At 41.9% G+C, this 72,089-nt stretch overlaps 1 protein-coding gene across 1 annotated transcript; it reads left to right on the top strand.

The window, feature by feature from the left end:
* The first annotated feature begins 31,627 nt into the window (after positions 1-31,627).
* LOC149287918 (plasma membrane calcium-transporting ATPase 4-like) lies at positions 31,628-61,191 on the top strand. Its single transcript, XM_089492333.1, has 20 exons — positions 31,628-31,823; positions 41,160-41,357; positions 42,441-42,698; positions 42,797-42,922; positions 43,007-43,135; positions 43,851-43,886; positions 49,511-49,672; positions 50,071-50,285; positions 50,403-50,645; positions 51,132-51,373; positions 51,568-51,802; positions 51,912-52,091; positions 53,415-53,502; positions 53,584-53,690; positions 53,951-54,142; positions 54,646-54,859; positions 55,117-55,328; positions 55,558-55,665; positions 55,825-56,007; positions 60,898-61,191. The coding sequence occupies exons 1-20, from the start codon at positions 31,628-31,630 to the stop codon at positions 61,189-61,191; spliced, it is 3,618 nt and encodes a 1,205-aa protein (XP_089348459.1).
* The last annotated feature ends 10,898 nt before the right edge of the window (positions 61,192-72,089 follow it).

The raw sequence follows: 72,089 nt of genomic DNA, 5'->3' as shown, positions 1-72,089 counted from the left end.
GTCATGTGGAGAAGTTAGTGGCCTAGAAATCTCATAGGTGGGAGTTTAACATTAGAATAAATCAATTAAATAATGATTGCGGTCAGAAGTAATTTATGGGCAGGGTGAAGGGGATGGGTATTTGAAAGGAAGAGCAGGGACATAGAGCCACAGTGTTGCAAAGGGCTCTGTAGGTAACATCAGGAGTTTACATTTCATTATGGAGGGTATGGAGACAAAGTGGAGGGATTAGCACAGTGGGACAGCAGCTAAAGAGCAATGGGTAAAGAAAGTAAGTCTAGCAGAGGTTTTGGGTTGTGGGATACCATTAATGATGTGATTTCACAAAGACTTAGTAGGGGAAATTAGAATAGATGACGAGAAGAGAGTAGTGTGTCATCATTTGGAAGAGGTGTAGAGAGAGAGAAGCAGAAGACTAGAACTGAGTCCTGGGGCACATCAACAGAGAGCAGCAGAGGAGATGAACAAGTGCCAAGGAGCAACTAAAGGTATAGTAAGAGAGGTAGGATTTTAGCCAGGAGTGATCAGTGTCACAGATGCCATGAAGGGGATGGTCATCTGTGTCAAAGGCTGCAGAGTGGTGCCAGAGGATATGTAAGAAAAAGTGACTTTTTGTTTAAGCAGTGAGGAGATTTAATTTTGGTGAAAGCTGTCTCAACAATATGTTGCATATGTCAACTGACAAGTGTTGAGTAAAATGGATGTTTAGGGTTGGGAGAGAAGTGTTTTGCGAGGTAGAGAGCAGAGTAATTGCGTAGGAAGTCCTCACGCAAATATGGTTTCCTTTACAGATGCCCAGAAGTACCAGAGCACCTTTGGAGGTTGCACGTGTGTTTGGAGTTTGATGAGGAAGTTGCTATATATGGTGCTATATAAAACAATATATAATAATAATATCCCAAAGAAGAACCGTGATAAAGAGTAGCTATTGAGAGGTATTAAACACTACAGACCCCCTCCCCCATTCATTTTATTCTGTGCTCTTCTCAATTTACCACATTTCTCCCTTCCCTTTAGCCCCATATACTTCTCTGATCTGTTAGATTCAGAAAATATTTTGCAAATATTGAGAGAGATAAATAGAGACTGACTCAGTAATTATTCTCTTTTGAGTAATAATATGTGTACCGATGATGTTGCCATCATGTGATTGCAGAGATGGAGTTCATGTGATATACTGCTTACAGTCTTCTGCTTCAGGCCAAATTCCTGCACATCACAAGTTTAACAGGACATCAGTGACAGATGCTGCTCTTAGGGTTGTTGAGCGTAGAGGGATTGCCTTTATTGAGACCCAGATTTCCAGGGACACTTTTTCTGACCTACAGTATCAATATGTTACCATGGAGTTTTTAAAGTTGCCCAAAAAATGACTGCTTTGAAGCCCTTTCAAAAATCATCATAGACTGAATGCAGACATTCTAATTCATATTGGTGTAAGTAAAGAATGCAGTGTGACTTCTTAATTGAATTGGTTCCTTTATTTTTCATTCTAGTTCTGCAACAAATGTAGGTATCATAGGTGATCAGAGCTGACCATCAACATCCAACCTCATTCTGCTATATTGTTCTTATACCTATACCATGGAGACTGAAGTTTTTTTTTATTATACACATACTTTTTGCATTTGTAACTTATTCCATTAACCCCTTAATGACAAAGCCCGTACATGTACGAGCTCAAAATGCATTGTTTTCAATGGGTTTAGGGACCGCCCATTGTCCTTAAGGGGTTAAAATGCTTATTTGTGCTGCCCTGCCCTTTGAGGAACTCATGCAAGTCCTGCATTTGCATTCTTTTACAATTCAAAGTTTCCCCTTGGGAATGGATAGAATTTAAATTGATTACGTTGTTAGTGGCATGTGGTGGATGGGTGTGCTGTTCCTTGAATCTTGTCAAAGCAACAGACAGCATGCAAGACTTATGGTCACATTAAAGCTGAGAGTCAATAACTAAGGAAAATAATTATTTGTGGAATAGCACAGTGGAAAAGCTTAATATCAATGAAAAATTTTAAAATGCATTACAGGCTATGAAAGTTATGTGTTTGAATTGTTAGATCTTCAGACATATTTTGATCCAAATCTTATTTGCAAAATGTTTTTGCTTAACAGAGAAGTTTTGTTACTGGTATACAATTTTAAGTCGAAAACGTTAACTTTTATTCTTGAGGATATATTGAAAAGAGCTGCTAAAATACTTTGGGGTACAAGCATTTAATGAATGGCTATTTAACTATAATAACTTAAAACAAATCCTCCCTGGATTAAGTGACCTCAGGTCAAATTACATGTTTTCTATAGCTATATATTCATGTATCTATCTAGAGCGCGGTATTTCTGACATAAGATCTATGGCTGCTTCAAACTAGAAGCGTGCTTGGTTTTCTCATACAAGTAGCAGTCACATACAACAAAGCATAAGAATATGAACCACCCCTGTGGGCGAATTTAGTAATGGAGCTATACATCATTTCATGACAAGCATCATGTACAATTCTACCATGTATGCTGACTGGGAGCGCACCAACTATGTGCACATGCCATATGCAGATATGTTTTAGGAAACATGGTAGTATGTCTGTGTCTCAAGCAAATAACCCTTAAAAATTTTTTCATTTTACATATTTAACAGTAAGACCTACTTATTGGTTGCACTTAAATCATTCATATCCATTTTGATCTCTAAGCTGCAGCAATCTCCTAAAGGTATTTTTTTTATACAGGTTAAAGAATAAATATACATTATAACAAAGTACTTTAATATACATTCTTCACTAATAGGGGTGGCTAGGACAATAAGCATTAGGCAGGTCCAACTCAGAAATCTTTTGCAGACTTAATCTCCCTGCAGCTTTGCCCTTGATAGTGAAAGCAGGGAGTTGAAACTCTCACTCAAAACTTTGTTTAGTAAATAGACCCATGAAAACCTAATTTCTCTTACGAACAGAGAAGTTCATTTCACGTAATCACTGTTTCGCTTCTTGAGAGATAAAATCTCTAGCCTTGGGCCTTCATAATGTGTAGATAAATCAGTGTTATGAAGTGTTTCATCTCTTTTAGAAACAATTAAATTAATTAATTACGTAAGCCTCCTTTTGTTGTTGTTTTTTTTCTTCAGCTAGAAACAGCAAAGAGGCCTATATTAGCTTTCTATATGCCTGACACAGATGTAAACAGTGATGTGCATCATGAAAAAAATAAGTTTATCCAGCAGGAAACAAATGCAACCCAATATTCTCCCATATGTACCAAACCAAATAGCAAAAGTAAAAATAAATAAATAATTGTCTTAACCCCCTCCTCACTAAGTAAATTCCACTATACAGTATATATATGGTTGTACTAGGGTTGGTGCAAGGATTTATGTCATGCTAGGCAAAAATTGATTTTTCTGCCCTTTTACCTCCACCCCTTGTATACCGCCTTGGGTGCAGGGTCATATGAGCACGTCATAGATGTGACCCCCCTCACGTGCTTTGACTGCACCTACATTGCAGGTATAGATCACAGGTCGTGCACTCCACAGGTCAGCCCTGGGACCAGGGCCGGCCTTTGGGGTGTGCGACCTGTGCGACCGCACAGGGCGCCACACTCCAGGGGGCGCCGCCGCGGGGTCCGCCGCTGCCGCGCGGTCCGACGCCGCCGCGGGGTCTGCAGCCGCCGCGGGGTCCGACGCCACCGTGGCGTTCCGCTCCCGCCAGCAGCGTACCTAGCGGGGGGGGGGGGGGCGGTCCGCACCGGGTGCCGCTCATCAGGGGGGCACCCGGCACCCCTCCAGAGACGGACAGTAATGTCCGCCGCTGGAGGAGCAGGCTCGCAAGGGAGCGGTATCGGAGGTCTTTAACAGACCTCCGGCTCCCTTGAGTGATTTTAATCCGGTTCAAGGATCTCCCTTGAACCCGGCTTAAACTCACTCAAGGGAGCCGGAGGTCTGTTAAAGACCTCCGATACCGCTCCCTTGTGATCCGCGCGGCAACAGCTGCTGTGCGCCGGGGTTTGTTGTCAGATCCCGGCGCACAACACTGAAGCCGCGCCCACCGCTGTCCGTGCCCTCTGACCCAGAAGAAGACAGAAGACAGAAGAACGAAGAGGAGGAAAAGGAGCTGTAAGGAGAAAAGAGGAAAGGTAGGAAAGCATTCAGTGAGAGTGGATTGGTATGTGTGTGGATTGGTATATATGTGTGGATTGGTATATATGTGTGGATTAGTGTATATGTGTGGATTGGTATATATATGTGTGTGGATTGGTATATATGTGTGGATTGGTATATATGTGTGGATTAGTGTATGTGTGTGGATTGGTATATATATGTGTGTGGATTGGTATATATATATGTGTGGATTGGTATGTGTGTGGATTGGTATATATGTGTGGATTGGTATATATGTGTGGATTAGTGTATATGTGTGGATTGGTGTATATATATGTGTGTGGATTGGTATATATATGTGTGTGGATTGGTATATATGTGTGGATTGGTATATATGTGTGGATTGGTATATATGTGTGGATTGGTATATGTGTGGATTGGTATATATATATATGTGTGGATTAGTGTATATGTGTGGATTGGTATATATGTGTGGATTAGTGTATAAGTGTGGATTGGTAAATGTGCATTGGTATATATGTGTGGATTGGTATATATGTGTGTGGATTAATGTATATGTGTGGATTAGTGTATATGTGTGGATTGGTATGTGTGGATTGGTATATATGTGTGGATTGGTATACGTGTGTGTCACGGAGCTGGCTTGTCCGACCGACTACCTCCGCTGTCTTGTGCTCCCTTAGCCTGGGACAACACACTTTCCCCGGTTCCCCAGTCACTAGCCGAGACTCAGTGTAGGGTAAAACCAAACGAAGACTGATTTATTTTGGACACACAGGACTGGATATATCCAGCAAAACACACATTAACATAAAACAAGATATTGGGACACAAACCGCCCCCTTAATCTGCCAGAGACAACAGGGGCAGTAACGGGATTAACAATACAATAGGTGTGTGTGTGGGGGGGGGGAGAGACTGATTTATACAACATTAAACATCAAAGAATGGTGGTCACTCCCTGGTGGCAGATCCTGGCTGTCTGCTGGAGATAATCCCCTCAGTGATGAGAAGATACTGCTGGGGGTAGCCACAGAAGTCTCTACAAACCCAGGGCCCATAGTCAATAGGGAGGAGGCTGGCAGTCAGGCTTCTCCAGTGGCCCCAGTGATGGAGGCTTCCGTCACAATTCTTCCCCCTCCGAATTGGACTGACATAGGATGAGACCCCAAACGGGTTGACTCCGTAGTCAGTCAGTTTATTTGGTCCATTAATGCCCTCCCAAAATTGTTGCTCCTGCTGCTGCTGGGAGGATGGGCCAGCTGCGCCATCTCCCGGGTACCGCTGGGGAGGGATGCCTCCTGCATCCCCTCCCTGGTGCTCCTGCTGCCGTTGAGGAGGGAGTTCAGGTTGATCCGGTCCCAGAATTAGGTTCTGCCGCTGGGGAGATGGACCGGCTGTTCCACCTCCCTGCTTCTGCTGGGGGGGCGGGTCGGCCGCTGTATCTCCCTGAATTCCTGCAGCTTTGGTAGGTGCTGGGCAGAGGCCAGCGATGCTCTGCCCTGTTGCCAGCACTTCAGCTGGGGTTAGGGCATCTTGTGGGTCGGCCTGCCGCTGGGGAGGGAGGGCCGCTTCCTCCGCTCCCGGACATGTGAGCTGCCGCTGGGGAGAAGGGCCGGCTGCCGCATCTCCCTGGATCCCTGTAGTGATTGCAGGTGTGGGGCAGAAGCCAGCAGCGCTCTGCCCTGTTGCCAGCTCTTCAGCTGGGACTAAGAGATCTGGGCAGACTGCCCAGCATTCTGAGGACCCAGGTGTGGAGACTGCAGTGTTATCCACCCCTCTTGGGTTAACATCCTCAGACAATAAATCAAATAAATCCCCAGTCTCTGGTTGTGGTGTAAAGTCGCGCAGCTCCAGTATTGGATCTGGATTAGCTGTCCAGCATCCCTGTGACTCAGGGGTGGAGACCGCAGTCCCATCCACCCCGCCTGGGTCAACATCCTCAGCTGACCACTCAATCACATCCACAAAATCCACACAATCCCTGGACACTGGGGCATTCTGTTGAACGCGGTCAAACAGTTTTTTATACGCCTTCTCCAGTTCCCACTCCTGTGTAATTAAAAAGTCTAAATCACCTTTAAGTTCTAGTGCATCTGGGAGGTCCCACTCCCTGAAATCCCGGATGTCCTCAATCCGCCACTCCGCTGTGCTGCCGAAGTCCGGATCCTCCTGAAGACTATCCCATAATAATCCCAGGCCACCGAAGTCATAGCCCTCTGGAGAACATTCTTTCGCAGTTCCCCAATATGCTTGCTCTGTATACCACTGCAGAGCCCTATAGTGATCTTCCAGCTCTACCTCCTGTTGGACCAGCTTGTCCAATTCGGATACCCATTGCTCCTGGGGTTGCTGTCCCAGGAAAGTTATCCGTAGTTCCCGCTGGTCTCTAATCTTTTGTTCGGAGCTTGGAAGACACTGACCCTGGCGTATAACAGCCCTCTGCCATACTGACCGTCGAACCACTTGCCTCAGGTTCTGGTATTGTTCTGTAGGCAGGGCAGTGGTGTAGCAGGAGAGGATGACCCGCAGCAGCCCCTGGAATTCTGATACCACATCCATGTCCTCGTCAAGGCGACCGAAGTCTGCCGTCCTGTCGGTTAATCCCGGTAGAAAGTAAGTGTCCCTCGGACTAAGAAGCAATCCCACCGCTGCCACCAATGTCACGGAGCTGGCTTGTCCGACCGACTACCTCCGCTGTCTTGTGCTCCCTTAGCCTGGGACAACACACTTTCCCCGGTTCCCCAGTCACTAGCCGAGACTCAGTGTAGGGTAAAACCAAACGAAGACTGATTTATTTTGGACACACAGGACTGGATATATCCAGCAAAACACACATTAACATAAAACAAGATATTGGGACACAAACCGCCCCCTTAATCTGCCAGAGACAACAGGGGCAGTAACGGGATTAACAATACAATAGGTGTGTGGGGGGGGGGAGAGACTGATTTATACAACATTAAACATCAAAGAATGGTGGTCACTCCCTGGTGGCAGATCCTGGCTGTCTGCTGGAGATAATCCCCTCAGTGATGAGAAGATACTGCTGGGGGTAGCCACAGAAGTCTCTACAAACCCAGGGCCCATAGTCAATAGGGAGGAGGCTGGCAGTCAGGCTTCTCCAGTGGCCCCAGTGATGGAGGCTTCCGTCACAGTGTGGATTGGTAAAAATGTGTGGATTGATATATGTGTGGATTAGTGTATATGTGTGGATTGGTATACGTGTGGATTGGTAAGTGTGTGAGAGTGATGGGTGTTATGCTGTACCATTTCCAATGTCTTTTTCATGATCTTATTATGCTCTAAAAGTACATCATAACTCCCATCACTCTATACTGTTCCATACAGAGCTGGGAGGCAGAGGCCTTGCACCCCTACCGCAGGACTCCTGAAAGGTAAGTGAACTTCAAAGAGGGAAAGGGTAGATAGTTAGGAGGGGGTAGATAGGGAGAAGGGAGTGAGACAGGGGAAAGGGGGTAGATAGGGAGAAGGGAGTGAGAAGGGGTAGATAGGGCAGAAGAGAGTGAGAAGGGGTAGATAGGGCAATCATACTCCTATCATGCCAAGTCTGCGAGTAAATCCTGGAATCTGGGTATGCCTGGGCATGAAAGGAATGTGATTGCTGTTAATCATATATATATATATATATAATATTATTTAATTGTTTTGTCCTATTTTGGTGTGTTACTTACTTTAAATAAAAGTGTTAGATTTTTTTATGGTGTGGGGGGGGGGTCATATTCGGTTTTGGCCAGGTAAATGCTGCACTTTCGGTTTCAGTCCAGAATTCGTTTCGGTGCATCCCTACTACTAAGCCAGACAATGAAGTGGTAGGCCTAGACCACATCAATGTTTGGCGTAGTATATAGCGATTGGGGTTTTGTTACAAGTTTTGTTACAAGTTTTTATTCCTTTCTTTTTTTGGGATGGGGGGGGCGCCAGAGGAGTAGTCCGCACAGGGCGCCAGAACACCTAAGGCCGGCTCTGCCTGGGACCCATATTGCACAGATGGGACTTGCCCTAGCACTGAGATTGCATCCACACAACTGCCCAGCACCTGGATTGCACACATGTGACTTGCCCCAGCATCTAAATTTCCTCCCATCTCTCTGTCCTTTCTCCCTCCCACTTTCATCTTTATTTCTTCCCTCTTTAATCCTGCTCTCATTGCACCTCCTCTTTATCCTCTCTCTTACCTCACCCTTTTTTCCCCAACCCCCCCTTTCTGTTACTCTCTCCTGCTCATTCTTTTTTCCTCTACCTCTTTCCCATACCCCCTTCTCTTTTATCGCTCCCCCTTCTTTGATCTGCTCTCTCATTAGCTCTCTTCTTTTCTTTATCTCATCTGTCCTATTTCTTTATCTCATCTTTCCCATTTCTATTTATCTCTCCTTGCATCTCTGTCTCTCCCTTTTTTGTCATTAACTCTTTCTCCCATCTCTCATTATCTCATCTCTAATACTTATTCTCTCCATTTCCCCCATCTTTCTTCCTTCTTACTAGCTCCCCTTCTTCCCATATCTCATCTTTCTCTTCATTATCTCTCCTCTGTATCTTTCTTTAGATCTGTTGTTTTTTTGTTGTTTTACTATTTCTCCCCTTTTTCACTATATATCTCTCTCATTTATCCCCTTCACTTACCTTGCTGGGGTCCTGTGGTGGGGGCATGAGGCCTCTTTCTCACTACTCTGTAGAGGTGCTTGCAGCCTCACTGCTGAGCCAGGGGCGAATCCAGAGAATGACCTTGAGAGGGGCACTCACATTAACACACAACCACAGACATCCAGAAACTTGCACTAACGCACACACAGACACTCACACCAACACAACTGGACTCACAGTTCCAGACACACAGCACTAACAGACACTCGACACTAGCACACACACTAAAATACACAACCAGACACCAATACAAACATACCCAGATACTCAAACTAACACAAGTACACATGTGCATATGAACATACCCAAAGACACACTAAAATACCCAGGCAGACACAAACTAGCATACCCAGCTACACATACATACCCAGGCAGACACTAACATACATACTCAGACACACTAAAATACCCAGGCACATGTGCATACCCTGGAACACAAATAGGCACTAACTAAACAGGCAGGAACTAACATACAGACACTAACATAACCAGACACACATACATACCCAGGCAGACACACACTAAAATTACAGACATACACCCTAACATACCCAGGCAGACACACACCCTAACATACCCAGCTACACATACATACCCAGGGAGACATTAACATGCAGACACTAACATAACCAGACACACATACATACCCAGGCAGACACACACTAAAATTACAGACATACACCCTAACATACCCAGGCAGACACACACCCTAACATACCCAGCTACACATACATACCCAGGGAGACACACAAATACATTCCCAGACAGACACTAACATAGCCAGACACACACTAATATTAAAGACAGACTCTCACCCCCTAAAATACCCAGCTACACATACATACCCAGGCAGACACATACACGCAGACCACTCACCCCCAGGAAGCTTCTGTCTGACTTTCCCAGCAATCTGCTGCACCACCCCCGCGGAGTCACACAATGCGATGTTGCGAGACCCCGCTTCCTACTCTATCTCGAGGGGGGACAATTTCCTTGTTGCACCACCCACCAGATCCGCCAATGTGCTGAGCACCGGCATATAACCTTATATAGCAGCGTCAGCATAATCTTAAAGGAGTAGTGAGGGCAGTTGGAGGGTCTGTTCCTCCAGCGGGTCTGCGCCCTAGACCAGCACCTTCCTTGCCTATAGGTTGTGTCAGTCCTGGGTTATACCACCACTAAAAAGGGGTGCTGCAGATGCCCTCTAAGGTGGGTCTCTTATTTTTAAAGAATGCATAATAAAGCACTCATCAGGCACTTTAAAGTGCATTCCTTTTCGTGATACTGTCAGCAACATTATACCTTACCTTTAACTATGTACAGCTAAAAATACTATGAGCTGAGAGGGCAACTGCCAAATGTTTCCTTTCAGGTTAGATTAGAAATATAATCATCCCTGGGAATGTTCACAATTAGCTGAACCTGAGATAATTTAAATGTTAACCCTTTAATGGCCCATCATGGAGCCTCCGTGTAGCGACTCATCAAATGTGTAAACCAAGCGGCTCTTACACTTGACTTATTATTTAAACATATGCTTAATTGAGTCTGAATTCAAGCAGGGATGTCAACTGGTAGCAAAAATAATTAGGAGTCGTATGGCAGTATGAATTAGTCAGCTTCAGAGTGTGTGACCCTGAGGTTTGCCCTTCACCCAGAGATTGGAGCAAAAACCCTACGACTCAAAGTGAAACCTTAAGAGACATGAATATAATTTACATTTAGGTTTAAGCAACAGTATATAGGGGTTTAGGCAAATTAGACCTGGGCCAGGGGACCAGGTCTGTTGGGCGAGGATGGCAACCTCTGTATTACCAGGGGAAGCGTTACCTGCTGGGTGGTCAGGCTCATGGAATGCCCCTTACTCAGTGGGCCATTTGGGTCTGACAGATCTGTGCCACCACCTCTGTGGTAACTTGTACCGTATGAGGAAAAAGAAGGGGTCGATCCAGCACTTGAAGGAAAAAAACTTCCAGCTTTTATTTTACTTCAATATTAAAAAACATAGTTCACACCTGAGTGCACCTACGTGCACAGGCGACCCGAAATCTGTGTACCGTATGCCACATGTCCTTCAGGGGCAAACGGGGCACTAGGATAAGGTATCGTATTCTGGTGTTTAGCACAGAACACAGGTAACGGAAAGAAGACTGGGTCAGACTCAGAGAACAAAGCACACCTAAATATACCGTACCAGGGTATGCCGTTTCAGGGGACAAATAGAACATCTCAGTAACAGAAGTTGTCAACTGGAACCAGGATCGGGTCACCTGATCAACACATTTTCTTACATATAACTTGACTCCCATCCAGGGCCGGCGCCACCTATAGGTAAAGTAGGCGCAGCGGTCATTCATGGGGGTCACTATGAGGAGCAATGGGAGCGAGTCAGCCAGTTAGGAGAACCTTATGGGAGCGCTGGGGCACAGGGAGGGGCTTGTGGGGGTGGAGCCAGGGGGCAGCAAAAATTATGTTTTGCCTAGGGTGGCAAAAATCCTTGCACCAGCCCTGCTCCCAACCATAACACATTTAGCCCTGTCCCCCACTGTACATAACTATCACAATATGTCAGATCACCATTCTTGCCTGGAAGATACATAAGCAAGTTTCATTTGCTACAACTCAAACAGGCCAGTTTCGTAAATTCCCAATAGGGCGTAGAAGAATATTGAACTGTACATATTTACAGATAAGAGGGAAAAGCATTCAGGGAATGAGAGGAAAGGAGTAGAAGATGACACATGATGAGGGCGTCTACTTCCTAAGTGGGAGAGTTGAGTTTGGGAGCGGCAGGTTAACACTGGGGCTGCGAATAACTGAAACAAACCAACATAAGGAAACCACGCTCCTTAGGGAACACGAGAACTCCTTTTCAATGATAAATATCCCGCTACTGCGATATCCTTTAACATCTACTTTTGCAACAGTTCCACCTTAAGCCCACAATGGGACAGCTTCGCTCCGGCAGAGCTTCCTTAAACCACAACAGGCCCCGCCCCTCAAGCGAGAGATCCCTCCTGTGGTTGTCGGTGATGCTCCGCCCCGGCTGGGTTGTGTCTGGCTGAGTCTGTGCTGCACCCCGAGCTGCGCACACTCAGCGGGCGAGGAGCCGGCGCTCAGCCCTGCAACACTATCAGGCGACGGGTGTAACCCCCCCCCCCCTCTAATATACAAACAGGCTGCCGAAACTCAGTCCTGCAACACCCTGACGTGCTCCATACTACCTCTCATTCTCACCTTCGGGGAGAGTAATTACGGTAAGTGTGAAGTAGGGTGTGCGCTAGCATGCATGTTATTTATGTATGCTTATAAAAATGTGTTACCAGTCGTTTGACGTGTAAACAAACGACACTGCAGTCCTTGTCATCACTCGGTTTTTCTCTCGGCATATGAAAACGTGTAGCATTATAATATAAGTAAGCAGGCGCCAAATATTGGAGGAATATGTAGATACGTCGTGGAGCTGTGCGTATAGTCTTCATCTCTACGGCTGCTGAATGTGAGGTAAAAGTAGTGCCTAAGAGCTTACAGTCTACTGATGAAGCAGTCAACGTGTAAGTACATTTGGGTGTGACATTTAGTTACCCGCAATATGTGGGTGGGTGTGTAATTCTGCAGGAGTGTTTAGTTCTTGTTCAGCTTTGTGTAGTGTGAGTCTTCTAGTTCCCTGTAGTCACATCTGTTGCACATTTAGACACCCTGTAGATTTCTGTGTTCACATTGTGTAGCCATTGTGTATACTTGGTTGTGGGAACACAATGATCTTTAGGCTTTCGTAGCAAGGAAAGTACATAGTACTGATTACCATCGGAAATGATGTATGGGGGGTCCTATTCTGTACAGTAAACATCATTGTACTGGTGTATTTGTACACATGTGAACATAGTATGTGTGTCTTGGCTGGCGTCGAATACTATGTTGAAGAGGTGGAGCTGAGAATGACACAGTGATAAACAACTATCTTTTAATCCCCATACTGCTTATCAGTAGTCCCAACTGTTAAATATTGCATTTTTTATCTTTTAAATGATGGAATGGAGAAAGAGGTGCTCCGTCTTCTACTTCCGTTCTGCGAGAATCTTTCCAAGGAGCCCAAGGGCAAGCAGGTTATCACGAATGTAAATCATGGCGGTTGGAGAGACCTTCTGATAAGCCTCGTACTGAAGAGCAATAATTACAAATTCAGCTGTTTTGGATGCGGGAGCACAAATTTGTCAATCAGACTGACTTCTCAACACAATTGTGGTTATGCTGCAACACCTAGAAATTCTTGAGGAGCGGCGTTTCCTACATATTTGTTTCATGAAACCCATGGTGATACCTGTGCTGAAATTACGCTCGGAACGGCGGGATGCGGGTCTCAAGGCTTTTTAGATGTTGTGCTGCTGGTTTTACTGGCTTTTTGCACGTAGTGACGATCGATTCACGGTGTTGTGCCGACTGAAGATGTTATTAAGCATAACAGGCCCACAATAGTATTATTGTTATGATGTATGTTTTATTTATTAGCACGTCTTACAATACATATACTCATGGGTAATGACAAAACTAGAACTGACAGGACTAAGGCAAACCGATACATTAGATAAAGAGGGTCGCAATGCTTGTACTTAAGTTTTGGTGTGGTAATATACGATTTAGTTGTGTAATTTCTTAATGCTACTGTCTCGCATTATTTTGTGTGGTACCGCTAATGGCATTAGTCTTTTTGTGTACAGATAGTAGAAGACCTCTGTGTGTTTACGGCTGTACTGGACCATATCAAATCACTTTGCATGCAGTGATCTCTCTCTGTGCATGCAGTGATCTCTCTCTGTGCATGCAGTGATCTCTCTCTGTGCATGCAGTGATCTCTCTCTCTGTGCATGCAGTGATCTCTCTCTCTCTGTGCATGCAGTGATCTCTCTCTCTGTGCATGCAGTGATCTCTCTCTGTGTGCATGCAGTGATCTCTCTCTGTGTGCATGCAGTGATCTCTTCCTCCTCATATCTGCATGCGGAAGGATTGGGGTTTCCCTGTCACAAGGTCTTGTTCCCACTCCCAGTGGAAAACCGAGTCAGAATTTCCATGTGCAGTAGCTGTGTCTGACCTCCGTGGTGTCTGATGCTTTCTGTGCTTTTCTGTAACACTCCCCATTCAATGACTCGGGTTTGGAATCCTCGTATAGATGTAAAGAAGCCTTCTGTGCCCCCACTACGTGGAGACATAGGGGCGTGTGAGCCCCCTTTACGCTTTTCATAAAGATTGTGTAAGTAACTGTTGAGCAAAAAGTACACGGTGTAATGCCGTGACATGCCAAAGACACATCCGAAATCACATTTCCTGTGCAAATTCCTGTAAAAAAAAAATCTAAACCCTGCAGTGTTTCCAGTGCTGTTTAAAAATTCAAGACACGGAGGTGCAGATAAGGACATACCAAGATCATCTACTTCTGTACCCAGTTTTATCTGTACAATTCTTTGCTTGATGCATTTGTGTATATCTCTCCTGTACAGCAGCCTGTATCTGTATTTTTTTTTTCTGTTGTCTAGTATAAAAGCTAATTTCTCAGCAGTTATTAATGTGGATCTTTTGTTTATTTAGTAGCCTCTGTTACCCTTAGAAAGACCTTGGTGTGTTTGTACCATATGGCCAATTTATTTGCACTGAGCTTTTTTCTGTTGCTTTCCTCTATGGGCAAGGACCAGTTGCTCTTGTTTGGTTAATGAAGGTATCATATCTTAAATTTAACCTGAGCCTCTGAGCCAGTAATTAATATTGTTAGAATTCTAAATCCTCGCAAGTCCCCCGACTGTAGATTGATCCCTTCGAAATCCTGGTGTTTGTGTAAGAGGATGACTCTCACTACACGATCGGGTAGTGAGGATAAATTGGACCATTCGGGCTTTAAAAACAATATACCTGTTGAGCTCTTTGGGATAAACCGAAGTGACCACTTCCAATGATTGATTTATAATCCTGAGTGGTGTTTAATATATGCTGCAGAACAGTTTCCATGTTTAAAACAATAGGGTAATCCCAGTGATTACAATACGAGGTCATTTAAAGAAGTGTTTTAATGTTGTCATGCCTATCCGTCTAATGTTCTTCACATGGTCTTATTAAATTGAGTTTTTTCTTTCGGGGGATAAATATTTCGACAGTAGCCGTAAGAAAGCCTCCCAGGGTCTGGGCAGTCCCAGTGTGTATTATAATATCTGATGTGGCTAAAGGAATGAGCTGCCTTAAATTAAGACAACCTGATTATGTGTGTACTCCTTGCCGTTCATTCTCATATTTTGTTTTTGAGTTTAATTTCATTTAATTTACCCTTGTGCCTCTTCCATGCCATGTCCACTCGTTTTTTTTCCCCTTTCTCTGTGTCCTTCTGTTGCCCTTGAGGTCACGGTTGGATGGCTAGTGTCACCTATTCTTCACAGATGTCCCTTTTGCCTACCGTTTTCCACAGGCTATGTTGGAGCAGGCAGGGGAGGGGAGGGCACTGAGGACATAGTAAGTAATGTAAAGAAAAGAAGATTTAGTGCTTCGAGTATTCCCTATTGTACATTTATCACTGTGCACGTCCTATACAAGGCTTTGCTTTTATATGCATCACTACACAGACTCTATAATCTGAATTACTACTCTGCCTTCACTGTAAAAAAAATGCACTATTTATATAGCTTGGCAAGCTGTATACAAGGTTCTGCAGGATTTTTAGAATTGTCATTTTTTGTGTGCTGCAGTAGGTTCTGAATATTACATGTCCATGGGGTGCTTTGTATACTGTTTGCCCCATGCATTCTAAAAAGGACACCTCAACTGGCATATGCATTTTCATACATATGATAGTTGCATCCTTTTTAAATTATACTTTTCTTCCCCCTGCAATGCATTGAGAGACGATAATATGATCTAGTATAGTTATTGCATCTAGGTCAGAGCTGCACAACTCTGGTCCCCAAGGGCCACAGATCCCTGTCTGAAAGCAAGTTATTTAATGATTTTTTTAAACTGAGAGGCCTGTGCATGTGTTGGGATTCCCCAAGCCATGGCCTGCTTGTGCACCACAAGGACTGGAGTTGTGCAGCCCTGGTCTAGGTGTAGCTAGGTGGGTCTGCATTATAGCAAGAGCTTGGCGTTTACTATATAAATATGTCAGGTATCTTTGGGTAGGTTCTGAAAAATGTGGATTGTTCTATAAGGTGTTGCAATATTTGGGTGTATTTACTAAACCTGCAAATTGAAGTTAACTTGAAGATGTCGACTCGCCTTCTTCACTATAGTTTAAATCTACAAGGTGCCTTTCAAGAAGTCTCTCTACTTTAAGTACTCGCTATGCAGTGCCTACTCAGCCCATCATAGTGAAGTGTGCAATTATTATGCATTGGTTTATGTTGAAGACACATAACCAGGCCCGGACTGGCCATCGGGCACACCGGGCATTTGCCCGGTGGGCCGGGCCGCGGCAGGGCCGGATTGATTTAGGGGCTGATGGAGCTGCAGCTCCAAGCCCCTACCTTAAAATAGGCCCAGTCAGGACCGGACTGACTGGGCCTCTACGGCCGTCTATAACGCAGGGCAAAAGGGGCACCTGCCCCTTAACCCTGCAGCAGCTGCGACCGGGCCCGCCACTCTAGGGGGCCCGTGCAACCCCCACGATTAATTCCGCGGGGGCCCGCTACTTACTGACTAGCCGAGGATGCCGGGGACGCAGGAATCCAAAAGAATCACGTGACGTACGTCACATGACCCTGCTGCGCATCTGCTTCCTCCTGTGCAGAAGAACAGGTTGGTCTGCGAGCGCCGAGTGGCACGTACTCTAAATCTTCAGTTGTTCAGGTAAGGGGAGGCTGCATGAAGGAGTGTTTGAGATTGAGTGAGTGAATTAATGAGTATCTGTGAAGGAGTGAGTGAGTGAATGAATGTTTGTGAATGAGTATATGTAAATGAGTGTCTGAATGAGGGAATTAATGAGTATCAATGTATGAATATCTGAATGAGTGAATGGATTATCTGTGAATTAGTGAGTAAATATTTGTGAATTAATATGTGTGTGTGTGATAGCATGGATGTGTAAGGGGGGCAAAGATATCACAGGCAGGCTGTTTTGGTGGCAAAGATGCCACAGGCAGGCTGTTTTGGTGGCAAAGATGCCCGCCTGTGGCATCTTTGCCACCAAAACAGCCTTGTTTTGGTGGCAAAGATGCCACAGGCGGGCTGTTTTGGGGCCAAAGATGCCGCAGGCGGGCTGTTTTTGGGCCAAAGATGCCCCAGGCGGGCTGTTTTGGGGCCAAAGATGCCACAGGCGGGCTGTTTTGGGGCCAAAGATGCCACAGGCGGGCTGTTATGGGGCCAAAGATGCCACAGGCGGGCTGTTTTGGGGCCAAAGATGCCACAGGCGGGCTGTTTTGGGGCCAAAGATGCCACAGGCGGGCTGTTTTGGGGCCAAAGATGGCAAGTCCTATTCTTCCAATCTGGGTCCTAGGCAGGTCTGGGTGCCAGGTCTGATTTGATACTAAGGGGGGTGGCTGGCATAAATACACAATGTAGGGCTGGCTGACGGGGCAATACGCAAGGGTGTGGGGGCATTAATTCACAAGCGAGTGCTGGCTGGGGCATCAGTGCATCACATAAATCAATACTAAAGTGGGGCTGCTCTCTTGAGTGCATAAATACACGTGGGGGCTGGCAGCATCAATACACAAGAGAGCCAGCTGCGGCCATCACCTAAATCAAAGGGAAAGCGTCCGTGAAAACCCTCCGGATGCGGGTGTCAGTGTGGCAGAGCCTGTCCTGGTGTTTGTGTTTAGGTGTTGGTGTGGCAGAGCCTGTCCTTGTGTGTGTGTGTGACTGACTGGGTGACAGAGCCTGTCCTGATGTGTATTTAGTCATCTGTTTTCTGGCTCTTTACTTTCTGTAGGATTAAATTGAACTATTTAATTTTTACTTATCCAGAGATAAAACGCCCTCCTGAATTTGTCACTTCAGAGGTCAAAACATTCTAGGCCCAGCAAAAGTAAAGGTATTGTGTTATTTACTCTTATTTCAACCTGCGTATCTTATTAAAAAGGATTTGTGGCACTAGATTGTGGCTTCAGGGGTCCCGTGTATGATGACTTTTTTTAGTCACATTGCTCAGCCTAGAGGATTGGCTGAGCGCCGCAATTCAGTTGGCGTGGTCTGAGTTTCTTAGTTTGTGACTGGCTGCGAGAGAGGATCCAGGTCCCCTGCAGTGCTGCGGGGAATTTGGATTTTAGTGCGCAACTTCCACTACTTCACTTCCATCTGCCCCAACAGGGGTTAATAAATCAACAGAAGAAAAACAGGGCAAATAAGCACCACTGGGTAAGCTTAGCCTGGAGTATTATCTTTATTTTTTTGCTTATTTGCCCCATGTTTCTTCTGTTGATATATTAACCCCTGGTGGGCAGATATAATTTTTTCGGGATCTATTAATTATGTGCATTCTTGAATTTTTTTTTATTTTTTTTTGATTGCTGTAATATTTGATTTATTGCTTGTATTGTCCATATATTTATATATATATATTGATATTGTATTATGTATTATCTATTTTTTTTGTCTATTAAAGCATATATTTTCATACCTATTTTAGCGCTGTCAGTTTTTCTATCACGGGACAGAGTGTCATATAGGAGGTATAAGGGATATCAGGGGGCACAGTGGCATCTCTGGCATATAAATAAATAAATAAATAAAAATGGGCTGCTCAGTCTCAAATGCCCGGGCCTATTTTTTGTCCCAGTCCGGGCCTGCACATAACCTAGTAGGTTTCGTACGACGCGTATTATTATTTTTTCCCAGATGATTTCTAGTGAATAATGATGTCATATTTTCCAGTAGATTGGACTTTTATGTCCTGTCAGGTAGCACCATGTCCAGGGGTGTAACTAGAAACCTCAGGGCCCCGGTGCGAGAATCTGTTAAGGCCCCCCCCACCCCATCTATCCCTTTCTCACGATCTACCCTCTCCCCCCCCCTTCTCACGATCTACCCACTCCTTCCCTATCCCCCCTTTGTAGGTCACTTACCATCAACTCCTGTGTTGGGAGCGTGAGGAGTTTTTCGGGTGCCGGAGCTTCACTGCTGAGCGCCGGTATATGACATCAGAGGCATCCTGGATTTCTGTTAGTCAGGGGGGCCCAAGAGTTGCCGAGCGGTCGTTTTCAGCAACCGCTCGGCACCGGTCGCAGTCGCGACCCCAGTAGTTCCGCCACTGACCATGTCTTTTATTTTATTCAAACATTAAACACCCCACAATGATGCGGCTCTGTGCAAATGATGCCGTAATCTTATGCGACATACCAGAATAGCACCCTAACACGGTTTCATCGATTTACTTTTTTTAGTGTCCAGGGCCGAAGTGCATTTATTATATAAGATAATTAAACGAGTTGCCAGATTTTTTTTTTGATTTTTTTTTTGGCAATAGCCATGTTGCTGAAGTATAGTGTTTGTATGGAAGCAATGTGATGGGGTGCAAGGTGATACATAATGGAAGTGACCCTAAGAAAAATGCATAAGTGAATGGGCACTTGCACAATGTTAGGATTGCGAATGGTTTAAAAAGAAATGACACAAACAGTGACAAATATCCATTTGATGCCAGACGTGTTGAAAGCTCTCTGGGACCCCTCCCTTTAGAGCAGGGGTGGGCAATTAATTTTCCCATGGGGCCACATGAGAAATTGGAATGGTTTTAGAGGGCCAGACCTCTACAAACTACAAACTCCGAAGCCTTGTCCATTTTGTTAACTTATGTGCTGTTTTTAATAAAGTTATTCAAGCCTACGTCATTGGTAGAGGTGCTTGAATAAGTAAGGCCTGAATAACTATTAGCACAGCACAGAAGTGAACAAAATGAACAAGGCTTCGGAGTGCATACCGTATTTTTCGCTCTATAAGACGCACCTGCTGATAAGACGCACCTAGATTTTAGAGGAGAAAAAAAAGGAAAAAATATTTTGAGCTAAAAAATGGGCTAAAATATTTATTACAATAACTGAATAAGCTATGAACACAGTAAGACACAAGCAGTAAGACACACACAGACACAGTAAGACACACACAGACACAGTAAGACACACACAGACACAGTAAGACACACACAGACACAGTGAGACACACACAGACACAGTGAGACACACACAGACACAGTGAGACACACACAGACACAGTAAGACACACACAGACACAGTAAGACACACACAGACACAGTAAGACACACACAGACACAGTGAGACACACACAGACACAGTAAGACACACACAGACACAGTAAGACACACACAGACACAGTGAGACACACACAGACACAGTAAGATACACACACACACAGTAAGACACACACACACAAACACAGTAAGACACACACACACAGTAAGACCTCCCTCCCTAACCCCCCTTCTCAGTATCTCCCCTCTAACTCCCTAACCCCCCCTTCTCAGTATCTCCCCTCTAACTCCCTAACCCCCCCTTCTCAGTATCTCCCCTCTAACTCCCTAACCCCCCCTTCTCAGGATCTCCCCCCCCGCCCCGGTCACTTACCTTAAACTCCTGTGTTGGAAGCGTGAGGCGTTTGTCTCGGGTGCCGGCGCTTCACTGCTGATCGCCGGCGTCTGACGTCATATGCCGGCGCCCAGCGTAAAGCGCCGGCACCCGAGACAAACGCTTCCAACACAGGAGTTTAAGGTAAGTGACCGGGGCGGGGGGGGACACCGGACTCATTGGTGAGTCACCAGGACACTCTTTGCGGGCCGGTCCGAGCTATTCAGCGGGCCGGATGTGGCCCGCGGGCCGTGCTTTGCCCAGGTCTGCTTTAGAGCATTGATCGAACTCTCCCTACCTCTCTCATCTCCTTAGTATCCCGCTTTCTGGTGGCCAAGTTGAATGCAGCCCATGCAGAAATTAATGTTTTCTCTCGTCTTCCTACAGATATACTGTCTTTTATATTTTTCTGTTCCTATCTCTGTTAGCGACCCAACCCTCGTACTTTCTACCCTGCTGCTCTCTCCTGCATTCCCCATTCCACATCTTTTATGACTATTTTATGACTGGCCCTCCTATTTTATATCGCCCCGCACCCACCCCCGTATTCCATGTCATTCCCTTTTTTTTTTGAGCTATTTTCCAACCCTCTCTTTTCCCCTCAGATACACTCTTTTTGTCCCTGCCCCTCTCTTTGTTTCTGTTTCCCTGGCCTGGTAACTCTCTGGGCCAGCAGCCAGTTCCCTTTTGTAATTGATTATCTCATTTCTCTGTCGCCTGGTCAAAGAGATCAAAACCGTGCTTTAAAAAGAAAAGGAAGGGCAGATATGTGCATGGCGTTAGCACCATCCATGGTATTCTCTTGCTGCTTGCTTATCATCATCACTTGTGTACTTAAGTACATGAAGCGTTTCAATGTCCACCTTGCCTTATGTATGTAATATAAGATTAGTTTTACTTGCAGCCCAGTGTGTTCGCACTGCTCTTAACACCCCTCGCTCTCCTTTTTAAATCTGTCTCCACTCTCTCTCTTGGACTTAACTGCGACTGGTCCATCATTCTTTTTTCATTCCATACAAGTTCTACACCCGTTCTCTCCTTTCCTTTTTTTAACTTATTTTTTTTTTTTCTCCTGTTTGTGTTGCTATTTCTGCTCCTGGTCATCCCTTCTCTCTTTCTCTGTGCCGTCTTTCTCCTCCTCTCTCTGTCACTGGACCTGCTTACAGCATGGAACAGTTTATAAATGGAACACGGCCCCCTCATTCTCAGGAGCAAAGCTTGCTGGGAGTTCTGCTTTATGTTTTCCAGACTGTGGTTTGGTTTTTAACTCTTACGCTGCAACACGAAGGGTGTGGTGAAAGCGTAGGCGGTTGGAGGGAGCAGGGTGTGTATAATTTAGAGCTCATCTGTTCTTGTGCCCCCCCCCTCGTTGTCTTTCATATTTGTCCAGGTTACTAAGAAGTCTGCTCCTACTTTCATCTCTTTCCACTGTTCACGTATATATTTTTTAGCTGCTTTTTTAAAATATAATTCTAGGTTTATTAACTTTTTTATATAGCGCTTATTACAGTGCGTACATTCAAAGGTATGACAAAACTAGAACTGACAAACTGATACGTTAGGTAAAGAGGCTCCTGTTTGCAAGCTTACAAACTAGAGGGTCTATTGTTTACCTTTTTACTTCCCTTTCCCTATCTCTATTCACCCCCCATCCCTTTTAGCCAAACGGAGGGGGGGGCAAAGACTGCACATTTGTATGTGCCGTGGATGTATAGATTGTAAAGGAAGTAATATGATATTCCCGAATCAGTCTGCTTTACCATCAGACAGCTCTGCGATATAAATGAGGATGGCGAGGGTTAAGGCAGACGAGGAGAGTTCAGTTAGGATGTGCCTAATCGTATAGATATATTGTGCACGCTTAGAGCTACCGATTAGATAGGTACTGGGGTGTGGCAACGCATGTTCTGTGATATTAGGGGAAACCGCAAAGACAAAGGAAGCCTTTACTCTGCTGTGAAGTAGCCTTATGTTGCCAAATACCATCAGATGTATTTTTGACAAGGGGCCCAGGGCAACCCGTCTTTTTTTTTTTTTTTTTTTTTTTTTTTTTTTTTTCTGGCAAACTCTCAACTCCTCCTTTTCCCCAAGAGGGGTTGAGGCGGATTCCCCTGTTCCCTGTAGTCACACTGCTATATATAGTACGAGGGCACTTTTCGAGATCATGTAGGCTTGTTCACAAGGTGGAGGGTGGCCAGTTTTTTTTTCTACGTAAATTGAACTGGAAAGTGTCACGTTTATCATCTTCCTTCTGGAAATAATGGATTATAATGCGTGTTGGAGATGAACATGCTAAAATACAGTATGCGAGTACAGTAGACAGAATGTGACATTCTAGATAATGGTGGGGTTGTATTTGTCATTCAGCTGTAAGGAAGATATTGCACAGCAGCAAGTCAGAGAGCAATTATACAATAATACTTTGCCCACCGCTGAATGCTCATCATCGCCGGTGACAGGTAGACATCCTCTAATCTATGACAACGTTAAAGAACCTATTAATGTTAAAAGGAATACAGTGGAATTTGATTAATTGGAGTGCTAATACTCATTTACCATGGGTTTGATTTGCTCTTTAGAATAGTCCCCAGCTTGCCATAAATCTGCACAGCTTCGTCACATCATTGACTGCTTTGTGTCTGGTCCGCGCCAAGAAAAGAGTTGGGCTGAACACTGTACTGATCGAGGCTATCTTTATAGTGTGCATGTGTAATTATATTTCCCTTGTAAATTATTGTGCAGTGTCTACAGCTCTCGTGAGAATGAACAGCTTGTACACTTGTGTATACCAACGCACCCAGAGTGCTTGCAATGTGTTGCTGACGCCTTTGGCGTCTTCCCAAACTGGAACATTGATGTCCTAAATTCTTTATACCAATAAGCTTAGCTCCTGTGTGAACTACTCCTGAGGCTACTGCGCCTATAATGCCTGATCCGTGGGCGCCGTGCCTGCACCCCTACCTAGTTTTTGGCTCCCTGTCTAGATTGGCATTCCTCTTATTATTTATTATGTTTGATATATTTTTCTTCACGCCAGCATTTATTCTTCGTGCCAGGATCTATACACACGCAGAATTTGTGAAAATGTTAAATTGTATCTCTGTTTTAATCCAATCTGTTTTTCTAGTCTTAAGGGGGCTACTATTTTCAATTCTTCTATCACATGGACCTAAACGAAGGCTTTCGTTTTGTAACATGGGCTTTTCTTGCGTTTGTTTCTTGTGTGTCCAGTGTTCCATCGTTCATGTGTGTACTATACAGTATCTGTCACTGTGTGTGACAAAACTAACCAGGGAATCCACGGTGCACGTGAATGTGTGTAACCACAGCACCTTCAAAACTGCTTTGGTGCAGCGAATATTTTTCCTTTTTCCTTCCTCATGCTGGTGGTTTTTTTCCCCTGTTTTTCTTTTTATGACACTAATAATTTGTTTCTGTCCCTAAATACATAAATTATTTATTAGTAAAATATACACAGGCATATTGATTTAGATTAAGTTCTTTGGCAATAAAGATGAGCCTTATTACATGTTTTGAATTCTTGTCTTGCTGCACTCACAAGCTTAGCCCCTATGTTAGACACATGTAATGCATGTATGCTAAGCAAGACAGTAAGGCGTGTTACCTCCTCCACTTACATTCGAAATCCTCCTCTCACTCGCACATCAAGCCTCCCACGCAGCACCTAAAACACCCACATACATAAATAACTCATTGCACAGCCCAGATCAATCACGTACAGTATTCACTTCACATACTCTCCGCCGTCTTCTGACTTACAGCATGCACATTTTGTTCTTTCATCACATAAAATCTGTCCTTCCCGTATTCATTTACATTCCAGCAAATATCCATGAATCTCCAGGCTTTTATTATAACCATTGCTGCTCTTCAGAAATATACAAAACTTGGCAATTTGTTGTGAATGGAGCTGCAGTACATATTCTTCATTTAAAATGTAAATGTTGAAATCCTGCTTGAATGCCATTAGCCTATGTGCTTGTAAATGTGCACGGTAGGCATCCCTTAGCATCCAAGCTCAAATGTGTACAACACCGAAAGTGCATGTGGATCTATGGCTGGCTGAGTGTTGTACTTCATACAGCAGTGTTTACTTGGTATGTCAGAGGATTTGTGCCTCAATAGAATGTAAATAATCGGCACAAATGTAATGGTGCATGGTATGAATTGTACCGTGACCAATCACGTTATCACTGCATCTAAACGTCGTCTTTACTCCTATTTCATTAAATCTTGTAGAAATGCTGCCCGAAACATGCAGAGATGCCTCATTTGATTATCTTTTTCTTGTTTCATTTTTTTTACGTCCTTATTTTTTTTATTAATCTTATTTTTAATTTAATGTTTTTATGGATAACGCATGCACTTTTTCACAATGCATTGTATCATAAAAATGCTTTTCGGCTTTTGTATGTGGTTGGCAAAATTGTTGTGAAAAATAGTTACTTTAATCTGGGCATTGTAGGGACAATTTGTAGCACAGTGTTGTGGAATCTGTTGAAACCATATAAATAAAATATAATACTAAATAATAAATTATTTAACTGTCTGCTGGCAGCAACTTTTGCAAGCTCTTTAGCTTTGCTGACCCACAGTAGTTAGTCTCTTCTGCCCCATTGGTGGTTCTACCGCTGGATTTAGGGACTCCCTTGTGTTGGTGCTTGTCGGATGCATATACCTTTTGTGTTTCTCTATCAGTACACGTTTGGAACAACATAAGTACAGGAAAGCGTTTTTAATTTGCAATGTAGTCTGATCATATAGTCAGATCCAAATCGCAGAAAATGGTGTAAAGAGTTAATGTGGAATATTGCTTTCCTGCCCTAGACAGGAGATCAGTACTTCTTGCGGTTCTGGAAGGATGCAGTGAACACAAGGGAGAGCCGAAACTGAATATCGGGGGAATCGGTAAAAAGACGTGCTATGACAGAGGAAAAGACAGAGTAGTGTTTGGGGAAAAATGAAGGCGGGAGAGAGTTCCCTTTTATAGCTGTTCTCCTTTATTTGTTGCAGACAATAATTATTTATAGCGCAGTACTTTATTATCCCCCTCTGGAGCAGATATACAGAAAGGGAATATTCTGTACAAATCTGCCTTCTGTTAATGGTCATCCAATTTAGATAATACATCTGTGCCACAATGCATTACAATGCCTTCCCTGTGCCTCCCCCACACACCCTGCACACACACAAACAAGTAGTTAATTGCTCTAGTGTTGCCATTAGGATCTGCTCATTTCGCACTGATCAAATGTGAGAAACTTTTATTGTGGTATTCTGCAGGTAGATGGCAAGCATCTGTAGCTTGGCCTGAGTCTGAGCTATTTGCTGCCTTCCTGTGTGGACTATAGAAGACCATGTTAGTGATGTCAAGAGCTGGAGTTCCCCATGCAGGGTTTAATATTCTGGGCAGGTTTATCTGCAGTGCTAGCTGAGGCCTCTCCCTCCACATTAATCACCCCCCACACCCTCCCTCTTGCCTTTTTTCCGTCTCTCTCCCCACCCACACCCATTGTCTGTGTCTCTCCTGCACTGACTCATTCACTCACTTCTGACTTTTCAGTAGTGGGGCTGGTTAGAGGATGCAAGCTGTGAGGCTGCGTTGATTATGCGAAGGGTCGGCCACTATTAGAAATTTAGACTAATCTCCAAATGCACCGAACATGGGAGAATTAATTTGAAGTACCGGTTGCACTCCCACCACCTTCAAAAGAGACCGTAGAATACAAGCGTGACAGCAACCAGCTGCATAATATCAAAATCGAAACACCAGGAGTGTTTAGGAGGGACAGAACTGCACCATCTAAATCGGAGAAGCCTCCAGAAAACAAAATGGAGATGTATCGAAAGAAGAGACATTTTGAAATGTGGTCATCAACTGCAGAATTTTTATATTTGTATATGCTGACAATGTAAACTTAATCATTATTTTGTGGGTTTTTTTTAATCCAATACAGGCAAATTAGAAATAATAATAAAGAAAGAACTTGAATCCAGCAGGGGGTTGAGTCCTATTTTGCATACCTGTAGTAAATTGACAGAGCAGTGTGTTTAATGAAAGAGTGCGGACAGGTTCTCTTCTATGCAGAACACGAAGACACAGGTTGCATGCTTCTCACCCTTCTGCCAGACCCTCCCCACCACCACCTCAGACAGTGTGTTTGCCCTTCCCACCTCCCCCTGTCTCTTTGTTAATTACTGACTCAGAAGTCCAAATATTAATTAATGATCTGCAGCAGTTTCCAGTTCAGTCCTCACAAGATGTTATTTGCCATTTAATGAAAATCTAGAAGGCAGCACACACACCATTAATCAGTCACCAGCTCCCCTAATTATGACTCCCGACCCCTCTGTCTCAGACGTTTTTTTGCTTGGGGCAGAACACAATGCATTACTACTGCATGCTCAAGAAAACTACCCATTTGTCAATGTTTTCATAGGGGAAGCAGCGCCTCCATTTTTTTTATTTTTATTTTATTTTTTTGAACACTGACTGATTGTGACAAGCAAGGTTGCCTGGTTCAATTCCTGTGTCGCTCTTGACCATAGGCAAGTCATTTTATCTTGTGCCTCCAGTATGTAAGAGAAAAAAAACCAGATTATAAGTTCCATAAAGCAGTGACTCAGAATGCTTAAGGAAACTTGGCATTATCAGATCTGTATAAAAACCACAGTGACTATGGGTATGATTTTTTTATTCCTACAGAATACAAAGTACTCTCTTTTTTTTTTGACTGTCTCTACCAGTCTGTCTTGATCTCTGTAAGCCGCCCTTCTCCTCTGCCTCCCCTTTCCCCTAATTCCCTTCCCTCTCCCCTCATTCCCTTACTTCTTGCAAGATAATCAAATATACGCGTACTTGTGCATGCGCCCCTCTGCTGTTTTGTGTGGCTGGACTTAATCTCAGATTAGGTTATTATAGCGTTATTGGTGATTATAGCCCCGTGCTGACATTTTGTCTTCTGCTCGTTAAGCCCTGGAGGGAGCCCCATTCTGGTTTTTAATCTTGCATGTCTTTGCTGCCTGCATGGAGAAAATGATGATGGCTTTCCCGTGTTCAAGCTTCTTACTAGTTAGTGTGTCTCCCTGTCATGCTTCTTGAAGGTGCATCCTGTATAGAGCAGCTTTACTTTGTACGACAACTTAATTACAATGTTTCGTAAAATGAGCTAAGGCAAAAACCTCTGAAAGCGGATATGTTGCCAGTCCGTGTTAATTTATTCTGTTTGCAATATATATATATATATATTTTATTTTTTTTAATAACTGTTTACTTATTTTTGATAATAGAATAGATATTTTCAACATTGCTTCAGTTGCTTATACACATCTAATACCGATGTGGATTTTAAAAGATTAAAGGACGTTTTTAAGTGGTCAGAAAAAACTTCCATCTTCCTTTCAGCATGTTTTTTTTTTTGTTTTTTTTTAAATTGTATTTGCCAGCAAGCACATTTTAGGGTGTTTTGCAACAAATTGAATCCACGCGGCTTTTACCTTTTGCAGTGATCCCACCGGTACAATGAAACAAATTTGACACCTTTTTCTGTTTTTACTACCTTGGACCTAGAATTAGAGAGTACAATTTTGGATTTCTGTTTTTGTGTGTTTAATTTTAACTATTAGGCTGATTCGGAGGTACGGCATCCCCCAAATGGGTACATCATCAACGTTGGTCAAGTGTCACTCATGACTTAGTTACGGATGTTACTTAGGTGTTTCAGTTGTGTGACTGAACCCAAGATGGCTACATTGATTGCTTGCTCGCTGAGGCTGATCTTGTTACAGCACCTGAGGTCAGAGTGGTAGCATTCTCTACATAATTGCAGTTTTTTGTATTACATATGGCAAAGTAAATATATATTCTTTGTTTTAGAGATATACTCTATTTGACACAAGTTTTAAAACACATATGTTGCTAAATCTAGAGAGAATAAATATTTTAAAGAGTAACAAAACAGTAGGGCTGCAACTAACGATTATTTTAATAATCGATTAGGTGGCCGATTATTTTTTCGATTAATCGGATAAAAAATGCAATTTTTTTAAATTTAAAATAATGTAATAAAAAACTTACAATTTACACTTTCATCTCTTTATTGCAATGGCCTCTCGCTATTCACCTTCTTATTTTACTGACATAATAAAAGCTACAAGAACCCAAACACAGTGTACAAAGTTATTAGTAAATATTAATTCATATGTTAACTATTTTTCATATTCAATAAAAACTGAGAAAAAAGCCTTGTTTATATTTTCTTTTATTTACCAAACTGCCCCCAGTTATGCACATCTGACCCCCAGCTTGCCACTCTGCCCCATATATGCCTTATACCTCTTATATGCCAGAGATTCCACTGTGCCCCTGATATGCCTCTGTGCCCCCGATATGCCTTATACTCCTGATATGCCAGTGATATCCAACTGAGCCCCCTGATATACCTTTTACCCCCAGATATGTCTTATGCCCCCCTGATATGCCTTATAACTTTCAATATGCCACTCGCCCCCATTTATGCCTTATACCTCCCTATATGCCACTGTGCACCCTGATATGCCACTCCGCTCCCCACAAATGCCCTGCACCACCCTGAAATTCTCCCTGATTCACACTCTGCCTCCCCCAGATATGCCACTCTGAAATTCATTATACCCCCCATACACCACTCTACCTCCCCTATACACCACTCTGCCTCCTCCCCCCTCCCATACACCACTCTGCCTCCTCCCCCCTCCCATACACCACTCTGCCTCCTCCTCCTCCCATACACCACTCTGCCTCCTCCCCCCTCCCATACACCACTCTGCCTCCTCCTCCCCCCCATACTCCACTCTGCCTCCTCCCCCCTCCCATACACCACTTTGCCTCCCCCCCTCTCATACACCACTTTGCCTCCTCCCCCCCATACACCACTTTGCCTCCCCCCCATACACCACTCTGCCTCCCCCCCTCCCATACTCCACTCTGCCTCCTCCCCCCTCCCATACTCCACTCTGCCTCCTGTCAGCAACGGAGGTTCACAAGACACAAGGGAGCCGGGTAGAGAGGCAGAGTGGCGTATGGGAGGGGGAGGAGCCAGAGGGGTGTATGGGAGGGTGGCTCCCATACACCCCTCTGACTCCTCCCCCCTCCCATACACCACTCTGCCTCTCTCCCGACTCCCTGGTATTTTGTGAGCCTCCGTTGCTGACATGCACTTACGCTGAGTCTTCGATGAAGTGAAGGGCAGTAACGGAGGCTGTCTGTGCGATGCAGACCCCCACCAGCTGACAGAGAGGAGGATCCTCTGCAGGAGACCTCGATTCTCTGTCAGCTGGTGGGAGTCTGCGCGATGCCCACAGGCAGGCTCCGTTACTCACCTTCACTTACGCTGAGGCTTCTATGAAGCTGCAGTGAAAGTGCCTGTCAGCAACGGAGGCTCACAAAATACCAGGGAGTCGGGAGGGGGAGGAGTCAGAGGGGTGTATGGGAGGGGGGAGAGAGACGGAAGTGAGAGACTGGCCAACAGTGAGGGGAATCCAGGTCCCCTGCAGCGTTGCGGGGGATCTGGATTCTAGTGTTATAATCCGATCGCTGTTTGAGGTCGGATTATATAAGGATAAAATCGATAAAAATCGATTTTCATTATCGATTATTGATTTTATTGATTAGTTGTTTCAGCCCTACAAAACAGCAACAGGAATTTGAAAAAGTTCATTTGTTTAGCATCTATATAACTTTGGTATTCATTTACTGTCTCTCTAGCAGCCCCACCAAAAAGAATGCATATTAAACCCATTAGTCCCGGGGATTTTCATAACCAAAGGACCAAATTAGTTTTTCATTTTTTTACCATACATTTGTTAAACCTTGATTCTCCTTTTCCGTATTTGACGAACTTGCACAAATTATACACCATTTTGTTCAGGTGCAGTATGGCCTTCTTTTAAAGCAATAGAAATACATGAAACATAATCATTGGTGATAATAGATAACCTATAATGAAATAGAAACAAACTTGCGTAAATTTTGTTCTATACTGTAGGTGCCACAGCTGGACAATGACCCAATTTATCTCCTGGTTACAGTCATACCCGACTGACATATGTTTTACGTTCAAGAGGGCAGCATCCCTGCTTTGCATATTATCTCATATTAAATATTTTTTTAAATACTTTTGGCTGAAGGCATGGCTCGCCAAACCCCTGGAGCCAGCTCATGTTGCAACTAGAAACCACATGCCGACAACGGATAGTCCAGGCCGCTGCTACAGGCCCTGTGTAGCAGGAGGGACATCTGCAACAAAGCCAACCTGTACCTGTATGTCCTAATGGGCTTCTCGCCACAAGGTCGTACAGGTACATCCTAATGGGGCTGAAAGGGTTGACTATGCAATCTAAATAAAAAAAAAAATAAAAAAAGGGGTGAGGGGGAAACTTCTCTAAGGTGGAGGCTGCAGCTGCCCCCTCCTCTGTGGGCTAGTGATTATTGATACTGATTGGCTGCTTAACGTGCATATGATAACTAGAGTATCCCTTTTTAATGGTACGTTGATGTCAACACAGTTGGGATGATCAGCAGCTCAGCTATTTTTATACTTGGGCTAACGACAGATCCACCTTTTTTTATTATTATTATTTTTTAAATTAAACCGGTATGTCTTTTAGCCATGCCCTTTGAAGCCTGAGAACTATAATTGTGAAATATGTGAAGATTGTGAAATAGTATTTTAAGAAATAAAAGCGGAGTTGTACTTGGCGGTACAACATAGCAACAAGATAGCTACATTACCTACAGTGAGAGCACCAGCAGGAGACAGTTGTACGTTTTTGTGTCCCTTTTCCCTGGTGCGATGCACGTGGTGAGCTTATATGTGTATTGCGAAATGTGGGAATCGTGGTTGCTTGTGCATTTTATGGCTGTTTCTCCACTGTACATACAGAGTGACCGCATGTTTGAAGAGAAAGCATGTTTGTGTGTATGTTTGGTGTATTGTTAGTATGTGAATTATTTATGTTCAATGCTTATTATTTATAATCTGACACCCTCCCCCCTTTTTTATGTTCTCAGCTCCTGCTGTCCATATCTATGGTCGTGTCGCCAAGATCGTTCCCGGTAACATGCACATCCTGTTTACTCTGTTGACCCCGGCACACGCACAAGCGATGTCTATGGAGAGTGCGGCATAGTAGGGGCGCTAGAGGAAAGAAAACGGAAGAACTACCCGAGAATAAAATAAGGATTTTAAAAGGAGGGAAACACATACAGCTAATTGATAAAAAAACAAACTATTTCAAAATGGCAAACAATTCCACAGACCACCATCCTGCCAACTCTGTGAATGACGGCAGCTATGAGGGGGACTTTGGCTGCAGTGTGGATGAATTGCGAGACCTCATGGAACTGCGAAGTGGGGAGGCAGTGAACCGAATAAGGGAGACATATGGTGGGGTGCCCAACATATGCCGAAAACTCAAGACATCCCCTGTTGAAGGTAATGTGTCCAGTGCTGGTAAGAGTAGGAGAGTAGTAAGAGTGAGGCCAGGCCTTATGTGACATAGGAGAGGGGTATGAGGCTTGAGCAGTTAGCTTACAGGAAGTATGGACAGCCTTCCTTAAATTTCAAATCATAACTGTGGTATTACGAATAGGTGTCGTAGACACAGTAGTGCTTTGCAAACCCCTGTAAAATTCATAATTCTGAGACCTGTAGGCAAAGTTGTCTGTGTCTACTAATTAGGATGTCCGTGTAGTTAACTTTAAGAAAAACAGTTACTAAAGTTAAGGTGTTCATTAGAGGCTTTCTCTGAAGTCCTGACACCATGACATCAGAGGCTATTAATCTGCCTATGAACACTGTCTAAAGGGAAGTCCATGCAGTGAGTTTTGCTTAAGGCTATGTCTCTTGTGCATTCACTCCCTTGATGTTCACATACATATGCAGCTGAACATTCCGTAGGAAAGACCCGAGGGCATTGTTTTGTAGATCCCTGCTGTATGTAGGACTGTTGGAGAACAGAATGACACCAATGGTATTTTGCAGTTACTACTAAGTAAATATTTTAAGGTGTGTTCACGGAAGGAGGAGTTTGCAGGAGGTTTAAATATGTCCTCCTTATTATTACGTTGTATAAAGAAGGCCACCCTGACATGATTCCCCTTGAAGGAGGACCGAGCTGATCATTTACAATGCTCAATTCAGTAACTGAGTTGATTGAAACCGTACTGATACAAGCCTTCGTATTGTTAGTAAAGTTAATCTAAAGATGCAATAATGCATTCACCCACTTTAAAATGAAAACATTGCAACTGTAAGTTTCTTCTTTTTTTATTTATTACAGAATATGTTAAATCTACAGTGGACGTTAGCACTGGATTAGACTGGTATGGTTAATTGGTGGAACCCACCTTGGGGGACCTGCTGTTTATTTAGTGCTTCCTAAGATACAAATCTGAAGGTCAATAGTAAATGAAAATGGAGCTTAGTTTGCTTCATTAGGCAGTAGGAATTTTAATTTAACCGGATCTTTCTTGGCTACCTTAAGTTTAACTTTTCCAAAATCCAAAACATTTAATTTGGTAATTATGGTATGTTGGAGAATATGTGCTTTTTGTTACTTTGTTATTTCTGTCCCTAAAATTAGATGATGAAAAGCCAAACAGCAAATATGTTAGCGGAACTCTATATATTTGTGCCCATCGTTGTATCTGGCCTCCGGAGAGCAGGATTCTGGAATGGATTAGTCTGTTGTTCACCATGACCTACACCTAGTTTGGCCAAGTCTATTGTGGTCAGCATTTGGCAGGCAACTGTCAGGGAAAATCATACTACATTGGATGTAATATAGAGTGGGTTTGGAGGCTTAGTGTCTGATCAGATCTCGGTAGTAAAAACATGTATGTGCCGACCTCCCTCGTGAGATCCGATATATATACCATGAGTCTATATGGCATTTTGCTTCGGATGTATACTTGATCTTGAAAACTTTCTCCATTTAAAAAAAAATATTAAAACAACGTATATACTGCTGGGCAGATTATTAAAGGCATTCTCACAGAGTTTCCTTTCGTATATATGTTTCCATGCTAGTTGCAGCATTTTCTGCCATCTGCTTCTTCCGTTAGGAAAAGAGTTCCACAATGTCTGAAGGGAAAACGTTGGATTGAATGGAGGTCGTCAGCTGTAGGTCATCCTTCTTCTGTTTATGACAGAAAGGATTGTGCGGCCCTTTGGGAGAGCCTGTGGCAGGCAGCGATTTGCAGAAAAAAGTGTTGGAAATCCCTCTTGGGTCTTCAACCCCAATAACACACACAGTCTTCACAGCTACTCTGCCGCGCTCCCCATCTGCAATGATAAGAGAACCGCAGCGCTGACTGACAATTTTGGAGCATGTGCAGATCCGACTACCCCCAATTGCTGTGTTGAAATCTGGCACAAGACAAGTAATCGTCTTAAGTGTGCTATTGTCTTTAGAATGATGGCTTAAAAATGGCAGGAACTCTAAATATTCCTGTTAATAAAAAAATTTAAAAAATAAAATTGGCAAAAAAATGTAATAAATATAAATATTTTTTATAACAAATAGTTAAAAACAAAACAGACCTGTTTACAAATGCACAGTGTAACGAGAATAAAAAAGAATAAAATCCCTGTAGATATACTTTTTCGAATACATATCTATTTTTTTTTACATTCAGATTTGATTAGATGTGAAATAAAATAAATAGAAATAAAAATCTACTGTAACTGTGTATAAGCGTATACACGATGATTTCATTCTGTATGTATGATTATCATTACACTGTGTATTCGATTTTTACAACCCAATGTGTGTGTTAACTATTTTTATTACCAAAATACATAGCATTTTGGAAGAACATTTTTAACCAGAATATATAGAGTTCCTAAACCAATTTTAAGCAACCATTCTAAAAATAATTGCTTTCTAAGCGTTTCCACTGATGTCTATTTGTATCGTGTTGAGAAACCGCAACCAGTGCTTAGGTATCTGCTCATTATGCAGAAACCCAGCTTTGTTTTTAGCCAAATGCATGGTGGTTATGTGTAAATATAAATTCTAGTGCAATCACCGTGGCAACCAAGGAATTGTTCATTTCAATTGTTTCATATTTAACAAGCAGAGAACTGTAGATATACCCCTGTGCTTCATTTTTATTATATATTACACTCTCTATTTCTAAGCTTACTGTTGTGCAGTAGCTTTTGCAGAGTGCCACAGAGGCCTTGGATTTTCTTTTTCTCATGGACAGCTCCACAAACACTTCACTCAGATCAACGTTTCCCCGTTTGTCATACGGACAGGTTGTTCATGGCGGATGGGGAGAGGGAGGACTATTGATTCCCCCGTGCAGACTAATAAATCTTTATAGGCTGTGACGGGACCTACCTGTGACCCCGACTGGGTACTCCCGCCAAACGTTGCTTCCTTCGCCCCATGGCCACCGGGGCACCAGAGATTAACCCCTTGACTGTGTGTGGCTAGCCAAAACTGAGCTACACAGGGTGGCTATCGTCCTGAAAAGGACAATATGCGATCATAGCCGAGAACACAACTCTTCAGGAACCTCGGCCGTACTGTAGTATACCGAAGTATAGCAATACAGCACCCTACCGCCCTGGGAATTGCGTCCAATAGACACACAAGGGAATTGCGTCCAATAGACACAAGAGAATTGCGTCCAATAGACACAAGGGAATTGCGTCCAATAGACACAAGGGAATTGCGTCCAATAGACACAAGGGAATTGCGTCCAATAGACACAAGGGAACTGCGTCCAATAGACACAAGGGAATTACATCCTGCCCTCCTTTGCATATGACTGCGTATTAGCACTCAGCCCAGTAGGGGATCTCTACTGTAGTCTCTGTAAGGGGGAAGGGGGCAGGACATGTGGCACCTGGACAGGGTAGCAAACAAGGGGAACAAAAGCACACACCATAATTACAACATATACTGGGAAATGCAGGTATCACAAACAATAACTATTACAGACGGTACCGATTAACCCGGGACCGTCACATAGGCATTTACAGAAAGAAACCCAAAACCCAACAAGATGGAACAATGATTCATATTCAAGGCCCCTTCACTCTGCTGTTTTCAAGCTTTCGGCTTGGCTGGACAGCCGTCCTTGCCTATGATGTGTTCAATTTGCAGACATAACTGTACCTTTGTGAAGGACTGGCTTAAACTGGGACTGAAAACAAGTAGAGGGCTGCTATATACAGGGTTTCCCTCTTTCTGGACCCCTTCCCAGCATGAATGGGAATTTGTTGATACCCAAATGTAGCGGCACAAAACATACACTTTTTTCATTATGTATTAATATATGAAAAGATTGTCCAGAGCTGTAGCACAACGTGAAATGGGACAAACGATGAAAGAAAATTCTTGTCGAGCACACTCGCTGTGCAATCTGATGGCGCTCTATAGAACGATAAATATTAATATTCTAGTGGGAATGTTTTTATGTCCTATCAGTATATATGTTTTTAGTAAACTCTAGTGCTTTAGGTTTCTCTTTAATGTGGGTTGGGTATATAGTGTGATTTATGACATTGCTGCTTTGCATTGGAATGTGCTTTGCGGAAGACCTATGCCAGGGCTCGACAAATCCCAGGCGCCATGGCGTTAGGCGGGCGGCTTCCACACGCCGTGCTGCTGAGTGGCAGTGCCTGAGTGAGGCTCTTTGTCCCGCCCCTTTCAAAACATGACACTCGAGGGGCGGACTCACAGAAGACTTCCTCGTGACGGGGAGAGGATTGTTGCGTCGGAGGAGAGTGGTGGGTGGGGGGGATGAAAACAAAAATGTAAATATTAAATAAATAAAAAAATAGGGGTTTGAGGAAAGTGGACCTATATTTAAGGGAGAGGGGGTGGGGATTCCCTTGGGACATCCTGGCTCCTAACTTTTTTAGCTGGCTCCTAGAGTCAAGCCCTGACCTATGCTATATTTTGCATATAGAGTCAAAGATTTGATTCTTGATCATTTGTTTTCAATATAAATGTGTTGATGGCTCATTGAGTTGTTTTTTTTTTTCTTTGTGGCAATGATTTTGAATTGTTCTCGGGTCCAGAAATGATTCTTTCCAACCAATATATTTCCAAATGATTACACAGCAACAGCAGTGCTTTGACTTAAGAAGCTTTATCACCAGGGAAAGATATCATAGATTTACCAGTTTACTTTGTTTACGACTTTATCAAAACCAAAGTGTATCCAGTAAGACTGAATGGTAATCCCAGCCTGCTTGCTTGCTAGTAATATGTCCTTAGCAAACACTGCTAGTTTAGTTTGAAACATGGTAGTATGAAATCTTTTCGTGTCTGAGTTCTGATTGCCTCTCCTAATGCAGGGTTGCACAACTTTAGTCCTCGAGGGCCACAAATGTGCCACTGTTTTTGGATATCCAAGCATGAGCCCAGGCATCTCAATTAAAAATGAAGCTACTTGTTACCAGGCGAGGATACACTGAATTCCTGGCCTGTTTGCGACACTCAAAGACTTGGCGCGGGGCAGCTGTGTGCTTCCGTTCCGCGGCCGTTGTGTATAATAAAGTGGATCGTGGGCACCCTTGGCTCGTACCGTTCAGAACAGCTGAGTAAGCGATGCAAGAGCGGGTATTAACGGATAGGGCTATGATCGATCTAATGCATTTGGATGGTATTTCATCTCCTTCGTGTAGCCCTGTGAAATCGATCCAATGCCAAATGGCCTGTAGTATGGATATGAACATGTTCACACGTGTATCTGACAGCCTTCTGTATTTTAACTACATTCTGTTGCTGTAGAAATGACCGTATTTGCTTGATTATAAGACAACCCTGATTATAAGAGGACCCCCTCCCAAAAAAAATCTGAATATTAATTTAGGAAAAAAAGAAAAAGCCTGATTATAAGACGACCCTATAGGAGAAAAGTTTTACTAGTAAATGTTAATAAATTTTTTTGTTTTTATTTCCTTTTATTTGCTAACCTTCCCCCAGTTATGCACATCTGCCCCCAGGCTTGCTAACCTTCCCCCAGAAATGCCTTATATACCCCCCTATATGCCACTCTACCTTCCTGATATGCCTTTTAAACCCCTTTATGCCACTATGCCTCCCTGATATTCCTTATACCCTCCTATATGCCACTATGCCCCCAGAAATGCCTTATACCTTCCTATATGCCACTCTGCCCAATGATATGCCTTTTACCCACTTATCTACCCAGACATTAACATACCCACTCTGACACTTACATACCCAGACACTAATATACCCACTCAGACACACTTCCAAACCAAGACACACACTCAAGCAACTAAGGCACTTCACTCACTACAATGCCTTAGCAGGTGCTTACTGCAGCTCCCACGGGATTACGGAATGACGCTGTGTGACCCGCTAGGCCCCGCCTCTTCCAGAAAAATGAAGAGGTGAGTCTACCGGATCCGCTTTGGGATGGGACAGTGCCGCCGGGGTCCCGGTCTTGCTTCTGGAGCAATCACCCAACCGGCTCTGCTATCCCGGCAGTGAGAAGGTATATACGGATGCAACCTCCGCTGCTTCTGGCGCTCGCTGATAGGAGCCCGGTGGAAGTGCTGGGGTAAGTAAGTGCTGAGGTTGCCAGACAGGAGGATCCAGGTCCCCTGCAGCGCTGCGGGGGATCTGGATCTTAGTCTCATAGTCAGACCTCTATTTGAGGTCTGATTATAAGATGAGGGGTATTTTTCAGAGCATTTGCTCTGGAAAAAAACTCATAATGGAGCAAATACGGTACACACAATTCCGCAAGAACGTTATGTCAAATTCTAGAAAGCGCAGGAGTTCGTTTAGATCTTCCGTGAGCCTAGACAAAGAAACGTCGATTGTATGAGAAGCTATTTAAACACAATGGTAAATCAAGGTAAATGATTTTGTTTAATAGCTCCTGTCCTCTAATGCCATCAGCCGGGCCCTAATTGCAAATAAACTGCTCCATGGGAGAGTAATTAATCTATCAATTAGGTCAGATTGATGTTGAGTGGGCAAAACTGTAGTATTTAAATTAGTTGTGTATCTGCCAGCAAATGTGCCTATTTTAATATGATATATACTATGTTGTTTGGTATTATGCAATATCTGTCTTGTAAGAAAGAGATCTCAAAACAAACGCAGGGTTTCAGCTGTCAGGGAAAACAGTGTAAAAAAAAAAAAATACAAAAAAAAAAAAACCAGCAAACTTCCCATTTCTTTTTAATTGATAAGTAAGTCGGGTAAAGGGTTCTGATTAACTTTCCATTGGGAACGTGGTCGCTAATTCACGTGTGTAAAATGTTGTCTTTTTGGAACTGATTTTCACACCTGCTGATAGGATACCAAAGTACAAGTTTTTTTTATCCTTCAGGATTTTAGGCATTTATTGTGTAGTATGTTTAACAGGGACCCCCTAGATATAAGAGCTTTGGCTGTTTTAAATCTATTTACCAATATATCAATATAACTGTGAATAGGCTTCCAGTTGTATCTTTTTTTTTTTTTTTTTTTTTTATCTGAGGCTGTTTTTTTCTAGGGCAGATAATGCCTTTGTATCATACCATGTGCATATAGTGCAAACAATATAACAAATATTACAAATGGCACATTGCTGGTTCAAGGCTGTAAGTCTTTTTGTATTTAGTATGATGAGTGTTAATAGTGTCCAAAGGGGTTTATTCACCAAAGGGAGAGTTCGGAGCGAGTGCGCATGAGATACTGGAATGTGGTTTCAACACCCTCTCTTGGCTATTTATTATGAAGGACCTCCACGGATGTGTGTTTCCAGCAAGAATGGCTTAGCTGGTTGAATAGCATCCATTTTGCTACCAATCTCTGCCAATGTTAGCTGAAACATTAGATTTTTGGTGCCATTTTATTTTGCTTAGGGTTATCCACCAAAATCTGGAGATGCCTCCCCAGATTGTGTGCTTAGGTTTTAATGAGTTAAGAAAGTTGTAATCAGAACATGCCCAACATCATTTCCAGACTTTTGTTGCAGAAGTTTGGAAAACTTTTATCAGCTAGGTAGAGGACATTATCAATATCTGGGATCTTCAAGGCATCATTAAAACATACCATGCTCTCAGGATTGGACGCAAGAATTGTTTCTTCTGCTGCGTGGAAAAGTTTTTTTGTTCTGTTTGTCACATGAATGTGTGATTCACAAAGCCTCCAGTTGATTCCTAAAGGTATGCATCGTCGCGTTTTCTGTAGGGCGTACTAAGTCCCATTGGTTGGTGTACCTCCTATGGTCACCAAGGGTTTTGAAAAGGTTCGTTATTTCATAACGTCACAATAACTTGGAGGAAGTCATTTCTAGATTTCAATCTTTTACATACAGCCCATGCTGTTTTTGCTGTACGTGCTATAGTTTGAGTATAGAGTAAGAACTACATGAAACAGAAGCTGAGAACAGTATCTATATGTGTTGTCCAAAGCAGCCTCCTGGAAATAAAAACCATATTAAAGTACTTTAAAGCGGAGTTTATTTACTAAAGCGTTAAGATAAATTTGCTTACTTAACTATGCATTCTAAATACATTTGGCTTGTCAAATCGTCTCCGTTGCACCCCAGTGATATATTTAAAATTAGAAAACATGCAATCTGCATAATGATTCTGTTTGCCAACGTTATAAAAATCATCGTTGTGAAACGATCTTATTTTTTCTTTTGTCATTATCCCATTGTTCTTCCTTCCTCACTTGGAAGTTTTGGCTTAGGCCTAGGAAGGAATTTGCTTTCTTTTCTCTTGTGTTCATTTTTTTTTTATTATATGGAATTGTTCTTCATTTCTTTCAGGCATTAATCAGTACCATGTGTCTGGAATCCATTAACTGTATCCCACTGCCTTCTGGCATTTGCCTCTCTTCTCACTCCGTTCTTATCTGGTTCATGTTAGTTTTGTTTAAAGTATGCTAGTTAATGGTTGGGTCACTGAATGTTAATAGACATAAATTACTGACACATGTAAAGTAGTAATAGTTGTATAAAATAAAGACATTAAACCCAATGCCCATGCAAGCACATATTCTGACTTGGGTTATGCCGCTAAATGTATCCGAGCCATAAGACATTCCAGCGGTCCCTAAGGATTCCTATTTTTAAGCGGCCACCGGAGGTTTTGCCATCCAGGGCTGTGATCCGTATGTGTCCAAGAAGCCATGAACCGCTTCTCTGTGGTTAGTGTCTAGGAGCTAACATAATGCATTTTTACAGTTTATGTGAACAGCAAGCAAAGACGACCACGTGACTGCGAGATGAGGATTAGCAAGAATGTATTACAAAATGTGAAACAAAATGCGTTGGGGTATTTGTGGAAAAAGACAGGCGTCCATCAAGTTCAGCCTTTCCCATATCTGTTTATTTCTTGCTGTTGCAGTAATATGTTTGCGTTCACCTGGTCTTATGTAATCAAAGGGACAGCTCAAAATGTAGTTTTAGTGCCAAATGCTGGTCAATTGCTTATCTGGCAGCTAGTTACTGAAAACAAATCTTATGTAATATAGAATGGCTTGTATGTTATCTGCAGTCATATTGGTAATATTTCTTAACTCTAACATGTCATTTCCCTGTCTATGCGGTATCTCTTAACCTGTTGCATACCATACACGGTGCAGCCTGTAGTACTTCCATTGGAATACATTCCAACACTGCGATTTCCGAGGCATTCTCCCACTGCATAGGGACATCGCCAAACAGCAGGCTGTTTTCTTTTGGGGGGGGGCAGGGGGTGGTTTCTTAATCTCGCCCGTATTTAGGGATTTTTCTTTTCATTTAATAACGGTTTTATTTGTGTCCCTCACAGGATTGTCAGGGAATCCATCAGACCTGGAAAAGCGAAGACAAATTTACGGTAAAAACTTCATCCCTCCCAAAAAAGCCAAAACCTTTTTGCAGCTTGTGTGGGAGGCACTGCAAGACGTCACCTTAATCATCCTGGAAATCGCAGCCATAATATCGCTGGGTCTGTCCTTCTACCACCCACAGGGGAGTGACAATGAACGTAAGTAAAGCAGCTCTACAAAAAAAAATACTTCAATCTTTGCAGAACCACAATCATTAGACCTGTTCCAAAATTTATAGAGTATGAAACTGTGTGTGTGTGTCTATTTCTATATAATATATAATGTGTGTGTGTGTGTGTGTGTGTGTGTGTGTACTATTTTAACCCCTTAAGGAAAAGGGCTTTTTACACTACAGGGTTGCAGCAGTTTCATGTTTTAACTGTGTCTCTCTTAATGTACCCACACAAATTAGATATTGTTTTTTTCAGCACAAGTAGGGCTTTCTTTTGAAGCCATTTTTGTAAATGTTATACATTATTTTGTATAATAAAAAAAAACAGTTTTACAAATTGTATATTTGTATTTGTGTACACAGCTATTAATTAAATTGGGTTGGATACTACCCTACATTAGAGAGTAGTTCATACTGTGTAGACCACCTTGGGGTCTTTTTATGATCCCAGGGATCTCTATTAGCACAGTGGACGTCACTGGACCCCCAACACAGCAATCAGAGGGTTCCCCTGTGCAGTAGAGGGTTTCTCCTGTGGTGTTTTCCTTTACAGCCATCAAGAGGCTTTTGTTCGGACATTTAAATCCCTGTGGAATGTAATTGTACAACATTTTTGGCCCCAGCTGTCAGTGGGTAGACCTGGCTGTCATTTGCCAAACCCCATGACTTAGGGTATAAATTCTTGGTCCTCAAGGACCCGTTTTTCATGAGGTATCCCCTACATCACCAGTCTTTAAGGGGTTACAATACATCTCCTCATTGATTGTATTTCTCCAATTGTGAATACTGTGTGGATGGCGCACTGAAATTGTCCAATTCCGTTTTTTCTTAACCAAGCACAATGATAAACAATGAACTAATACGTTGAGGACTTGGCTTTTGCACATTGCAAAGCATATGGCTTGATTGCTCTAATATGTACTTTCTAAAGTGTAAGTTAGCCTCTATAGCAGAAACTTCATTCCTTAACCATGGTCATAACTGTGTCCACCTTCTTTACTTTTATTCATTGTTTTGCTGCTCCTTTGTGTAAAGCCTGCATCTAAAATGTTGAGATCTCCTATTCCAGAGTGTGGTGAGGTTTCTGCAGGAGTGGAAGATGAGGGTGAAGCTCAGGCTGGCTGGATCGAAGGGGCTGCCATTCTTTTCTCAGTCATCATTGTGGTCCTGGTGACAGCATTTAATGACTGGAGCAAAGAGAAACAATTTCGTGGCTTGCAAAGTCGGATTGAGCAAGAGCAGAAATTTACAGTTATCCGCAAGAGCCAAGTTATACAGATTCCGGTGGCAGAACTTGTTGTGGGTGATATTGCACAGATCAAGTATGGTACGTTAGAGATGAAATGTGTAAAGATCCACTTCGTTTTCTAGCATGTTTTGCTCTGTATTGTACAGGTACCGCTACTCATATATTTCCCCCATCAGGTGACCTCTTGCCCGCTGATGGCATCTTGATCCAGGGTAATGACCTGAAAATTGATGAAAGCTCACTTACTGGGGAGAGCGACCAGGTGAAAAAATCTCTTGAGAAGGATCCCATGCTGCTGTCGGGTAAAACTGGTTCCTCATTAGGATTATGTTATGCCAGCACCACTGAGGCCAAACAAGACCACATTTCTCTCTGTTTTCCTGCAGGTACCCATGTGATGGAGGGGTCTGGGCGCATGGTGGTCTCTGCCGTTGGTGTCAACTCTCAGACAGGCATCATATTCACCCTCCTGGGGGCAAATGAGGGTGCTGAGGAAGATAAGAAATCAAAGAAAGGTAACATGAATTCATATTAGATAAATTGTAGCTCTCAGCACTATTAACTCACTGGAGACGTGTACGAAAACTTATATGCAGGACTTGTGAAGTAGCTCAGAGATGTACCTGCTACTTAAATAAGAGATATGGTGGACTTGTTTTTTTTTTTTTTTTTTGGAACTTGTTGAACCAAAGGTTTTTGGTAGTTTTGCCATTGTTGTGTACTCAGTGCTCACATGTGTACTTACTCTGCTGTCAGTTATTGATAATACTCATCCTGCTATCTTATAAACCTGACCCTTTCTTTTTTGAGCAAACTTTTTGGTGATTCTGTTTTTCTTTCGGGTCATTGAATTCCCTCTGACTGTTTTCCATCTTTATTTTCTGTCTCTTATACATGTTTCTTCTTCTTGGTCTGTCTCTTTTCCCCATTATTGTTTCAAATATTTCTGCTTCTTTCATTGCTGCTTAGTGCCTTCCTGTGATCTACCATTTTACTATCTTTCTTTGTTGTTCCTATTCCTAGATCTAAAAATCTCTAGATTTCTCTGTCTCATCCTTGTATCACACTTTTCTCCCAGTTCATGGGATATTTCTGGAGTGAGGGGGCACCCTTTCATCACTTCCGTCTTAGTGGGGGGATTTCCACCTCTCTTTACTTCATGAAGTCAAAGTGACCAGAAACCCTCCTCCTTTTTTTCTTCCTTTTTTGTTTCTTTCTTTGTCCAAACAGGTAAAAAACCAGGACCTACAGAAAATCGCAACAAAGGTAAACAGCTTCTCAATAACTCTTCCCATCTCACTGAGGGAACTGACCTAATCTCACAGATAAGTCTTGTGTGGGCAACTGGTTCTTCCCCTTTCATCTGCGCAACTTAACTCTGGTGCTCAGGTCTTTTTATGGTCTCTGCTTCATCCCTGAACAAGAAATAAATCTCAATAGCGTGGGACCTTTGAATTCTTCACTTGCAAATATAAAATGTAATTATGTAATTCACACTATATGACTGGAAACACTGGATCATACAGTGTAAACAAACCGCATTAAAATAAAAGGGCCAATCAGCAACCTCCATTTCTAAAGTTGAGGAATATAGTTGTTTTTTTTTGGTTTCCTTTTCAAAGGTGCTGTTCCATCTAAACACTTCTGTTGACTGTATGGACCAATTAGAAACATCCTTCCTATTGTTGTTGACTGTGTAAACCAAATTTTTTTTTATAATTTTTGCTCGGAACACTTGTTATGTGACACAAAAGTGTGCACTGATAGGTTGTTGCTATGGAACTGAGAAAAGCTTAAAAAGAATGTGCTGATTTTAATGTATTACGTGAGTTTTGCGAAGATTTATTTGCTTAATAGCCCCCAGAGCTCAATTAATGTTTTGTTTATGTGACACAGCACCTTTTATTAGAACCTACATGTGGGATGTTGAATCCCTGCTTCTCAGGAGCCAGAACTTTTTCTTCTCTTTCTTGACCCTTACACTTTTTCATGCACAGGTGTTGGACTTAGTACTTTTATGTGGTGCTCATAATTTATCGTTCATTGGGCACTAAATATGTCCACTTTTATGTGATGTTGGATGTGTTATTACATTTTGTTTGTGTCCTGTGTGTGCTTTTACATGTTTTTGGCCTTTCACTTTGGGTGTATTTTGCTACCAGGGTTTCACCTAGCACAGCAGCGGCTCTCCTATCATATCTGTACTTTCTGCTTTCATTGTATACTTATATTTATTCCTCTGTTACCCATCTTACTGCGTCTGCAAGATCTGAAAAGCTCTCAACAAGTTCCTTTTTTGTCAAAATGCTAGTGATTGATCTGTTCACAGGAGCCACCATTTCACTTATCATCTTTGCTTATGTGCTGTATGTAAGAAATTATGACCCTCTTACAGGGATATTCTTTTAGGGAATGTGTGACGAATAAAGCACAAATACAAGCGTATAGAAAAATGTATATTGATATTGAATTAGGTCACTGTTACAGGTTATAAAACATATAACATACACAAAACATTTGATAATTATCCAAAACAAAAGGGATACTTAAACAAATTCTTGGGAAACCTTGGCTCACAGGCTTCTCCCGAACGACATCTTGCGCAGCTTCGTTCTGAGTCTCCTGACCCAGGACACTTCTGTTCACTGCGCTCTTCTTTCTCTGTCTCTTCTTTCTCCGACTCTCCTTTCTCTCTTACTCAGACTCTTCTTTCTATTGCAGCCCCTAACTAGTCATCCCAGAATTCCTTGTACCTCCCAGAAAGTGGTTCACCCAACCCCTCTTTCCAGAGATTTCCTGTATGACCCAATTATGGAGGAGACAGGTAGTCTATGCAAACATGCACACAGTTATGTTAATATACATCGAATTCAGTTGTCTGACCCCCTGTGGGGTATCCCACCTCTGTTGGAGCCTTTGTTCCAAACCCTTTGTAATGCATTACTATGCAAGTTACCTTACATTGTAAAACCAGATATCTCACCTTATAGAAACCCAAATCGTCCCCAAAACATTATGCAATAAATGTAATGTCCCATTTTAAAGGCACCCTTCATTTCTTACAGTAGGGTCTATGCTTTTCTTTAGAATGATAATAGATTTATTGTATTGCGCTTCATTGTGTTTCAGAAAACACTTTTGTCTTCTGTGATGTGTTATTGGGGAAGCTCTGTTTCTCCTCTATTAATGTGGATCTGTTACTTTACCTAAAACTACATTTTGCAATCCACAATACTTGGTTGCAAGTATTTTCACTTGTTATATGATGGTTTTGTTATTACTCTTTTTTAACACACATGACTCGGCTTGCCATGGAACAGGCGTTCTTTACGTGCTTTCACCAAAATGGTAGAAGGTGTTCACATTGGTTCGGAATGTGGCTAGGGCTGACCCTACCAATGTGACCACACTTGGCAACATGACTATTTGTGTAAATCTAATATAAGGTGCTTTCAGGCAGGGAAGCAGTTAGTTCACCCCTTCATTAAAAGGGAAAACAAATCACTGTTTAGTTTAATACGTTGAATTATTTTGATGACTGATTCATTTTTAAAGCAGCTGCTGAACTGTGGCAATTTGTGTGACCTAAAAAGCAGCACTGACCCTACATTGCATGCCTAGGTAGCTGAGCTTGTATGGGCTGCCACCATGAGGATCTTTCAAGTGTTAGCAAGTGCTTGCCGGAGGAGGACGCCGGAAATATAGTTTGTGCCTAAAGACTGTTACGTATAATGGGTAAAGGTGATGGAAAACCCTTCCACTTAAAATTAAGGGGGTAGTAGAAGTATTATTAAACACTCATCTACAGACACCAGACAAGCCAGAAGGCTCGGTTTTTCCATAAGAAATCTCATGGTGCTGCCACAACCACAAGGGATTCTGGGTAGGCGCATGCAAATAAAGTCAACAATGATCCCCTTTTGCCTCTCTATCCACTTTATACATGGAATCCTTGAAAGTAATTGCCGGCTGTACAAGCCTAAAGGCTGTTTGTGTGTAAGAGCCCATTTAGTTGACCGACTAAATGGGTACTTTAGCCTAGAACCCTGCTCGGGACTGCTTTTTTAATCCCGCTCCCGCGGAGTCACAGGAAGTGATATCACATCACGTGACTCCGCCTTGTTCCTGGGCGGAGCAAGATAGGAGACACTGTTATGGAGCAGCGAGAAGACAGCCTTGTGGGACTGCGTGGGATTACTGGGACCCGCAGGTACAGTGCCTTCCCGCCCGCGGGACCCGCCTCCCAATGCAGTCCTCTACTTTAGCCCATTTAGTTGAGCAACGATGATACCTGCAAAACAGCCATTACTCTCCCTTTAAGTAATTTCTGTTAAATTGAACATTATACCATTTTCTATCTTTGGGACTCTTGAAAGGTAGCGGTGTATTATATTATAATTGAACCAGGGTTCATGTCAGTTTTTTTGTGGTGTTAAAATTTAGTTTGATCTTACAAACAATGCTTGAGAGTTTCTTGTACACATGTATAAATAATTCTGGTGCTGCAACAGTTAACATGATTGCAGGATGTTTCTAGGCAGCAGGATGCGGGTTAAATAAACATTAACCTGATCCCTGTTTAAATAACACAAAAACAAACAAACCTTTGATCTGCAGTGCAGCACCAATTCCATATACCATACTGGAACAAAAGTGTTAAAAAACAAACAAAAACAATAAACACTATGAATGCATTTCTTTTAAACTAAAAAATGAAGTCACTGCAAAACACCCTTTATATCACTTACCCCTCCAAGTCTAAGAGACTTCCAATGCCAAAAGACAGGGCACTGCTTGGATATATGCTATACCAATAGTGAAATCACTTTGGAGCATAGGTACTGTTGTGTATATTTTTAATTCTGTCCACTATCCTCTAATGTAATTTTCCATAATAACATTATTCAAACCCTAGACCAGAGCTTTTTGGGGGTTTTTTAAGTGTTAATCCCCATCCAATTTAACAAGTGTTGGTGCTATATATAAAAAAAATATTATATTTCCTTTGTCCTCAGCAAATAATAAAGATAGTAGATTATAGTAAAGATAAGTCTTTGTGGTCCACAAAAAAAGATTTGTTTTGACAGGTTTGTTAACAAAATATAATTGAATATTTACATTTGGGTGTCACTGAAATGGATCTAAAGTATTTTCCTTTGGTTGACTTCATATTGAAAATCATACGCATTAATGAAAGTCTTGGGTACGGCTTGAATATTTCATATTTCAATAAAGGATTGAAAGGGAGGCAAAATACTATCCGTTGTGACTGTGCTCATTAATAGGTGATGGTGAAAAGAGATGACTAATTCATGGCCACATATGATTTCTGGATTTCACCACATACAGTAGGTTCCAAAAGGCTGGTCCACTACCACAATCTGCTTTCATTTCAGACTTGTTTGATACACAGCATTCTATCGCTCCTTTACAGTATCTAAGAGAGTGTCTAGAGAGGTCGGTGTGTTGCACCTTCTCAAACGTGCCCAAAGATGTTTAATGGTGTTGGGGACCAGTGATTTTGGTGGGAAAGCCATGCAAATTAGCACAATCTGGTGTTAACAGTCAGATATGACTCGCATAGCTAGCATATCAGCAAAATGTTATGTGACGAGAATATTCATACATGAATATTCATATAAATGGACATTTATATGAAAAAGTTAAGGAATGATTTGCCTCAGTGTTGAGTGATGTTTTCATGAATAATAAGTATCAATTGATCACTGTGTTTTAAAACTACTTAATAAATGGTCCAATAAAACCGTTTAGTGATGTTGGACCCAGACTTTAGGATCCTTTTTGTATGTATTTAAAAAAATAAACAATTCACAAGATGGAGAGTAAAGAAAGACCTAGGGTGGATGTTCTTCAGCCCCTTGAAGGCAGTAATGGGTGAGCTTACAAACAACTGTAGTCATACCTTTAACCATTAAGCACATAGAAATTAATTACAGATCTGAGTGACAGCCATGTCTTGACTTCAGTATCCACCTAGCTGGTGAGAGTCCTGAGGAGCAGCTTTTATTTTTTGCTTTCACCTGACTATTCACTATTCAGAAAAGGGTCTTCTTCTCTGTAATTTTGCAAGCCTTTAACTGGACTGTTTCTTGTTTTGGTGGTTTTGTCAATTTAGCGATTGACTTGTTCAGACCATATATTGGTCTTTGCTTTTTTATAGCATAAGGCCATAGGCAGACAACATTTTATGTTTTGATGGCAAGATGACCATAAAAAATGTCTGTCTATTATCTGACAAGAAAATAATTTCTTTAAGTTTAAATATTTGATATTGATGTCTTACCCCTCCCCACCACCAAACAATCAATGCTTACAATGTATTGTCCTATTTGTTAGTGTTCTAGCCAACACTGAGTTTCTGAGAGGCTCGAGTGCACTTTGGTTTATTACCAATTGCTCTAATATCAGCTTTATCCATTGGCACACTGCTGCAATGTAGGCAGAGGTGTAGGAATGTGAGAAGAAATCCTGCCATCAAATATACAACAAGTGAAAGAATGTCAGTGCACCGCTACTCCTTTCTAAAACGTATCAATTGCCCTTAACCACGCATTTTAATACACAGGTGGAAATGGGACGTACTAAGCTGGACTCACTACTAACACACCATTTTGTGCAGGGTTTCCCACCATGTCTTTTGTATCTTACTTTTTTGTTTTATGTTTTTCTTTTCTTATTTCTTCCTTACACTTTCACATACACCTTTTTAAAAGCTCTTTGATCACTGCTCCCTGGTAATTTTGTCTAAGCTCACTTTTGGTTGTGCTGTGGCTTGTTGGTCCTGTGTCCTCTTTGCTGTCTATGTCTTATTCACAGTGAGCCTTGCTGTATTTCTAACCTGACCGCTATATATTTCACTCATTTTCCAGCCAAAGCTCAGGATGGTGTAGCTCTGGAAATTCAACCTCTGAAGAGTGAGGAGGGGGTTGAGAGCGAAGAAAAGGAGAAAAAAGTGATTAAAGTTCCAAAGAAGGAAAAATCTGTCCTGCAAGGAAAGCTGACCCGACTAGCAGTGCAGATTGGGAAAGCAGGTATAACAAATTGGGGAATAGGGAAACTAGTAGTTTAGTGAGTTATTACAAAAGAAAAGCAACAGTGTGGAAAAAAGTATTGTAAATATTTTACATATATTATATGATGTAAGGAGCATAATGTATAAATATGCATGGCAAAGACATTAAAAGGAGTAAGTATTTTAAGTTCATTCAGGAACCATGACATACAGTAGGACAAACTTCTAAGGCCAGAAGGCTCACTAGTGTTGTGGTATAACCCTTTCAAAGAACTGTTTAATTTATTCTGTAATTTTGAAAGGTACTACAGTCTTCGCTTTGTAAATGTTTTTATAATATTTTAGCAAAAAAAATGGATTGTGTGTGAAATTTGTGCACAAAATCTAAAAATATTTTTTGCACCCTAACCATTTCAGGCCTCATCATGTCTGCCATTACGGTCATAATTTTGGTACTGTACTTTGTAATTCACACGTTTGGCGTGATGGGACGTCCGTGGTTGGCAGAGTGCACTCCCATTTACATCCAGTATTTTGTCAAGTTTTTCATCATTGGTGTCACGGTGCTGGTCGTAGCAGTTCCTGAAGGGCTGCCTCTTGCAGTCACAATATCCCTGGCTTACTCTGTCAAGGTTAGTGGTTTCAGATACTTTGGTTGTTGGATGTATGGAATTTATTTGGACAATCCTTTTTTTTTTTTTTTTTTTTTTGGACTGGTTAAAACCTTAACCTTCCTATTTCCTTCTCAGAAAATGATGAAGGACAATAACCTTGTGCGCCATCTGGATGCCTGCGAAACCATGGGTAATGCTACAGCCATCTGCTCAGACAAGACAGGCACTTTGACTATGAACCGCATGACTGTTGTTCAAGCTTATGTTGGTGGCACGCACTATCGTCAAATTCCTGATCCTGAAGCACTTAACCCCAAGATGCTTGAGCTGATTGTCAATGGGATTTCTGTCAACTCAGCATACACTTCGAAAATCCTGGTAAGAATTGAAAGCACCCTCCGTTTCTTAATATGTAAATAGGATAAGGGGCTTTTGGGAATGGATATTTCGTAGCCTGAGACGCTCTTCACTGGCTCTGAAAACAACATTTATACAGATTTTTTTCTAAACATAGTGGTGTGCTGTACCTGCATCAATGTCATTTGAAACACTGCAAACCATTAAACCTGTTTCCTTACATACATGCATTTGTGCAATGGATGAGAATAATCTGAATGATTCACGCTCGATATATTGAGTTTTCAGGGATTAATTTGTTTTCTTGTAGCTGCTATTTATGCAGTGGAGCATCCTGTGTTTCTTTCAAGTTCCTGTAAATTAGATGTCACTGCAAATTTTATTTGCATGCATAAAAGGCACACATTGGCAGTTGTTTTTCTCCTTTAATGTATTTGTGACTCTTTTTTGCAGTTTGCTTTCTACATATTGGTTGTCATATTTTTTTTCTCTTCCTTACAACTTCAGCCGCCTGAGAAAGAAGGTGGTCTTCCCCGGCAGGTGGGCAACAAGACAGAATGTGCCCTGCTTGGCTTTGTGTTGGATCTAAAGCAAGATTACCAGGCTGTACGCAATGAGATTCCGGAGGAGAAACTGTATAAGGTTTATACCTTCAACTCAGTGCGCAAATCCATGAGTACAGTACTGAGCGAACCATCAGGGGGATTTCGGATGTACAGCAAGGGAGCTTCTGAAATCATCCTGCGCAAGTAAGCATACAACTCATTGGATGTAAAGGTTTTGAGACCAATTCAGGAAAATAGTGTAAGCAACTAAATACAGCCAGGGTCACGATGTGGAAATAAAAATAAGGGACAAATACTGCACAAAGACAGAGGTTCCAGTTTCAGGTCAATCTCTTTGCATATCCAAAAATTTATTTTACACCTTCTCGTTCTCACAGATGTACACAGATTTTAGACCAAGAAGGGGAATTGGGTCCTTTCAAGTCAAGAGACCGAGATGAGATGGTAAAGAAGGTGATTGAACCTATGGCATGTGATGGATTACGTACTATCTGTCTGGCATATCGTGACTTCCCTGCGGGAACAGAGCCTGATTGGGACAATGAGGGAAACATTCTGTCTGATCTCACCTGCATCTCTGTAGTTGGCATAGAAGATCCTGTCAGACCAGAGGTAGTACATTCTGTATTTATTATACTCGTATAATGAAAGCAATGGTTCGTTTCATAATTTGAACATGTTCTTTCTCCTCTAATTTCTTCTGGCTAACATGTATTCACAGGTGCCCGAAGCTATCCAGATGTGCCAACGTGCAGGGATCACTGTGCGCATGGTAACTGGTGACAATATAAATACGGCTCGTGCCATTGCTACCAAGTGTGGAATCTTGCAGCCTGGGGAAGACTTCCTGTGCTTGGAAGGAAAGGAATTTAACACGCTTATCCGGAATGAAAAAGGGGAGGTGAGGAAGATAAGGAAATTGTGGAATTGCTTCTTTAGGAGACACTTTTTTTGTGGTACTAAATCACAATGTATTGCAAAGCTTATTGTCTTATTAAAGCAAATATAAGTATTTACAGTGAAAGGTTAACCAAATGAATAGATGGGGACAAAAAAAAAGCTGAACGTGCCATTTCATTCTATGTGTTCACGGTAACTACACACATTTCACTTCCACAATCTTATCAATTTTTACCATAACTGCTTGGCAAAATGGTTGACAGTCCTTGTAATATACTTAATGAATCCTAGAGGTTTTCTCGTATTTCATATTGATGTTTCCCGGAATGTAACACTTGCTACATTCAGTATTAGATTATGTGGAGGACCATGCTGATTAGCGGCAATGGATCAAAAGTCAATAGTTAAACTAACACTGTAGGATATCTCCAAATGTCATTATATTTTACATTCAGACAAGGTAAATATTTTGTATTAATTGTAGACATGAAGGGGAGTTATCCTAATTAATTTCTGGGCTGCATGTCATGTTTATTGTAAGACAAAAACACACAGCGCTGTAAATGTGTCCCAATGTAAGCACAGTCGTGTAGCCCAGAAAGACTGAACATTGTTGTTGCAGCTGTCCTTCAGTAAGGATAATTGGCCATTGTGTCAGTCTATTATGTAGAATGGAACACACTCTTGGGTTAAGAAGGTTTGAGAGTATTGCTGGCATTAAAGGGTTGAGGGGTAATGTTTAGTGTAAGAAAGATTAGTGACAAAATAAAACCGTAAAATGGTCTTGTTGTTTAAGATAATGAAATATTTGAATATAGTATATTGTAGACATGACAAACCTGAGGTTTACTTGCACTTAATTGTTGATCATTTTATAAACATTTATACATATATTGTTTATGTGTAATAACAGCGGTCATAGTCCATTCATTTTGCCTAGCCTGTCTAGCAGGCATCTGTGCCAGTGGTCATGGAGCTGCTGACAAATGTCAACAAGCAGCTGCTGGGTGAACAAGAATCATTTCTCTGAAGCTCTGATGTGATTGCAGCAACAGAGAAGGACAATAAAGCTTCACTGATTACAAAAACTAAAATAGTGCTCTAGGGCATAACATAATGATGGTCGCTTTATTTAGGGTTACTCCCCAGAAGTGACATTTCTGAGTTGTATTTTGGTTTACACCTCACACCCACAGCCCAATGGTACTTGAACAATTGAATCATTGCATTTTTGCCTTTTGGTTTTACTCGTTTTGCTGTTACTGTTTATGATGTCTAATTATGTGTTTTTGTATGCGTCATCTTCCTCTTTTCTGTCTGCTAGGTAGAGCAGGAGAAGTTGGATAAAGTGTGGCCTAGACTTCGTGTTCTGGCTCGATCATCCCCCACAGACAAACATACATTAGTGAAAGGTAAAAATGTTTCTGTGTGTAAAATGTGCCATTTAATCACAAGTTGTTGCAGAGGAACATGACTTATGTTTTTTGTTGTAGGTATAATTGACAGTACAGTAGAAGAACAGAGGCAGGTGGTGGCTGTGACAGGTGATGGTACGAACGATGGACCAGCACTGAAAAAGGCTGATGTGGGATTTGCTATGGTACGTTCAGACTATGTGATACATTGATCCTGCTAACCCCTTAATGACAAAGGCTGTACGGGATCAAAATGCATTGTTTTCAACCCATTTTCCTTAAGGGAATAAAAGGTTTTTGTGTTATTCTTGCAATTTATTTTATAATGCTAAAATGCTGACTGTCATATCCTGATAATCTTCTCTAACGCTTTACAGTAAATGCATCATTTGTGATTTCCTTGCCGTCCCGTGTGCAAGCACTCAGGCTGTCCTTTCTTTCACAGGGTATTGCTGGCACAGATGTGGCAAAGGAAGCTTCAGACATTATCCTGACAGATGATAATTTCTCCAGCATTGTGAAGGCGGTCATGTGGGGTCGCAATGTATATGACAGCATCTCCAAATTTCTGCAGTTTCAGCTAACCGTTAACGTTGTGGCAGTAATTGTGGCTTTTACTGGAGCCTGCATAACCCAGGCATGTGGTATTCTTCCCCCAAACACCGTCCCCAAAGTATTCTGAATTCAAATAGTCAAGAAGCACTAGACATACATTATTTCACATGACATTTAATCTTCTAAGTCCCTTGGAATTACATCATTGTCTTGCAGATTGCTGATTTTGAGGGTCCAACTTTGTGTAAGCAGATATCCAGGGTTTGTTTTTTCACACTGTATTTCGAGAAGTCATATTGTGACTCTACTTTTAAACCTATTTCTCTAAATTAGATAACTGTACACATATCAAATGTGAATAGTCTGCCTAAAATTCTTACATGAATACTTAAACTCCAAAACAACATGTGTATCTTGAACATGGATACCACAATCTTTACTCGATCATGAACATTCTCTGATTCCATGCCCATTGATTCTTCCTTGCTCTTTTTGCTAATTTTCTTGCTCAAGACACCCTTGGCAATATTCTTCAGCAGGGGGGGAAATGGAACAATGCATAACACTGATTTTCCTGTGGTGCAGGATTCTCCACTGAAGGCTGTACAGATGCTGTGGGTCAATCTGATCATGGACACTTTTGCTTCTCTGGCACTGGCTACAGAGCCTCCCACTCAATCCTTACTTCTTAGAAGACCATATGGGCGCAACAAGCCTCTCATCTCCCGCACTATGATGAAAAACATTCTTGGACATGCTGTGTATCAACTGACTATCATCTTCACTCTACTTTTTGCAGGTCAGGCTTATACTTTGAGGCTTTATACATTCTTTGGACTAAAAATTCATTGTATCATTGTGTAGTTTTGGCTATTCATTTCTACGTAGGCTGGGCTATTTTATCTTCTCCACATGTCTTCCCTTTATCTAAACCATGTGCCCTATAAAAGTTCCCTCTTTCTTTATACACAGTGTCAATCATTGCATTATATGTTCTTTCTTTTCCCTGTAAAGGTCTTCCCATATTACATTTCTCTGTCTCTGTTTTCATTACAGGCGAGACATTTTTTGACATTGACAGTGGAAGGAATGCACCCTTGCATTCACCTCCTTCAGAACACTACACCATTGTCTTCAACACTTTTGTTATGATGCAGCTTTTTAATGAAATTAATGCTCGCAAGATACATGGAGAGCGCAATGTCTTTGACAATATCTTCCGGAACCCAATCTTTTGTGCTGTGGTACTGGGTACTTTTGGGGCACAGGTATCAAGTCTATGTAACTTTCCCTTTAAGAGTGACTTTTTTCCCCTGTGTATTATGACTTCCATCTCTACCATTTCTTTAAATTATTTTCTGTGTCCAACCTCTTATCTTTCCTCATATTGCCATACCTTCTACCCTTTTGATTATTCATTCTGCCACATTGTTTCCTGCCTTGTCATTAACATTGTTAATATTTTGCCATTAAATATTCCCTTCTCCCTGTCTGCAGATCATAATTGTTGAGTTTGGAGGAAAGCCATTCAGCTGTTCAGGACTCTCTTTATCCCAGTGGTTCTGGTGTATATTCATTGGTGTGGGCGAGCTGCTTTGGGGCCAGGTTGGTGTCAAATATCTAATCTTTTGAAAGTATTAATTTTTCCTTTGAACGTTTGCTTTTCTGGTTTTTTTTTTTTTTTCCTTTACATAGTCTGGAAGTCTACTATACCTCTGCACCTTCTCTTTATATCAGTTTTTCTGTTTGCCTTTCTCCTTGTAGCTGATATGTACAGTTCCCACCAGTCGGCTCAAGTTCCTGAAGGAGGCTGGGCATGGTCCAATGAAAGAAGAAATTCAGCATGAGGAACTCCAAGAGGATGTGGATGAGATAGACCATGCAGAGATGGAAATGAGAAGAGGCCAGATCCTATGGTTCAGAGGTCTCAACCGAATCCAGACTCAGGTACTTTATTTTTTTATTTTTTTTTGACAGTTCTTCCGTGCCTTTCTAAAACCCTTTTTCCGACTGAATTCTGCTCTGAAGTAAGGTTGCAAATGCAGCCAAATAAAAGTTGGGAATCTTTTTTTGTCGATACAAACTAGGAAAATACCAATTTTCTAACTGATCCCTATACTTAACTGCATACTACCTCAAGAATTATTATTCAAAGGTTAACAAATATCACCTTTTGTCAATATATTAAGTACCTTGTTGTATTTGACTGGGTCGTCCATACAGACAACTGTACCCAGAGCGCCCAAAGATGGTGTACAGGAGTTATTGCGCAGTAGCGGAATTGGACAGGGCCTGGTGCAGGGCAACTGCACTCTTCCGGGTGATGAGCACCTAGGGTTGTGTGGCCACATTCCAGGGCCCTGACATAGCAGCGGATGTTGTCCAGTTCAAAACAAAACTTGGTGATATCTTGCAGGCACCCTGGAGCACGTATGAGACATAGCTCTACAGAGAAATGGGCAGGATGCTGCAGGCTGGGAGTAGGGAAGCTAAGCAGAGAAACAGCAGGAACATAGCAAGACATGGGGACAGAGCAAGGAACATAACCAGACAAGACACACATACAAAGGACAGGGAACAAGGCAAGGAACACAGGGGAAGGAGTGAGGAGCCGAGATCCTCAGATGCTTCTCCTTTAAGCAAGGATAAGATATCTTAACTGGGACATGGGGAGAGGAGAGAGCAATCAAAATCCTCAGATGATTCAGGGAAAATAGGGCAAAGGCACATAAAAGACAGACACAGGAACTAGCCTAGGACTATATGATAACAATTGGAAATTTAGTCACAAGCAGTACGCCAAAGTACTCCAATATTTGGTGGGTCCTAGCGGTAAACCCTACCTACTGAATTTCTAAAGCTGAAACTAAACATTAAATCTAAACAGAACATAAAACATACCTATCGACTGCAGACTGAGACAAACGGGTGGGGCACAACTTATAAAGGAAACAGAAGCTGAAGCTAAGAGCAGGACTGAAACAAAGTATCAAAAGTAAACGGCAGAGCACATGGAAATCCAGGAATGGATTACAGCAAAGGGGGGAACTGTCGCAAGACAGGAAAAACTAGGCTTCGCACCCTGAATGGGCCTGACATTGACATCATAAAGGGTTTGTATCCTGTTTTATATCAGTTGTAATTAGTTGCATATTGTCTTGGGTTGTTTTTTTTTTTGTTGTTTTTTTTAACAGGCAAGCTGATGGGTATATAGAGCATTAAACCTGACATTTTTCCTGACCTGTCAAACTTTAACAATAGAGGATAGAGGTGCAATCACTTTCACCACATGTTCTTAGTGACCTAGTCTGCTGCATCTGCAGCGGTATAGTTTTGATTACCCTCATCCTTTATACTGAACCACGATTAACAAGCACCCAGAGTTCACCCTCTTGTGGTGCGACAGGTTTGCATTTGGGACAAGAGATAAGAAAATGGTTGTTAGAATCCACCACCCTCGCTAGTTTTTAAGGTGCTATTTGACGCGTATGAGTTTTACGAGGTTTTTTTTCATTACTTTACCATTTTGTCATTAACCAGTAATCCCCCTTTTTATAATTCTTTATCAGAATGCTTTTTTTTCTTAAGAACAAGGGCTAATACTACAAGTAAGTTTGCATGTAAAAAAGATTATCTGACTTGTTTTTATTTTTCAAACATATATCCATTTGGAACGCATCACAGAAAATTTCTGACTTGCAGTAAAAGTGTAGTATTGACTGAGCTGAAAACAGCATTTTTTTTAATGTTCAAAAGCAGAAATGTGTGTTATTTTCTCTCTCTAATATCTGGTTAAGTCTGTTTCTTCCAAAACTAATAATTTGTGATATGAAATCATTGGTCTTCCTTATGCCAATCCACATTCCCTCTTTCCCAGCTTCCGCCTACAATCATGCTTATTTTTCTCTAAACACCCCTATGTATGTTTCTCTCTAATTCACCTTAAATTTTATTAAGCACCACCATTTATGCTTCTCTAATTCACCTTTAGATTTTGTTTTCAAGGATGTCAAACTCCGGGGCTTAAAGGGCCAAAACCAGACCAGCCATTTTAGATATACCAGCATGAGCACAGACAGTTAAAATGTACAGAACCCATTGCATCCCTTGTGTTGAAACCAAAGATTTATCGAAATCCTGGTATATTTTTGGTCCTTAAGGCCTGGAGTTTTTTCTCTTTACTTTATTTTATAGTCAAACTCTCTCTATTTCCTACTGACTTTTGATTTTGTTTCCCTTATTTCGCTATTTGGGTTCTTGCACTGCCTTGCCCTTTTCCCTCTTTTTATTCTCTATTTTTCTCCTACCTCCTCCTCCTCTGACTTTGGTGTGTCTCCCTCTGATTCCTTACAGATGGACGTAGTTTATACATTCCAGACGGGCGGTACCTCTTTACAAGGGGCTCTGAGGCGCCAGCCTTCCACCATTAGCCAGCACCTCGATGCTAAACATGTCTCTAGCCCAACACACGTAGCTCTGTCCTCTGCTACCTCTCCCCCAGCCACTTCTGCTGCTGCTTCTGTGGGCAGTGAGTTCAACACTATTACAATGCATGCTGTGCACTTCGGCTGCTGGTCACTGCTCTTTTCTGTCTGTCTCTTAATACTGTCCTTTTCTAAAATAACCAGGGAATCTAACAAAGGCATGCGTACCACTCAACCTTGGGTCGTTGCAAGGGAGCACTTTTTCTTTCCCTTGCCTTTTTGTTTTGTTCTGTTTCTTTTCTCGATTGTGTCTGTTATTTTGAATGCTCTTTTTTTTTTTCCTTGCTTTTTCTACTCACAGGTGGCAGACCAATTCTCACAAACAATGAAGAAACACACATCCTCTAGAACATTGTCAGATTTGGTTAAATGAACAAAGTTCCCATCATTAGTATAACTTTCCCTAGCAATTTTAATTGGGGCCATATGATTTTGGAGAGGAAGTTGGTTCATGTTAGCAGGCACAGGTTCGTTAGTAGAGATTATTGCTGAGATTTTATTTTGAGTTGCTGCACTGCAACCTTTCTAGTGTTTCTGGTACAAGATTCTAGCGGTTTACTGTAACTGTCACAATGCTAAGAGTTCTGAGATTACTTAACTTCAAGCAAGTGGCTTATCCATAGTTTATTTGTCTTGACAAAATGTAATTTATCCAGAAGTCAAGTTGAAAACCAGTTGCTTTTTACAAAAAAAAAGTGAATTAACAAAAATCATCACCACTTAACCTTAGGAGTTAGCCCCAGGTAGAACAGCTGGATCTACTGGGATTTATGAAATATACTAGGTAGCAAACCATTTAACAACAGTTTATTATTATTTTTTTATGTATTTGTATTTTGCTGTTGTAGGCTGGTTTCACTTGTCCATTGACAACATCCTGGATGTTTTTATTTTGTTTGGGGGATTTATTTTACAGGACATTGTACAATTTCACGTTAAGTGCTTGCTTTTCGAACATCATACAGTAATCTTTTAACAGGAAATGCAATATATATAGAGATGAACAAGCCAGGAACATGCCAAACTCTGCCCTGACCCCCTGTGCCCAACACTGATCCCAACAGAAACAAAGGTCCTTACAAGCTTCCATCTAAACTTTCAAAGAACATACATTATTAACTAACTCTGTAAGGAGCCCACACATTCTACTAAGTTGCTTGCCATCAAATGAACATTCACACAACAAAAACCAAATAAGGTTAAATACCACAAACCGATACACTGTGTCCATAAAGCAACAAATATCTAGAGTAATGTTACTATTAACATAATGAAGATGCTTCTTTCATTGTTCATTTCAAAATCAAATTTCAGAGGGATCTTGGATTTACATCCTACTTCTACAAGGATTTTCTACTGTAAAAGATTTCAGTCCTGGTTGCACCACTGAGTTACTTCAGTTTTTCAGCTGAATGTCTGCATGGGATGCCCTGATGCCTGCAACATTTGCATGTTTGCTTTTCTGAGTTTAGAACATTGTGTTTTGTGGGGATTAAAGGTGCAGACCTGCTTAGAACTACACTTGAAAACCTCAGTATGAGGACTGATGGACTGTAGATTATAAATAAACATCTAATCTTAAAGTTTTTGATGGCCGGTATACACAATGACCTCCTTAATATTGGTTAACAAAGCTCATAAATGCACGGCCAGACTTTAAAGATGAGCGAAAGTGTGTTCCTTCAGTACAAATGAGCATGTAATTTCTGAAAGCTGGGGCTGCAACTTTAATGGCCTTAATTTGTAATGTTAATGACGGTTTGAGAATTTGCTCATACCAAAGATCTCTATCCTTGTGTGGTATGCCTTGTGATTTTTAGTGCACAGAAGACTTTATTTGTGTTTTTTTGTTATGTGTGGGTTTTTTTACATATATTTTGTGTGTAATGTTTTGACTTGTGAATGTCTTGCAAGACTTTTCATTTTTAAATAATCCGTTAATCCATTCCCACTAGAGAACTGCTGGGAGCTAATAATGTAATGTAGCCCTCAAAAAAACCCTGTAAGATGCCGTTCTTCAGTAGCTGTTGCCCAGCACGTTTTTCGTTTCTGTTCATCGACATTTCGGACCTGAGAGACTTTAACTTCAACTTTTTATTCCATGTATTTGGTTAATTTTTTATTTATTGCGGGTGGCTCCAAAAAGCCTTTTGTTCCATTTATATTTCTGTTTTCTTTTTTTTTTCACACTTTTTTTTCTGTGTCGTGCACACACACACATTTATCTTTGTTCTTTCTCTGTTCTTTCAGTTCTATTATTATTCTCTCAGTCTCTCAAGCATTCTTCCTCTCTATCCTTGGCACTAAGTCCAGTGGTCTCACACACTGCTTTTTTGTCTTTTCCCTGTAACAGATTAAAGTGGTGAATGCGTTCCGCAGCTCCCTGTATGAGGGGCTGGAGAAGCCACAAGCCCGCAGTGCCATCCATAGCTTCATGACCCACCCTGAGTTCATGCCACGGGAAGCGGGATCTGCCCCTTCACTCACAGACAGTGACAGCGAGGGTGAGGAATCTCGGGGTCTCCTGAAAGGACACGAAGAACAGACGCACAACCATAACAACAACTCCTCTACTGAACCGTGCCCAACAGAAATCAAAGTGTCCCCATCTGAGAGCCCCATGCACAGCATGGAGACCTCCATTTGATACCAACCTTAAAGGCCTTCTCAGCTGGGCATCTATATGAGGTCACCGCTCCTAACCCTGCGGTCCTGTTCTGTCGCTACCTTTGTCCCATTGCAAATCCACCATCAATTCATCATCCTTGCAAATATGAGCCAAATGCAGAACTCTAGACACTAACACACACACACATACAGCCACAAACTGTCAAAAATGGGAAACAAACAGCCCTAATACTAAACTCACACACCATACACAGACTAAGCTATGGCGGAGAGCCTAATATAGCCTTTCTTGATCTGTATCGTCCTATGCTTTGTATGTGTATACGTATATTAAAAAAGTATAACAATCCATTAAACTATTTTATGTAAAAACACTCAAAATGATACAATACAGTATTAATTTGAACTTTCATGCAGTACAGCCATACAAATAGAAATGCAGTATAATTTCCCCAACAAAAACAAAGCATCTGTCTGTATATACTATGTACAGTCATTTTACTGCTATCTTTACTACTACATGTAATATTACAGCCATAAATTCCAAGAAATGTATACTTCAGGTAGTTGCAGTGACCTTTTGCATAGTCATGTTAATGCTCTGCCTAAGCATTTACCTGATCATGTATTAATTTTTGGATCTGATTACTCATGATCTTGTTAAAATGTTCATGAACTCCACGCATGTCTGTCCTTTCCTTGACCTCTAATCTGTCTGTCCCCCTTGTCTTGTGTGTTTGCATGTTTGCCACTCTTACTTAATAACCCCTGCTTGTTTCTCTCCAACCCCTACCCTACACTCTCATCATCTGCCTCTAAGCACCAGCGGTGCCAATGAGAATGGAGCTGGGCAAGGTATCCTGATCCCGACCAAAGTTTGCCAGACCTTACTTCTTCACCAGGAACTTTGCCCATCGCAGCTGTCTTCCACCTGTAGAACTTTTTCACCCTACGAGTCTCCCTTCTCTGTACAGCTGTGAACTTCTGCAGCTTCCCAAACCGCTGCATATCACCCAAAATCAAGTTAAAGGCTGCGCCATTGTGCCCCAAAACACCTGATATTGAAACTGGAAGAGACCAGAACAGGGTGGGGTGTAGGGGGCATTTAACTGAAAGAGGATTACACTGCCAGACAAAATGTGTGTGTGCATGTGCATATTTGTGTGTATGTATATATCTGTATACATATACATAGACTCAAATTTACATATATACACTTCTACGTAATTTTACAATCACTGTTTCATAAAGAGGGCTAATTTAATTTTACACTTATGCTTTCTAGATTTAGGATAGAGGACGTTATGCACTGCCAATGCCCTTGTCCTGCTACTACATTCATAGCATTTGGAAGGGAACACCATGTTAATCGGAGAAGGCTGACACTGCATGTTGTACTCCAACTTTATATGAATGGTTTTTGGAATTGCTCACAAACTATATGTATACATGCTGGGCATAGACAGATATGTCAGTGATGCCTTTTTATTATGCATAAATTGTTTTGAGGAGGCGTTTGAGCGCAGACAGTAGCAAAGTGTATGCATGAACGCATTTAACTGTCAAGGGGGCTTACAATTTAAAACAAGGGGGCTGACATTTCACCCCTCTAGATGCGAGTTGGCTTCTTATCCCTATTGTTGTGCCTTCTTACAGCCCCTGTACACCTCTTGGTTTAAGTGTTCCTTAAAAAGAAGGGCAGTAATAACTACACGGCAAGATCCACCTATGAGGGACAACCCCCCCCAGCTTCAGCTGCCATTACTAGAAGTTCCCATCTTCCCTCCACAGTTTTCTGAATAATGATTGCACTTTGATCTCAGTACCCCACCCCCATTTTGGATAGATAAGCCATTTACAAGCTGTATCAATAGATTAGGCTGCTCAGCGAGCGTTTGATTCTCATTCCATCTTTTCAGTTTTATTAAGACTGGTAAATGTGTGGGTTTTTTTGGCCACAGAATCACAAAGTGGACCAACCCTTTATTTTATCTCCTCTCTACCCAAGAAATATATATATAAAAAATCTTAAGCCTTTTTACTACTGTTAACGCTTTCAGCTACAAAAAAGGCGTCTGTGATGCATAGCCGAAAGCTGTTCTAATTGTCATCACTGGTACATTAAGAATTTGTAAGCTTCTCTATTGTACCGAAGAGGTTTACCTGAGATAAGCCATGGCTTTATAATATAGGACTGCTATGTAAAAATAAACAACGGCAGTCTTGACAGTGAATAAAGTTTGTAAAGGGTTTATGTCATTTTTAAGGCAGGTTTTGAATGTGTGGATCAGAGCTAGCAGTGATGCTGCAGACCTCCTTTAGAATAAGAGATGTAATGTCCTTCGACCATCTCGGTTTAATGCAATCATATAAAGCTGCAGAAGCAACTACATCCTCTTGAGCCATGTGTTACAGACCACCTTGTTGATGTTGGGGTTACCTAGAAAATTTTGATTATAGACACTATTACCTTCTATTTATCGCCTTTGGGATTTTTTTTGCAATGCTTTCAGTAAAACAAGCATTTATACCGGTAAATAGTAATGCTATTTTTTTTTTTTTTTAGGTTGAGTTTTAAAGTTATGTTGCTCTGTGTACAAAGTGTTGTAGCCAGCAGCCAAAATGATTGGTACACAAAGCCAATATTTTACCTTTGATTTCTCATAATTGGCAGCTTTGTGCTTTATGAGCTGTCAAACAGAAATGTGTTTTTATACATATAAATATATATATATATAGTTATATAAATTATGTTCATATATGGCAGGTTAGCCTGCAGTGTACGCGTTTCATGTGCAAATTTTTTTATGTAAAATAGTTTTTCTATTTTGTTCTGGTATTGCGTACACGAGAGAACTTTTTAGGTTTTGTTGTGTTGGGAGGGGAAATATTTTTGTGTGTAAGAGATTTTTTTTTTTTTTTTTTACTACATGACTAAAAGTGCTTCATTACCAGAGATGCTTTGCCACATGCTGGTATGGAATTTACAGTGGATGTGTCTGATGCTGAAAGACATTGCTATGTGAACAGTAGTCTTACAAAATAACAAGTGCCATATTGGATGAGGAAGTTAAGAGCATCTTTGAGTTATAGTTGTGTGGTACTTTGGAGAAGCTATGTAGAACTGCCAACAGTGTACCAAAATCCTTCAACATTCCAATCCCACACAGTGGAATCTCTTTTGGCCTAGGGTCCAACAACATTTAACAAAGTCTTTATGAACATTCTGGCATTTAGAAGGGTTTTTGTTTTTTGTTTTGTTTTTTAGGGGACCTCATTAGGTCTGGTAGCTTTTATAAGCAATGAGCGGACATCTTAAGACTGATACACTACTCACATACACTGACTCTTACTGCTGTTTATTCTCTAAATTTTAAGTTTGAGACAGCACATTAATTTCGCATTAACTGCCACAATAATAACTTGGTATCACGTGGCTTATAATGCTGATGTCAGATTTTGCAGGTCAAGAGTTGTTTTTTTTAAGATTGTATACTTGTTTCTTATTAGATATGTGGACACTGCTATAACATTCGTTGATATGATCAAACAAATATTGGTTGGTTTTACATTCACTTTATGGTAACGGCCCTTCTATTATCCTGTTATCACAAAATGTCATCTATGAGCAGGCTCCAGGTCAGTCTTAGACATTAACGCCTCTGACAAACCTAGAGAAGGTGTGAGAGAAATGAGATAAATGAACAGAATTTTTAAAGGATGTTTGTGAGAAACTGACTCTCTCTTGCCTGAATATACATGGCTAATGGAGCATACACACGGCTAATGGAGCATCTACCATCTTCCCTATAATCTCTGTAACCCTCAATAGTCTCTAAAACATAATTCACAAATCTTGTAAACCTTTTCATGTACCCCAGAGAGAGCATGCCTTATTAAACTTGGGTTTCCAAACTTGTTTTATTTTTTTCCACCAGTAACTGATTTAATTAAGCAGTGTTCATTTGTATAAAACTGAAATCAAAGGGTTTATGGTGTGCATGATATCGGTGTATTTTTTTTAAACATATTTGTACTGGACACAAGCAAAGCTCTGAATACAGGGCTAATACTGTATTCTGTTGTGTATCTGCATTGCGCAATGTAAACATTGTCTCCCCGCGCCATAAAGAGCCTGTGCATGCGTCTTGGATCCCTGGAGAAGAAAAATAAAATAAAAACAAACCAAGGAATTGGGATTGGATTGTGTGATGCTGCCACCTAGGGACGTGGAGAGATTTTAACAAAACCCTTCGGATACCAAGGTAGTAGAATACCCTAATGCAGTTAATTACTGTGTGTCTGCTTTTTCCAAGAACGTTTTGGTTTGCATGTTAACTCATGAGGTTAACTGGGATACATTGAGCTGTATTATGCTAAACTCCTGCTATTACATTGGAGTCTTCACTAAAGGAAGAGTTGGCTGGAGAGTAAAACTTTTCAACTACTTGTTCTATATTGTGAAGAGCAAACACCAGTGAGCTTCTCCAGAGTTGGACCTGCAGAAAAAAAATCTGCAATCACTGTATAGTTATAATGTTTCGTTCCAATGCAGTTAAAAGTAAGTTTAAATATATTTCCTAACCAAGTAGTGTTACAGGGTGGAAGTATTCATGTCTCCATTCCATATTTAAAAGTAACGAAGTCTAGTGTGAAGAAAGATGAGCTCACTTCAATGTTTCCTTGCATCATTATTATGGTGGGAGTCATTATGACACAGATCTAATACCCCTTCCCATTGGCAGTAAAACAGAGTCACTGTGACCTATGGGGTTGTACACAACGGAAACAACTATATAATATACCTCCCAAGAACATATTGCTTTCCTAGCAGTCGGAGGCAGAAGAAACTCAAATGTCATGAACGAAATTATGTGTATTCTGGCATTGCTAAATAGGGAATTTTATGTTAATATTCTTTCGACTGGGACCTTTTTAAGCAAAATAAATGTGTCCCTAGTTTTCTTAATATGTTAGCAGATTGTGCCTGTCAACATAATTGTGGCGGTGTGGAGTCCGCAGATGTAATTTATTTAAAAGAGCACAACTGCCTACCCTTGCAAAAAGACTGGTGAGTTGTATCCCGCCTAACTCAAGCACCAAAGAATCCTGTTTTGCAAGGGATGTAGTGATTAGAAATGTTTTTAATATTGTGAATAATATTGCTGTCATCAAAATCTACATAACCGCATATGTCTGTTCCTTGGGCCTACGTGTTAGCTCTCTGAAATTCATGAGGGTCACTACCGTGATTTCTGATTCACACAAAAGTGGCATTAGAAGCAAACTGAGCTATTTTTGTTTCTAGATCACATATTTATACAAGTATGTAACTCAATGTGTATAAATACGGATGTTATTACATACAGCAGTTAGTGCAGCAAAGCATTGTAAACCTGCATCACGCTGCGTCCCTCAATCAGCCTTGTTGTCACTTCCTTGCCCAGGGACACACCAACTCCATGTTAACAGTGTGCATTAACATTGTGGTATGGATCCTGAGGTCTGAGAATGCCTTCAAAGCTCTTCTAAAAACTACCATATTTGCTCAAGACCCAAATCCTTCGGGTCGCAGGAGAGCAGGGTTGGGGGTGTTTAGTCAGTGGAAACGTCCCCGTCGGTGGTCGCATCCCACAAGGGAAGGCTTCAGGTAGCCAGAGCCCAGAAGTTCATTATAATACAAGCATTTGCTCTAAAAAAAAAACACACCCCTCGTCTTATATTCGAGGTCATCTAATCAAACCTCAAATAGAGGGCTGACTACAAGACTAAGATCCAGATCTCCCACAGCGCCGCAGGAGACCTGGATCCTCCTCTCTGGCAGCCTCTGCTGCTGCTGGCACTTCCTCTGGGGGCTTCTATGAGGGAACGCCAGCGTGAAATGACCTTCTGGTGCTCCATCATAGAAGCCCCAACAGAAGTGCCGTTGTCTGCTTGCATCTGCTTCCTTCTCCCTGGCAGCCGGTGAGCATCTCCGTGATGTACGCAGACAATCTCCACTGCTGCCAGCACTTGAGCACTGTGTGACATGACCTGGTGCTCTGTCATAGAAGCCCCAGCGGAACTAACAGGCAGCAGAGGTTGTCTACATGCAGAGTGCAGACGTCCACCGGCTGCCCCCACTAGACACTAGGGAGTCTGAGGTAGGGGGACAAGTCTGCGGAAGCATTGGTAAGTTGGGGGGGTGCAAAGTGGCATATAGGGGGTTAAAAGGCATATCAGGGAGGTATATGGCATATCTGGGGGGCAGAGGGGCATAACTGGGGGGCAGGTTGGCAAATAAAAACAACAAAAATCATTTTTCTCATAGTTTTTATTTATTTACTAGTAAAACATTTTTCTGATAGGGTAATCTTATATTCAGGCTTTTTCTTTTTTCCTAAATTAATATTCAAATTTTGGGGGGGTCGTCCTTATAATCCGGGTTGTCTTATAATCGAGCAAGGATAGTATTTATGTATCTTATTGTGGATTTGCCTGTTTTCGTTTTGTGGAGTTCAAGTAGAGCTTCTTTCCTAACTGAGGTCCCATCCCTTCACTTTCCTCTGTAAAAACTGAATAGAAGTATTTATTTAGGTCGTTAACTAGATCTTAATCCTTATCTATATAACTTTGGAGTATCGGGGAGAGTATGTCACAGCAAGCACCGCCATTAAGGCAGAAGTCCATGACAGGTTATTGCTGCTGAGATGTGGCTGAAGATAAGAGAGAGAAGAGAAGATGTGCAGACAGCATGAGAGAGTGTGAATGTAAATGATAGCGTGAGAGAATGAGTGAGAAGGTGAGAGTGAATGTGGGCACCGGGCAATGAATTTCCTTTCCGAAGCAAAAATGCCCCCTCGAATTTTCGGCCAAGCCGAATGGGCAGGGAACAAATTTTGTTGCTCGAAAAATGAAAAGCCAAAAAAAAATAAAATGTCTAAATGGTTTTTGGCCCATTTCCACATGTCTAATATATATATATTATATATACTACCATATTTGCTCGGTCATAAGACAAGGTTTTTTCAGAGCAAATGCTCTGAAAAATAACCATCGTCTTATATTCGAGGTTGTCTTCTAATAGAGGACTGACTACAAGACTAAGATCCAGATCCCCGCAGCGCTGCAGGGAACCTGGATCCTCCTCTCTGGCAGCCGGTGGAGGTCTGTGTGATGCGCGCAAACAACCCTGCTGATGCCGGCACTTCTATGACGGAGCGTCAGCGTCACATGACATTCCTGTGCTCGTTCATAGAAGTGCCGGCAGCAGCGGAGCTTGTCTTCGTGCATCGTGCAGACCTTCACCCCACGAGACGCCAAGGACTCTGAAGCAGGGGAAGAAGTCTAGGGAAGCACTGGTAAGTCGGGGGAGGGTAAGAGTGGCATATGGGGAGTATAAGGGCTTTCTGGAGGCAGAGTGGCATATAGGGGGTCAAAAGGAATATCGGAGGCAGAATGGCATATAGGGGGGTATATGTGGGGGGCAGATGTGCATAACTGGGGGCAGGTTGGCAAATACAAGGAAATAAAAACAAAGGCATTTTTCTCAATCATAGTTTTTATTAAATATGAAAAAATAGTTTACATGTCAATTAATATTTACTAGTAAAAGGGTAGTCTTATATTCAGGCTTTTCCCCCCCTAAATTAATGTTCAAATTTTGGGGGGATCCTCTTTTATAATAGAGCAAATACGGTATTTACACACCAATATATACCATGTATATAACCGAAAGTTGTGGACACTCTCCTAATTATTTAGTTATGGTGTTTCAGACACACCTATGTTATAATAAGTGTATAAAATCATGCGCATCTGCAAAGATTGGTAGTAGAACGGGCCAGGCAGTAACTTAAAACCTGGCACATAGAATGCCACATTTGCCACGAGTCAATTTGTGACAATTTTGCCCTGCTAGTTCTGCCCCAGTGCCCTATAAGAAGCTCACAGAGTAGGGCAGCCAAGTGCTTTAGTGCATATTGTGTCAGCTTACTGAGGCAACAAAGTTCAAAATTGCCTATGGATGCAACATCCAGTGTAGGGTGGTGTTAATGCTACAGCGATACAAATACACTTTAGACAGTTATATGCTTCCAACTTTTGTTAGGATAAAGTAAGGTATTATGGATATGTGATGAAGAGTAGTAGACAATAGTCCCAAAATAAATATATACTCCTGTACACCAACCACAAAGATCAATGATCATCAGCTAGTGATGAATACAGACAGCTGAAGCAGATTAAATATTATTTGCCTCAGATTCATGCATAGAACATGTCTGCAATTAATTGGTGTGTGTCTCTATAAAACCTTGTAAAGAAGAGCAGCGCTTATCAACCCTTGGGTTTTTATGGGTTGCGGACCTTGTTCGTGAGAAAGTTTTCCGCAACTGCTCCACGCCACTCACCTCGGAGTGTCCCTGACTGCGGTGGTGGCAGCACGAGGCCTGTGTCTTGGTTGTGGTCCTGGTGCTTGTGCTTGGAATATGTCATATCCTGGCACTCTCAAGTGAAGGAGGAGAAAAGGGAAAGATAGAAAATTGAGAAGTATATGGAGAAAACAAGCATATGGAGAGAGATAATTAGTAAGAGAAAGGTGACCAGTTCCATGTGTGCAATCTGGGTGCTGGGGCAAGTCCTATGTGAGCAATGAGCAAGTCATTTAGACTTGGGGCAAGTCCTGTCGATGCAATATGGGTGCTGCGGCAAGTCCTATGAATGGTGTCTCTTGTGTAGATGTGTTTTTGACATTGTTATGAGCAAATTCTGCCATTGGCAATAAGGAGGACCAGTCTGAGGTAAGTGGTAAAACAGCGCAAATATTGTTCAAGACTTTGATTCACCCTTTCGGTTTGTCCATTGGTCTGAGGGTGATGACCAGAAGACAAGTCTTGTTCAATTCTCAGTCCTTTGGAGAAAGATCTCCAGAATTTTGATGTGAATTGGGAACCATGGTCAGTCAGTACTTGGAGCGGAACGCCATGTAATCAGACTATCCCAGGAATACTTCAGCTGTTTCAGCAGCAGAGGGGAGTTGTTGGAGAGGTATAGAATTTGCCATCTTTGTCAACCTATACACCACTACCATTATGGTGTTATACCCATTAGATACTAGCAATTCTACTATGAAATCCATTGTGACTGAAGACTAAGGAGACTGTGGAGTGGGGATAAGTTGTCGTAAACCCTGAGGGCGTTGGTGTGAGGGTTTATTCCGGGCACAAATTTGACACAAATTAACATAGTCTTTTACAGTGGATAACATTTTAGGCCACCAAAGACGACGACTAAGTACACCAAGGGTGCCTGTAATCCCCGGGTGACCCACTAAAAGAGCATCGTGACAGAAAAGGAGAGCTTCACGCACAAAAGGAGGTGGTATTATCAGAAGGTTTTGATGATAAAAGACTCTCTCATTTTACTACATTTGGTAAAGTTGGATTCTGGGCTTCTACTCGAAAATAATCACGTAGGGCGCTGATAAATTCCTTCTTAGTGACTAAGAAGTGCGTGGAGGGTATTACTGGTTGTACTGGGTTGAGTTAAACAGGTTTGTTAGAATATTGACGAGATAGGGCATCAGCCTTTCCATTTTTTACTTTCTGGCCTGTAAGTAATATGAAAATTGAATAGCTTAAAAAAGAAAGACCATCCAGTCTGATGGGGACGCAATCTCTTGGCTCTTTGTAGATATTCAAGGTTGCGGTGGTCAGTGAAGATGAGGAAAGGATGTTGTGCTCCAAATGGTGTCTCTATTCCGCTAGTGCACATCAGTCATAGATCCTTTCAGCTGCTGTCAGCTTATGGGAATAGAATACGGAAGTAAACCTCTGTTTTAGAGTAGAAAAGGCAACCTCTGCACTCTTATTCCAGAAAAACTTGGTGGATTTAGATGTAAGAGACGTGAGGGGAAGAAAAATTTTGAATAAAACGTCTATAAAAGTTTGCCAATCCGAGAGACTGTTGTACCTCTTTACGAGAACGTGGTTGGGGCCATTGTTTGATAGCTTTCACCTTGGCAGAACCCCAAAAACTCAATCTGGGCAGTCTCAAATTGGCATTTCTCTATCAAATGATGAGTGCGAAGATGGGTAAGGACCTGACATACATGACAGCAATGTTCTTGGAGCGTGGATAAGAAGATCAATATGTAATCTAAATAAACCACCACGAACGTATCTAATTAATCCCAGAAGATAACATTGACAAAGTTCTGGAAAGTTGCTGGAGCGTTGCAAAGTCCGTATGGCATAACCATATATTCAAAATGGCCATTTTGAGTGTGGAACGCTGTTTTCCATTCATGTCCCTCTTATAGGCCCTTCGAAGATCCAATTGAGTGAATACAATGGCCTGTTTAAGACAACATTCAAACTGCTTGGGGATGAGTGGGAGAGGATATCGGTTCTTCACGGTTATAGCGTTAAATTCCCTATAGTCAACGCAGAGACGTAAGCCTCCATCCTTCTTACCCATAAAGAAGATCCCTGCCCCGGCTGGTGAGGTAGAGGGACGAATAAATCCTTTGGCCAAATGTTCATCGGGGTATTCTCTCAATACTTTAAGTATATTTTTTGATCCAGGAAGGAGGTCTATAGGGCAATCATATAGTCGTGAGGCGGAAGGGGGTCAATACCCTTTTCATCGAATACGTCTTTATATACCAGCTAGGAGGATGGTAATCCAGGTACAGAAGAGCTCACAGTAGGGTGAGTAGAGTTGAATGTGCTATACCTAGGCAGTGCAAGGTACAAAACGAGGATGAAAATGTGATACGTCCTGTAGTCCATTGAATATGCGGTTTCTTGAGCCATGGTAATCCCAGGGTTAATGGAAAGAGGGAGGAGCTGATGACGTCAAAAGATAATTTCTCAGTATGCCTTTCTCCCACCGGGCAGGATAGACGAAAAGTCTCTGTCTCTACAGGCCCTGACG

Source organism: Sceloporus occidentalis, unplaced genomic scaffold (genome assembly GCF_023333645.1).
Source record: "Sceloporus occidentalis isolate IW3139 unplaced genomic scaffold, rSceOcc1.0.p SCAF_55, whole genome shotgun sequence".
In the NCBI taxonomy this organism is placed as follows: domain Eukaryota; kingdom Metazoa; phylum Chordata; class Lepidosauria; order Squamata; family Phrynosomatidae; genus Sceloporus; species Sceloporus occidentalis.
The sequence above is the reverse complement of the archived record's forward strand: the minus strand, read 5'-3'. Positions and strand labels throughout refer to the sequence as shown.

Excerpts from the sequence above, each read along its gene's own strand:
- LOC149287918 (XM_089492333.1), top strand. The coding sequence starts at position 31,628 with ATGGCAAACAATTCCACAGACCACCATCCTGCCAACTCTGTGAATGAC. Across the intron at positions 43,887-49,510 it reads TACAGAAAATCGCAACAAAG|CCAAAGCTCAGGATGGTGTA; the intron begins GTAAACAGCTTC and ends CTCATTTTCCAG. Across the intron at positions 49,673-50,070 it reads AGTGCAGATTGGGAAAGCAG|GCCTCATCATGTCTGCCATT; the intron begins GTATAACAAATT and ends TAACCATTTCAG.